Below are 72,089 nucleotides of genomic sequence, written 5' to 3'. Positions count from 1 at the left end.
CCTTGGCCCCAGCCTCAGCTGTGCCACTTAAGAACTATGCAAACACTGTCGAGTGGCTAAACTCTGCATCACTGGTGGCTCATATGAAAAGTACGAATGATGAATGCCTCTGCCTAATACACCTGATGGGTATGAGGACTAAATTGCGTGTGTTTCTCTCAGACCGAACTACAAACTCTTCCTCATCTTTGTAGAGCAGCTTCATACTTTTGCATGCAGCTCAGCCAATAATAGCCTCCATTTATTGAGCACCTACTGTGGGACAGACTCTAATAGGCATGTTTCATAGGACACATTAATTTAATCCTTAAAACCACCATGCAAAACTAAATGTTAGTATCTTCATTTCATAGAGAAGAAAAATTGACACCTACAGAAATGAAAAAATTTGCCTAAGACTGTAGAGTTAGTCACTGTCTATGCTGGGATTTGATTGCAAGTCTGTGTGACAACTAATTATAAGTAGTAATAGTTATCTTTTGTTTTAATTACCCCAAAATTCATTCTTTTCCTGAGAGTTCTCCAATTGCTTTATAAACCCTGTTATCTGTTAGAAACCCAAAGAATCCCTGGAGGGTCTTTTGTTCACTTCCTCCCACCCAGGGTTCTAGGACAGCTCGGGTGTGAGCCCATGCTGAATTTGGCCATTTCCCCCAAGGCACTGAGTCTTCATCAAGGTTGAGAGAGAATGAGTTCATTCTTACCAGCAATGTTCCTCTACAACAGTGTTCTCTAGTCCCTTGACATTTACAACTTCCGAGGTATGCCTCTCTTCTGTTCCAAGCCTGGTTCTCCATTCAACCCCTCTATAAAACTGCATTCCCTGATAGCTTTCCCTTTTGTCTTGAAATTCACCAGGTTCTGTTGTTAGCATAACAGAACTCCAACAGATAGGTTATGCAGAAAGAAAAGAATAAGAATTATAATAAATTTTCAAAAACATAACGAACAAATAGTAATTTTGCTAATGAATGACTGTCCCTATTTATATGCAAACATGTAAACTATTAAGTCACAGACTAAACACTACATAGAAATACATCATAAAAGAGAAATTCTGGGTTTCCCTGGTGGCTCAGTAGTAAACGGTCTGCTTGCCAGTGCAGAAGACGTGGATTCAGTCTGAGATGGCCCCACTTGCTGCGGAGCAGCTAAGCTCAAGGCCCTGGGCACCAGGCCTATTGAGGCTTTGCTCTAGAGCCCGGGAACCACAACCACGGAGGCCACGCGCCACCACCACTGAGGTCAGCACTCCTTCGAGCCCGTGTCCCACAGAGGAGGCCACTGCCTGAGAAGGCCACTCACTGCCCCTGGAGAGGAGGCCCCGGGAAGCCCGTGCCCCAACAAAGACCCAGCACGGCCAGACACAAGAAACAAATACCCCCAGGAGGCCTTTGGCAGCGCACGGAGACATTTAAGGAAAAAACGAATGCCATAAGATCGCCTATGATTAATTGCCAAATGAATAGCTTAGGATATAAAAGAAGGAAAAGAACACAGCACGTTTGCATAACCCAAGGAACGTTCAGTAAGTACTCACTGAATGAAGTCTGAATATCACTTTTTAAGCAAGCCTGAGGCAACTCAGAAGTGCATGTCTCCTGTCAGAGACACGAAGGTGGGGCAGTGGAAGGATTCAGCACACAGTCCTTCTAACTGCTCTTCTGCACAATTCAATGCAGGCGTCTTGCAGAAAGACGGGCTTCAGCCACAGTGGCCTTAACTGCTTTCAGTCAACAAACCTATATTAAGCAGTGTCCCAGCCATCCGGTGAAGTGCTAGAAATTCAGAGAGGAGTCAAATTCAGACACCCAAAGTATACTGTTAGGTTGGTGCAAAAGTAACTGCCATTTTTGCATTGTTGAAATCTGCCATTTGATATTGGAATAGATTCTAAATAAATGTGGTTATGTTATACATCATTTTAATATGTGTTTATTTCTCTCTTCTTTGCGAATTACTTATTATTTACTGTTTATATTTATTTTAGACTATGGAAATGAAGTTAAACGAAAAGCAAATTCAAGTGATTCTCTTATTTGAGTTCAAAACGGGTTGTAAAGCAGTGAAGACAACTCGCAACATCAACAACCCATTTGGTCCAGGAACTGTTAATGATGGATAGTGCAGTGGTGGTTCAAACAGTTTTGCAAAGGAGATGAAGAGTGTAGTGGCTGGCCTTCAGAAGTTGATGACAGTTGAGAGCCATCATCAAAGCAGATCCTCCTGCAATACAGGAGAAGTTGCCAGGGAACTCAATGTTGACCATTCTGTGGTCATGTGGCATTTGAAGCAAATTGGAAAGGTGAAAAAGCTCGATAAGTTGGTGCCTCATGAGCTCACCAAACATAAAAAAATTTTTTTAAATCATTCTTTTGATGTGTTTTACTCTATGCAACAACAACAAACCACTTCTCGATCTGACTGTGACATGAGACAAAAAGTAGATTGTATACGACAATGGAGATGACCAGCTCAGTAGTTGGACCAAGAAGAAGCTTCAAAGAACTTCCCAAAGCCAAATTTGAACCCAAAAAAAAATGTCATGGCCACTGTTTGGTTTACTGCTGCCCATCTGATCCACTCCAGCTCTCTGAATCCCAGTGAAAGCATTACATCTGAGAAGTATCCTCAGCAAATCAATAAGATGCATCAAAAACTGGAACACCTGAAGCCAGCATTGGTCAACTGAAAGGGCCCGATTTTCCTCCACAACAGTGCCCGACAGCATGCTGCACAACCAGCGCTTCAGAAGTTGAACGAATTGGGCTATGAAGTTTTGCCTCATCTACCATATCCGCCTGACCTCCCACCAACCGACTACCACTTCTTCAAGCATCTCAATAACTTTTTATAAGGAAAATGCTTCCACAACCAGCAGGAGGCAGAAAATGCTTTCCAAGAGTGCACTGAAACATGCATTTTTATGCTTCAGGAATAACCAAACTTATTTCTCATTGGCAAAAGTGTGTTGATTGCAATGGTTGATTATTTTGATTTTGATTAATCAAGATGTGTTTGAGCCTAGTTATAATGATTTAAAATTCACATTCCGAAACTGTTTGCACCAACCTAATATCTAAGTGTAGAATAAAGACAAATAAAATACTATGAAAACAATGCATAATTGCACATAGAGAACTGCCTAGAGACTGAGAAAGCTCTTAAATGGGCCACTTTACCCAACTGGAGCACAAGAAAGATTTAGAAGAGAAATGCCTGTCCAAATGTTCAAGCATGAACAGAATTGACAAAGGAAGAGGCGAAGAAGGGATATCTAAGAAAAGAGTTAAATATATGCAAAAATTTAGAAACAAATGGTGTTTCTGGTATACAAGCGGAATGTGAAGGTGGTGGTGACAAGATATTAGATCCAAATGGAAAGCAAGAGTTAGATTATGGAGGGTCTAGTATGAGATTGACATTGTAGACACAAGGATATAAACCTCTGATTGACCAGATCTGAGTCTCATACCTGCCTTTGGAAGCTGGAAAAGAGCCAGTGTCATTCAAACCACCTGAACTGAATGTGAAAGGGAATTTCACTTGAAATACCCTGGAGGATCATCAGGGAGCTATCATCAGAAAAGTAAATCGATGCAAGGTGGGAAATAGCTGATCATACCTATTATTATTTCTCCTAAGGAGAAGATTAAAATAGCTTCATCACAATCTATTAAGCCTTAGAACTCAATAATATTTATACTTCTTACTCATGAATAGTAATTTAAGTTTCACAGTGTGTTGACATCTGTATAAATCTGCTGGACAGCAAACACCTACAGGGCAAAGGATATTATCTGTCTTGTAATGATCTGTTTAGTGCGCATAGGTACTCAACTAAATGTATCTAATAAACAAATGAATGAACGGATATATTACTTTACTTCATGTTCACCATCAATTTTACAAGGTGGGTAGTTTTATTTTCATTTTATAGATAAATTTTCTAGGTAACATGATAAACTTTTGGGTGAGAAATGTATAATCAGATGATCTTACTTTTAGACACTGAATATTAAGATGGAACTTATAGAATTTCTCTAATAATGTAATGTTTCCTAGAGGGGGAAAAAAAAAAAACTATATGTCATTCTAAATGCCTGGTTCCTTTTGCTATAGCGACACCTACTGTTACTGCCAACACTTTGTTTTTAGAAAGAAATATTTGAAAAATAATGATATGTTTAAGCCCTAATTAAGAAGACTCTTAATATGATTTTTATTTTAATGTTTTAACTTAGAAATTATAGTATTTAGGAAGGTTAAAAGAAAAGGTATATAATTTATACACTTATAAAAGTGTATCATTTATACACTTTTGAAATATGTATGAATGAAATACTATCAAGCACTGTTAAGTAATTGACAATAAAACTATCATTACCAGATCTCTCTACATATGTAAATACTCATATATTCATATTACATACGCACATATAAGGCATTTAAAAAAATAATTCTAATACTTTTAATTGTAAGCCTAGAAAATAGACATTTTGTCAACTTAGTAAGCCTTGTAACATTTGAAATGCAGTATTAAAATTGTAGAATGTTTATTCTAAGGTGCTAAAGAATAATATTAAGATGTATATTTTGAATACTATTAAAGATAGCTTATGTACTCACTTATACTCACTTTATTGAATAAAGTTTTCATTCAATTTTTTTCTCTTTTTTAAGGACTAGAAAGAACACTAAGAGGACACTAAGCCCATCTCACAAAACCTAAGAAACTTGCAATTTAGTTAGCCTCAGAAATGTAAGTAACTCCTCTATTTCCATAGCACTCTGGAAACAGAAAGCTGACACCTTCCTCACTTTGTATATGTCAGTATTTTTAAGACTTGTTTGGTTTTCATTTTTTTTGGAAACAAAGACAATAATTTACCTAAAGTTGTCTAGGTTAGGAGTTCAGTTCAGTTCAGTTCAGTCGCTCAGTTGTGTCCAAGTCTTTGTGACCCCATGGACTGCAGCATGCCAGGCCTCCCTATCCATCACCAACTCCCGGACTTTACTCAAACTCATGTCCATTGAGTCGGTGATGCCATCCAACCCTCTCATCCTCCGTCGTCCCCTTCTCCTCCCACCCTCAATCTTTTCCAGCATCAGGGTCTTTTCAAATGAGTCAGCCCTTCACATCAAGTGGCCGAAGTATTGAAACTTCAGCTTCAACATCAGTCCTTCCAATGAACACTCAGGACTGATCTCCTTTAGGATGGACTGGTTGGATCTCCTTGCAGTCCAAGGGACTCTCAAGAGTCTTCTCCAACACCACAGTTCAAAAGCATCAATTTTTTGGTGCTCAGCTTTTTTCACAGTCCAACTCTCACATCCATACATGACGACTGGAAAAACCATAGCCTTGACCAGATGGACCTTAGTTGGCAAAGTAATGTCTCTGCTTTTTAATATGCTATCTAGGTGGGTCATAACTTTCCTTCCAAGGAGTAAGCGTTTTTTAATTTCATGGCTGCAGTCACCATCTGCAGTGATTTTGGAGCCCAAAAAAGTAAAGTCTGTCACTGTTTCCTCTGTCTCCCCATCTATTTCCCATGAGGTGATGGGACCAGATGCCATGATCTTAGTTTTCTGAATGTTAAGCTTTGAGCCAACTTTTTCACTCTCCTCTTTCACTTTCATCAAGAGACTTTTTAGTTCCTCTTCACTTTCTGCCATAAGGGTGGTGTCATCTGCATATCTGAGGTTATTGATATTTCTCCCAGCAATCTTGATTCCAGCTTGTGCTTCTTCCAGCCCAGCGTTTCTCATGATGTACTCTGCATATAAGTTAAATAAGCAGGGTGACAATATACAGCCTTGATGTACTCCTTTTTCTATTTGGTATTCATAGTCATTTGGAGCAATTTCCTTTTTATACAGATATTTATAGATATTGATGAATGTATATGATGACAGCTACAGAGATATGGATCCATATCTACAGCCAAACTTAGCCCTCCTGCCTGGTCTTCTACATTATCACAAAGCTGTGATTTCCCTGGTGGCTCAGATGGCAAAGAGTCTGCATTACAATGCTGGAGACCCGGGTTCAATCCCTGGGTCAGGAAGATACCCTGGAGAAGGAAATGGCAACCCACATCAGTGTTCTTACCTGGAGAATTACATGGACTCGGGCAGGCTACCGTCCATGGGGTTGCAAAGAGTCGAACACAACCAAATGAGTTTCACTTATACTAAGAAGAAAAAGGTCAATATTCATATTTTGAGGGGAACACTAGACAGTCACAAAGAAGGATAGAAAGAAATGTAAGAATGGTGAAAAATGAAGCGAGTTGTTAGAGATAATCTTCAGATATAAAAAAATAATTAAAAATATCCAATGAAATGAGGAGCTTCATATATTAATAAATGGAATTTGGGAAGAAATGATAAGTTCCAACTTGGATTGTTGCAGAGGACTCCAAAATAAATAGGGACTATGAACTAGATTTTTTTTTTTAATGGATTGTCTTATAGTTGCAAAGAAGAACAGGGAAACTTCAGGGGTTGAAGGGAAGGAGTCAAGTTTAGAAAAAATAGTGTGAGGTCAAGACTATTTAATGTGCATTCAGAGATAGTGCTGGATTAGTTTGCCTAGAGAGCAGGGATCCTAGACAGGCTGGAGGATTAGTGTCAGAAAAGGTAGATTCATAACTTACTCTGAACTGTGCTGAATGTGACACTAAAGAGTTGGTAGTCCATCTATTTGGCAATTTGACTTTGAAAGATTTTGATCACAGGGATGACATAAGTAGTCCTTTCACAAGGATAATGAAAGTAGTATTTTAGGAATAAAATACTATGAAAAGTACATGACAGACAGGGGAGGCTAAAGATAGAGGTGCCCAGGTTAAAGTTGCTACTTCAGGTATTAGTTCAGGTATGAAATTGTAAGAGTCTGAATTACATTTGTCAGGCTGAAAGCAGTAAGGAAAAAAAAAAAAAAAGGATGATGCCAAGATTAAGTTTAAAGGACTTGGCAAATAGCAAGGATCCTTATATTAGGCTTGAGTGTGGATGCAGGTTACAAAGAGCAAGAAGAAAATAAAATAGAATGATGACTCTCATAGATTGTCAGCTGTCCTGCAGCCTGAAACCTTCAGAATGGCACCCATCAAGTAGGTGTAAGTACTTCTAGAAGAAGAAAAAAGAATAAGAGCAAAATTGTTAAGAACAGAAGACCGGAAAAGTACACAGAATGTGCAAGGATTGATAGAATTACAGAATGAAAGGATATTCTGCAAATACTAATGACTATACCAGCCAAGCCCATTTGCACAAAATCTAAGCTACCTGGACTAAGCAACAGAAAAAGATAGAGGAGAGAGAGGAAATAAGAAAAAATGAGCAAATGGCAAGCAGCCAAGAAGACAAGCAAAACAACTGTCAGGGGAGAATAGAGGCATTGGAAGTGATGAAAAGCTGCCACATTGACAAAAAAGAATTATTATTAACAATGGAGATAGAGGTGCTAGTACAGCTCTGAAGTCTAACAGGACTACAAAATTCAATGTTCACCATTTAATCATCATTACAGTGACTATTTCCAGGAGCAAAAATTAAGAATCCATGTAGTAATCAATCCAGGTTTACTCATAAATTCAATGGGTAGAATGCTAGGTGTTTGACACCTAAGGGGGTGGGAAGGAGAGAAATTAAGGGAAAAGAGATTCAAGTCATGTAAGTCATCTCCCAAGGCCCCTGCTGTTTCTTATAGGAAAGTTCTTCCCTGGGCTTTGCTGACAGCATCCAACTCACCTTTATTCAGTCCCCACACAAATGTCGCCTCCCCAGCCTCACTAGCTAAATGAACCACTCACTCAGTCAACTCAGTCACTCTTTAACTCCCTAATATGCTTCTATTTTCTTTATATAACTTACTGTTATCTGAAATTATATTGTGCCTTTTGAGTATTTTATTTTCTGCCTTGACTGAGGGCAAGCACATCGTCTTGCTCATGACTGTATTATACAGCTTTGAAAGTGCCTAAGTGTTTGTTGACTGAATGCATAATGACATGTTCACATTGATGTTCTAATTGATACAGACCTAGGTTGAAATTCTAGGTCTGTGTGAATTAGCAATTTCCATCTCCAGATTTGTAGTGGAAACGTGTTTCTTTCTCCCCAGCACATTTTGGAGAACCTCCCATCGCTAATCACAGTCCAATTGGCCCAGGAGACTGGACTCATCTTCCAGCTCCAAGGCAGCAACAAACACCAGATTGGCCACTCAGGGAACCCAATTACCCTGGCCTCGGTGGCTTGTCCATGGATTGGCATGGAATCTAAATCAAGTCAGTTCAGACTCATTCCCAGAGCTTTCTGTGGAACTATCTGGTACATATACTCTCTGCGATCTCTTGCAATTAAAATGTAAGCTTGAAGCCACCAGCAACCCTTTGTGTTACTGCATGGAAGCAGCTACCAGAAAATAAATCCCACGTGGAGGAAAATCCACGAGATGCAGAAAAAGACAAATTTCTGATGACGAGGTTTGAATCCCTGGATTTGATGATGCTCACAGCTTTCCAAGAGTGTGAGACAATCAAAGCCTCTGTTTAAGATAATTCGAGTTGGATTTCTGTCACATGTAATAGAGAGAGTCCTCACTGGTGAAAATTGTGAGAATTTGGGAGAGTCTCAATTTCATTATTGGAAGAGCAGGGATAATAACACCTATGGGTGCTGGCGAGAAGTCAGTAATAGTTTAAATTATAAAAATTCAAATAAAACACTTCACACAGAGTAGATACCCAGGAAATAGTAAAAAGTGGCACCTGAATTATTTATAAAAATATACTAGCAAGTTTTGATGCTGTTCTCTCGAAACATCAAACCCTCGCCTTCTCCCACAGAGTCCGAAAGTCTGTTCTGTATATCTGTGTCTCTTTTTCTGTTTTGCATATAGGTTTATCATTACCATCTTTCTAAATTCCATATATATGTGTTAGTATACTGTAATGGTCTTTATCTTTCTGGCTTACTTCACTCTGTATAATGGGCTCCAGTTTCATCCATCTCATTAGAACTGATTCAAATGAATTCTTTTTAATGGCTGAGTAATATTCCATGGTGTATATGTACCACAGCTTCCTTATCCATTCGTCTGCTGATGGGCATCTATATTATCTAGGGTGAAACAGATCACCAGCCCAGGTTGGATGCATGAGACAAGTACTCGGGCCTGGTGCACTGGGAAGACCCAGAGGAATCAGGTACAGAGGGAAGTGGGAGGGGGGATCGGGATGGGGAATACATGTAAATCCATGGCTGATTCATGTCAATGTATGACAAAAACCACTACAATATTGTAAAGTAATTACAACTAATAATTAGTTAGTAATCCAACTAACTAAAAATAAATGAAAAAAAAAATATATATATATATACTAGCAAGAAAAACAGCAGCAGAGCTCACAGTCTGTGGGACATAATTACTAGTATTCAGAATAAGCAATAGAAAGACATTTTAACGTCAGATCTGTCCATAAGAGAGAGGTCTTATGTGAGGCAAATTTGGACATAAAATGTAAAACAACAGAAGAGAGAAGATAGATTCGAGACAGATATGGACAGGAGAGAAAAATAAAACAGTAAAGCAAATTAGGTCAGCAAGTTAGGGACACGGGTTGATAAGAGAGGATAGAGAAGTGAGGTTTGAAATACTAGAGACAAAAAATACATATACAGGTGGGCAAGGGACAGTTGAGATGGTATTGTCATCATATGCACTCATCATATCACAGAGACGCTGAGCTGATTCACTGCACCAAAAGACACATCTTTGAAATGTCAGAAACTTTGCCTAGAGTAGTATATCTTGAATCAATTTACCCCAATTAATCAAAGCTAGATACAGACATCCTCTTGAAATATGTACTGTTTTCTTTCTCAAGCGAAAAACAAAGCTTTAAACAATCTTCCTCACTCTGAAAGAGAAAATGAATATCTGTGCATGACTTGAGAAGAGATAATCCTGGAACCAGCTGGATCAATCCTCTACACTATTTAACACCAAAAGGGCAGCTGGTCACAGTATCTGTAATTCTTTAATCAACCAAATATTGTTGAGCATTACTGTATCGAGCAATTATGCGAGCAGTTCCCAGTGAGAAGAGGAATGTATTTCCCTATCATGGGTTCAAACTTAAATGAAAATAAATATAAATGTATATATGAGCAAAACAGAAGAAATGTCACTCAGTCGTGTCTGACCCTTTGCGACCCCTTGGACTACACAGTCCATGGAATTCTCCAGGCCAGGATACTGGAGCGGGTAGCCATTCCCTTCTCCAGGGGATCTTCCCAACCCAGGGATCGAACCCAGGTCTCCCACATTGCAGGCCAATTCTTTATCAGCTGAGCCACCAGGGAAGTCCATATAAGAGCAAATGTAATTCATTTATCCACAAGCATTGTCTGATGAGGAATTTGAGAAGAAACATCAGAGAAGACTAACAACAGTTTACGAGAGACTTCACAAAACTTTGTGCCAAAGAAGTATAGAGAGTTTTCTAGTGAATCCAGATTAAAGTCAAAACCTCCCTCATCCTCTAAAATCTAATCCAAATGTCACTTCTTCCAAGAAGCCTTTTTGGTACCATACCTTCCCCTAAAAGAGCTGATTTCTTTTTCAACCATGTTTTGTCCATAACCTGTTAGGACATTCTTCACTATAAAGTACTCTTTCTTTACTTTTTTCCCATTCACCTCCATTAACTCAATCCCAAAACTATGATCTCCTTAAAAGCACATCCTTCTACACCTAGAACTTAATACAAAACCTGGCACCAGGCAGATGATCAGTAAGAAAATGACAACTAAAGGAAGGAGCACAGCAAACCTGAAGTGCTTTACATTGCTACTCAAATGAGTCTGTTTTGGCAAACCTTATCATTATTCTGACAACTGCCTGTGAATTAAGATCACATGAGTTTAAAAGGATGAGTGAATTCATTGTTTTAGCATTTGCAAATCTCAAAATTTCTCACAATTTAGAAAATATCATCATCTAGGAGCCTCAAAGATATTTTCTCCTTATTACTTACACATACAAGCTAATTCATGGATGAATGAATGGAAAATATTCTTGTGTCTTTATCATCTTTTCATATCTTTAATGGAAGTTAATTTCAGACCTGTATGCTTAGCTGAAGATAGCAAAGCTATTCTACTGCTATAATATTGAAGAATTCTCTCCTCAAATGCAAGTTTACTGTCTGTTAATATTCGCAGCAGTTTCCTGTTCTCCATTGTTACTTCATTGAGTCAACCAATGGGTCAGAGTGTTTTCCAAAATATGAAATGCTATTAAGATTCATCTGATGGAATAACCTAAGGGTTCTAAGTTCATTACAATATTATAAAGGCAATTCCTGTGATACTGCATACACTGAGAATTCAGAGTCAAATGTTACAGACAACTTAAAGGGAAAATGTGACCCAAGGTTAATATGCAGAATTGTTAATGTAGAATAATGAGTGGTTAAGAGCACACACTCAAAGTTAGTGTGTTTGAGCTTGAACGCACCACTTGTAGCTATGGAATTTAAACAAGTTACTTCATCCTTCTAACCATCTTTATCATCTATAAAATGAGAATACCAATAATAATACCTACCTACAGATTAGATATTCCATGTGAAATAAAACTTTTGGTACATGTTTAGCTATTATTATTATTATTGCCCTATGATTATGAAGATATTTTAGGCCACAGGCTTAACTGAGTCTTTCTGACATACACAGTGAAATAAGGATTATACCTCTTTCCCACAATAAGGCAAAGTGGTTGTCTGAGGAGGCTTTACAAGTATCCGAGAAAAGAAGAGGAGTGAAAGACAGGGGCGAAAGGGAAAGATATGCCCAACTGAATTCTGCAATGTTTCAGAGAATAGCAAAGAGAGATAAGAAAGTGTTGCATTGTTCTTAAGTGAACAATACAAAGAAATAGAGGAAAACAATAGAATGGGAGAGACCAGAGAGCTCTTCAAGAAAACTGGAGATGTCAAGTGAACATTTTATGCAAGGATGGGCACGATAAAGGAGAAAAGGTAAGGACCTAACAGAAACAGAAGATATTAAAAAGAGGTGGCAAGGATACACAGAACTATACAAAAAGAGATCTCAATGACCTGGATAACCGTGATGGTATAGTCACACAACGAGAGCCAGGCACCTTGGAGTGTGAAGTTAAGTGGGCCTTAGGAAGCATTACTATGATTTGTTTGTAGTGGAGGTGATGAATTCCAACTGAGCTATTTCAAATCCTAAAAGATGATGCTGTTAAAGTGCTACACTCAATATCGGGAAATTAAGAAAAATCAGCAGTGGAAGAGGTCAGTTTTCATTCCAATCCCAAAGAAGGGCAATGTCCAAGGATGTTCAAACTAACATACAGTTGAGCAATTTCACATGCTAGCAGGGTAATGCTTAGAATCCTTCAAGCTAGGTTTCAGTAGCATGTGAACCAAGAACTTCCAGATGTATACACTGGATTTAGGAAGGAAAGAGGAACCAGAGATCAAATGTCCAACATTCATTGGACAATGGAGAAAGCAAGGGAAATATATATATATATTTCTGCTTCATTGACTATGCTAAAGCCTTTGACTGTGTGGACCACAACAAACTCTGGAAAATTCTTAAAGAGATGGGAATACCAGACCACTTGTCTCCTGAGAAACGTGTATGCCAGTCGAGAAGCAACAGTCCTGGACATGGAGCAATGGACTGGTTCAGAACTGGGAAAGGAGCACGACAAGGCTGTGTATTGTTACCCTGCTTATTTAACTTATATGCAGAGCACGTCATGAGAAATGCCGGCTGGATGAAGCACAAGCTGGGATCAAGACTGTTGGGAGAAATAACAACCTCAGATATGCAGATGACACCACTCTAATGGCAGAAAGGGAAGAGGAACTAAAGAGCCTCTTGATGAGGGGGAAAGAGAAGAGTGAAAAAGCTGGCTTAAAGCTCAGCATTAAGAAATATAAGATCATGGCATCTGATCCCATCACTTCATGGCACATAATAGGGGAAAAAGTGGAAACAGTGACAGATTTTATTTTCTTGAGCTCCAAAATCACTGTGAATGGTGACTGCAGCGATAATATTAAAAGATGCTTGCTTCTTGGAAGAAAAGCTATGGCCAACCTAGACAGCATATTAAAAAGCAAAGATATCACTTTGTAACAAAGATATGGATAGTCAAAGCTATGGTTTTTCCGATAGTCATGTGAGGATATGAGAGTTAGAACATCAGGAAGGCTGAGTGTCAAAGAATTGAGGTTTTCAAATTGTGGTGCTGGAGAAAACTCTTGAGAGTCTCTTGGACTGCAGTGAGATTGAACCAGGCAATCCTAAAGGAAATCTACCCTAAATACTCACTGGAGCTAAAACTCCAATACTTTAGCCACCTGACTCAAAGAGAAAATTCATTGGAAAAGACCCTGATGCTGGGAAAGATTGAAGGCAGAAGGAGAAGGGGACGACAGAGGATGAAATGGATGAATAGCATCACTGACTCAATGGACATGAGTTTGAACAAAATTCAGGAGATCATGAAGGACAGGGAAGCCTGCCACGCTCTAGTCCATGGGGGTGCAAAGAGTCAGACACTGCTTAGTGACTGAACAGCAAGCAGCAACTCCTTCACACCCAGCAAACTCCAGGTTAATAAAGTAGATATACAATTCCTGAGTCAACAAATAATAAATGATCTAGAATTGGATAGTATTAACCTTTGAAAGGACACTGACATCTATACAGAGAAGGAAAAAAAGAGGTTTCCAGAAGGCTTGAGAACCATCTGGTAAAATGTTCTTCATCACAGAAATGCAGAACACAACACTGAGGGATGCTTACTCCAAACATTGCCCTGAAACTTACTTCTTGATTTATTTTAATTGGAGGGTAATAGGTTTACAATACTGTGTTGATCTCTGCTATAGAACAAAACAAATCAATCATAACATATATATAAAAATATATGTATCACCTCCCTCCTGAGTCTCCCTCCCACTCACGACCATCTCACCCTTCTAGATCATCACAGAGCACCAGGCTGGACTCTCTCTGGTATAGAGCAGCTTCCCACTAGTTATCTCTTTTGCACATGGTGGTGTTTATATGGGGCTGCCCTGCTGGCTCAGCAGTAAAGATCCACCTGCCAATGCAGGAGACACAGTTTCCATCCCTGGGTCAAGAAGATCCTCGGGACAAGGAAATGGCAATCCACCTCAATATTCTTACCTGGGAAATCCCATGGACAGAGAGACATGTCTAACTCCTTGCGAACCCGTGGACAGCAGTATGCCAGGCCTCCCTGTCCTTCACCATCTCCCAGAGTTTGCCAAGTTCATGTCCACTGAATTGGAGATGCTACCCAAACATATCATCTTCTGCCATCCTCTTCTCCTCCTGCCCTCAATCTTTCCCAGCATCAGAGTCTTTTTCCAATGAGTTGACTCTTCACATCAGGTGGTCAAAGTATTGGAGCTTCAGCTTTAGCATCGTTCCTTTCAATGAGTATTCAGGGTTGATTTCCTTTAGGATTGATTGGTTTGATCTCCTTACTGTCCATGGGACTCTCAAGAGTCTTCTCCAGCACAACAAATGGAAAGCATCAATTCTTTAGCATTCAGTTTTCTTTATGGTCCAACTCTCACATCCATACATAACTACTGGAAAAACCATAGCTTTGACTATATGGACCTTTGTTGGCAAGTGATATCTTTTTTTTTTAATACGTTGTCTATTTTTTTCATAGCCTTCCTTCCAAGAAGCAAGTCTCTTCTAATTTCATGGCTGCAGTCACCAATCACTGACTTTGGAACCCAAGAAGAAAAAATCTGCCACTGCTTCCAATTTTTCCCCTTCTATTTGCCATGAAGTGATGGGATCAGATGCCATGACCTTAGTTTTTTTTAATGTTGAGATTTAAACCAGCTTTTTCGCTCTCCTTCTTAACAGTCATCACATGGTTCTTTAGTTCCTCCTCACTTTCTGCCATTAGAGTGGTGTCATCTGCATATCTGAGGTTGTTGATATTTCTCCCAGCAATCTTGATTCCAGCTTATGATTCATCTGGCCAGGCATTTCGCATGATGTACTCTGCATATAAGTTAAATAAGCAGAGTGACGATATACAGTCTTGTCATACTTCTTTCCTACTTTTGAACTAGTCAGTTGTTCCATGTAAGGTTCTAACAGTCTACAGCTTAGGACACATTAGCAACTAAACAACAACCACTGGGGGCCCAGTGGGAACTAATCTGCCTGCCATTGCAGGAGACACAAGAGATGTTAATTCGACCCCAGAATCAGGAAGATCCCCTGGGTAAGAAATGGCAGGTCACTCCAGTATTCTCGCCTGGGGAGAGGAGCCAGGCAGGCTACAGTCCCTGGGGTCACCAAGAGTCAGGCGTGAGGGCGTGTGTGTTAATGCGCCTTTCCCAGTTCTTCCCATGCTGTCCTTGCCCCTCTGTGCCCACAAGTCTGTTCTCAAGGTCTGGTCACCATTCTGCCTCTGCAAATAGGTTCATCAATACCGTTTTCCTATATTCCGCGTATATCTGCTAGTATACGATATATGTTTTTCTCTTTTTGACTTTCTTCACTCTGTATAACAAAGTCTAGGTTCCTACACCTCATTACAAACGACTCCAGTTTGTTCCTTTTATGGCTGGATAATATTCCGTTGTGTATATGTACCACAACTTCTTTATCAGTTTATCTGTTATGGGCATCTAGGTTTGCTTCCATGTCCTGGCTGTTATAAACAGTCCTGCAATGAGCATTGCGGTATATGTGTCCTTTTGAACTGTGATTTTCTTAGGGTATATGACAAGTAGTGGGGATTGATGGGTCATATGGCAGTTTTATTCCTAGTTTTTAAAGAAATCTCCATACCGTTCTCCATAGTGACTGTATAAATTTATATTCCCACATACAGTGCAAGAGTGTTCCCTTTTCTCCACATCCTCTCCAGCATTTGTATTTGTAGATATTTTATGATGGCCATTCTGATTGGTGCGAGGTGACACCTCACTGTGGTTCTGATTTTCATTTCTCTATCAATGAGTGATGTTGACAATCTTTTCATGTGTTTATTGGCCATCTGAGTGTCTTCTTTGGAGAAATGTTTGTTTAGGTCTTCTGCCCACTTTTCGATTGGGTTGTTTGTATTTTTTGGTATTGAGCTACATGAGCTACTTATATATTTTGGAGATTAATTCTTTGTCAGTTGTTTCATTTGCTAATATTTTCTCCTTTTCTGAGGGCTGTCTTTTCACTTTGCTTATAGTCTCCTCCACTGCGCAAAAGCTGTCAGCAGATGAATGGGTAAAGAAGTTGTGGTACGTACACACAATGGAATGTGACTCAGCTATAGAAAGGAACACATTTGAGTCAATTCTAATGAGGTGGATGAACCCAGAGCTTATTATACATGGTGAAGTAAGTCAGAAAGAGAAAGACAAATACCATATATTAACATATACATACGGAATATATAAAGATGGTCCAGACAATCCTACATGTACGGCAGCAAAGGAGACACGGACATGAAGAACAGACTTTTGGACCCGTGGGGAGAAGGAGGGGGCGGGACGATTTGAGAGAGTAGCATTGAAACTTATGCATTACCATATGTAAAATAGATGACCAGTGCAAGTTTGAGGTATGACACAGGGCACTCAAAGCTGGTGCTCTGTGACAACCTGGAGGGATGGGGTGGGGAGGGAGGTAGGAAGGGGGCCTCAGGATGGGGGGACACATGTGTGCCTATGACTGACTCATACTGATGTATGGCAAAAACCATCACAATATTGTGAAGTCATCATCCTTCAATTAAAATAAATAATTTTTTAAAAAAGAAAACAGCTCCTTAATCATATTGTGGCTTTATTAAAACCATAATGTCTAGCTCTTGTAAACAATTTAGAAGTATACATGAAGATTACATAAATAAATACAAGTTACAGCAGGCAGAGGAGAGGTAATAAATCAAATCTGACTAGCACAGCTAGATCCTAAAAGCCAATTTGGTTACTCTTTGAACATCTTGCCAACTTCCATGTGTAAGATAACATGCTACATTGGGTCAATTTAAGTGTTACATTTAATTACTTGGTCTGCCTGTCTTATGTTAGTCAGTGGAGAAATATTTATTGTGCTCCACACAGATGAGTAATTTTAGAAACCATGTTAGCAGGAAACCACCCAAGGGTGGAATCAATGCTAAGCCTCTAAAAAGTGTTCTCTCTTCTCTTAAAACTCCTGGAAGGCAGGAAACACCTTGTGTTTTTCTCTATGTGCCTTGTTCACTGTTCACCCTCAAATGACACTAAACTAGAATAAAGAAGACCTTAGACTAGAGTTATCCTTCAAAACTAAAATTAATTAATATGTCGCAGTTCACAGAGTACTTCTATTATGAGTGAGGAAAGCTAGTTTCAGTAAGGATAAGCACTGCAGGTACTAAAATATGGAACCCAACTCTTAAAACGCTTTATTGCCCAGAGTGTAGTTAGGCAGGTCAAGACTTCATTCACCACTCAATTGCTCTTTTGCAGCATGCAGACCCACCAGTTGTCCTGAAAGACGTGATTCTCATTCTTGGCTATTGTAGCCCTCTACAAAATGTACCAAAAAGTCTCTGAAAATAACTAAAGTGATTCTTTCCTTTGAACTGGCTTTCAAATCATCCTTTTCCATAAATTATTCCCAGTCATTCACACTCTGCAAAATAATAGTGATTCAATTCCTCATTCACTAACTCTCTGGTAACTGCCATACTTCAGCATGGATATAACTGAATCTTTTTACAGTATTTCCATTAAGTATTTGTATGTAAAATCGTATGTACACTATGCTATGTCTCCAATGATAGCTTCTTAATGACTGAAGTATTTCAGGCATTTAATTCAGTGTTCTGCACAGTTTGAGTACTCACCAAATATATACAATGCTTTTATTCTAATAAGCTACCTGTTGAGCCACAAGGGAAGCAATGTTCATTAACTCATCACAAAGCAAATATAAAGAAGGCCGCAAATTTATGATGTTCGGCTTTGACTTTTATATATATAAGTCCTAGTTATATTATGACTCTAGGATACTGTATGATAGACCTCATTAAAAAGGGTCCCCTGATGTAATAAACCTGAAATAAACCATCACGTTTACTCCCAGTTCTATCACTTGTTACTTTTAATACTTGAAGTTAGTCAATCTACTCTTAGACTCATTTTTCCCATCTTTAAAATGGAAATTGTTGGGGAGAACACTTACCACCATCCACTCATTCCAGATATTCTCTTCCAGGAGGAATTCTTTCATTGGAATAATATACCCCGCCAATGGCTGCACCAACCATGCCCCCTCCCTCATCAGGCCTGTCCTCCTTCTAGGAGAAAAGAAGTATTTTGCCTGACTTGTGAGTTTGGTAACATAGTAGCTGATATCCCTTTTTCTTCCCTTTCTCTTTGGAATCTTCCTGCCTTCATATTATTTATTGCTGCCATCAAATCTCAAAAGGGAAAATATTACAACACAAGCTTGTCTTATGATATTATATTTGGTAGAACATAAAACATTTTTATGTGTGAGGAGTTATATTTGATTTTAATAATTCTATCATTTATTTCATAGTAAGTTTTTAAAGGAGATTGATTTACTCATTCAATCAGATGACTGCTTTCACTAAATCTACTAAATAAACTTAAATACTAAATAAACTTAAGTGAATATTTGTAACTATGCTTGAAATAAAACATCTTCCATCCAACAGATTCCATTATATGTGGTTTATTTAGTAATATTTTAAACTTCTAAATAGCTGAAAGAAAATGCTGGATACAGTCTAAGAGTTTAGAGATATGGTTTAGATTCAGAGTCATCAGAATATTGGCTGCAAAGATTTTTAAAAGTCTGGTACTTTAATCATAACTTTACCTCTGTGAACTCTAATGATTTTTAAACATCATCTTGTAACTCTAAAAAACAAAAACTTGCAATGAGCACATCAGATAATTCTGCATGCTTTTCACCCAAGAACTGCAGTCTTCTACTGGCCATAACATCTTTCCACAGCCTAAAGTGACAATAGGTAAATTATTATGACTTTCATTCATTGTCCTAAGTAATGCTGAACAAAACAGATATAGCCCATATTTTCACAGAGATCACATTTGAAACAAGAGCATGGCTACACAGCTAAGCCATTCTTCAGTAATTCAAAAGCCAACTTTGACAATCATCTTATAAAGTTGATAATTTTCACTTAAACTAAAATTGTTGTTGCTGTTTTAGTTGCTGAGTCATCTCTGACTCTTTTGCAACTCCGTGGACTGTAGCCCACCAACCCATCTCTTCATGGGATTTCCCAGACAAGAATACTGCAGTGGGTTGCCATTTCCTTCTCCAGGGGATATTCCTGACCTAAAGTCAAACCCATATCTCCTGCATTGGCTGGCTGATTCCTTACCACAGAGCCACCTGGGAAGCCCAAACTAAAATTGGCAAGACTAAAACTCTTTATTTTTGAAATAAAGTAATTTTTGAAAGAAAAGTAATATTTATTGGGTATAATCTTGTGTACATTATCCTATATAATTCTCTTAAAACACTTAAGAAAAATATTGTTTTCACTCTTTAATACATGAAAGAAATGAGACTCACTGAGATTACAAAATACGAAACAGGTCATACACATTGGTTAATGAAGAAAGAGACATTTCACTCCACTAGATATCAAAGCCTCATATATCTCTGCTAGAATCAGATAAGTTAATGCCAGTTATATCCCATGGACTTCCCAGGTGGCTCAGTGGTAAAGAATCCATCATCTTAATGCAGGAGCTGCAAGAGACACTGGTTTGAACCCTGAGTCGTGAAGATCCCCTAGAGGAGGAAGTGGCAACCCTCTCCAGTATTCTTGTTGCCGGATAACCCATGAACAGAGGACCCTGGTGGGCTACATTCCATGGGGTTGCAAAGAGCTGGACATGACTGAGCGCGCACACACACATGCATGATGGGGTTCAAATTCCAAAAGAGAGACTTTTTACAGCATTTGCCTTGATCTGGTCATATCCCAATTCCAACTTGCTCTTACAATAAGGAAGACTTCTAAGGATAAAAATGATGTATATAAAGACTTTAGCCATAACTTTTGTAGATAGCAATGTAGATTTTACTCGTCCTGTGTGTCCCATTCTATGTACCAAGGAGCCATTCACACCATAGACAGTCAATAAATGCTGAATTAAAATGTTAACACATGAAAGATAAGGCAAATTATAACCAATAGGATTGGTTACATAAAGTTTAAATTATTCTTAACAGATACCATTATCAAAGAGACATATCAACACTTTAAGATTACTAGACCGAACTTCTTTAAAAGGTATCCTTGTTCACATATAACATAACTCTTCATATAAAAGTGAGCTGAAAGTGTTAGTCAATTGGTCATGTCTGACTCTTTGCAGCCCCCTGGGGTGTAGCCTACCAGGCTTCGTGTCCATGGAATTCTCCAGGCAAATACACTAAATATACAAATTCTCCAGACCATTTTCTATCCCAGGAGATCTTCCCAACCCAGAGATCGAACCCAGGAATCTGCATCACAGGCAGGTTCTTTACCCTCTGAGTTACCAGGGAAGCCCTAAAATTGTGTTGAGTGGGGCCAAATCAGTCATGCTCCATCTCTCAGGACTCTATTTGTGAGAACAGTTGAACTGATTCAGAATACAGCAATATAATTTCTCTGGTTCAGTTGCTGGCTGGCTCTGCCTCCTAATAGCTGTGGGGCTTTACACAAGTAATTAACATCTCTGTGCCTTGGTTTCTACATCTGCAAAGTGAGAATGATAATAGCATCTATCTTATAGTGTTGTTGTATTAAATGAATTACTCTATGGAAATTGCTTACAAGTGTACCTGACACATAGCAAGCATTATATGTGTTAGTTGTTATTGCTGTTGCTGTATTGTCGTTGCCATTTTAGAAATTCAGTACCTCACGTCCATAACCCCACAATCCACAAAGGGCTTGAAGGATGAGATTATGGCCAGCCAGAATCTCTTCCTCAGGAGTTCTGTGCTGTGAAACAGAATCAACACCATAGACGTGTCCCTACAGAAGTTAGAAGAGCTGAGATGCAGAAAGTGAGGGCTCCAGCTGGGCAATAACTGCTCTATGAACCTGTCAATGTCCTCTAGTCAAAGACCATCAGCAACACATCTGCAGTTCTATGAACTGGATTTACTGACTCATTGCAAGCAGGAGTTCTGTAACACTAGGAATCACAGGACATTTCAGTAAGAGGATATTAGAAATAATTTGTTATAGGATTTGGGCTTATTGTAGGTGATTTTGAGGAGCATTCAAGAAAAACAGGTATCTTCCCTGCGTTGGATACTATCTGAAAGAGGAGTGATTCTCTGATTGGATATCTTAATTTGTATCTAGACAATGAGAATAATAAGATCAAGTTAAAGCTAAAACTGTTAAAGAAGCAGTAGGTACTCACTATTAGCTAAGAAACGGGGATGCTTGTTCATTTTCGTGGTTTGAACAATGCTTTTACCTCTGTCAGTTCAAACATGATCCTGAAGTGGTCTTGTTTTTTCTTGCTCTCCAGGGGCAAAGGAGTCTTGTCTGAGGTTGCTGTTCTATGAAAGCTACTTACATTGAACAGGAGAATGCCGCAGATTCACTGAGAATGCCAGGCCAGCTCCCAGCTAATAGCGGCTGCTTTTCTCTTCCTCAGACTAGGTAAGAATGTTTTGCTTTAAGGGCAAAGCTTGTAAAGTGCTATTATATTATTTACACAGATTGACCAGTTTATAGTTTGGAGTTCTTTTATGTTCATCGTATAACTTGAGTCTCGCAGAACAATTCTGGGAGATAGGTAAGCTATAGGGCCCCCACATTGTGTAACTCTAGGGGGCCCATTTACACTGTATTGCACGCTGCCACCTCCCAGCAGGAATAGTGTCCCCTGGAGTTGTACAACAGGGTTTCCCTGGCAGGGCAGACATTTCTATTCCTTTTTACAACTGGGAAAATTAAAAAACTCCCTGCGTGTTCCTTAGTTCCCAATAAACCTTAGAGTTCTCTCTGGCAACCTGTTCAGCTGCTGCCGCTGGATGCCTGCTTCAGTCATAGTTTCTGACTCCAGACAATTACACCAGCCTGTGCTGTTATGACCTAGACTATAATGGCTACTACAGTAAGAAAGGTTCTGCCTTCTTCCACAATTTTGTCTGTGTCTGCCCAAAAAAAGGATGCTAAAAGGGGTACTAAATTTACAATCTCTTTCATACAGTCACTGCCTAAAGCAAAAAAAAAAAGAAAGTGTGTGTGTGCATTGTCTAAAAAATATACCTTAGTATATTTTGCATACAAGGAGTGACAGAGAAAATGATTTTGAGTTCTGAAGTCATTTTGGAAAATAAAATATCCTGCTAAATTCAGAGACTAAAAATTCTAAATGCAGACGAAGCTACTAGTAATATAGCTTTCCACTCTTGGAAACCTGCCAAGTAAAACATCAAAAGCAAATGGAATTTCCCATGAAGTGTCCATTAATAGCTAGTTTTGGTCCATCATTATCTTTTTGTAACTGGGAAATTCCCTCTTGCTACTAAATTCCTCTCCTGGGACATCATCTAATGTGAAAATGAAAATGGAATACTCTAGCAGTTCCCAGAAAGAATGTGAGCTTTAATTCAAATAGATCTGTGCAGGAATCATGTCTCTGTAATTTAAAAACTCTGTTGACTTTGGCTAGTTGCCTTGCCTCTCTTCATTAAACTACCATCCAGGTTTCTTTCACCTAGTATCCGAGTGTGCTCTGGACTTCACTATCATGTGTTGGACTTCCCTATCAGAACACGTATCACACTCTACCGTAACTGTATGCTCAGGTTCTATCTCCCTAGAATACTAAAAGCATTTTAAGGATAGGGATCACATGTCTTTGGTTATCCTTGTAGCACCTACATTATGGCATATCATATTTGTTAAGTTTACCTGTTGCCTTAGGGAGTTGGATTAGAGATCTGAAGAATCAAGAAAGCTTACCTCTCATTTACACGTGTGCGGGCTCAGTCGCTTAGTCGTGTCCAACTCTTTGCGACCGCATGGACTGTAGCCCACCAGGCTCCTCTGTTCAAGGGATTCTCTAGGCAAGGATACTGGAGTGGGTTGCCATGCCCTTCTCCAGGGGATCTTCCTGACCCAGGGATTGACCCGGTGTCTCCTGCATTGCAGGCGGATTCTTTACCGCTGAGCCACCAGGGAAGCCCATCTCATTTACATACCTTTCTTATAATTCTTGCGGTTCTTTGTTATGGTAGTCCCAGGAAACTGATACATCCAAGTTCAACTTTTTAACATCTTTTATTTGGAGCTGATAATAGACTTACAGGAAGTTGCAAAGATAATACAGAGAGGTCCCTCATATCCTTCACCCAGTTTCCCTCAATGGTTGCCAGATGCTTTTAGACCAAACAATAGAAAAAAATTAGAGTATGAAATGTTTTTAAATCTTGTATTTGTATTTTTAATAAGTGGTTTATTTCTCAACTTTTCTCTCTTGTTTCTAATTTAAGAGACTATGAGAGATTTCAAGCATACCACTTCGAGCAACTATGTCCCTAAAATAGCACATACAGCATACATAACTTTTATTCTCAGTAAACGGAAAAATGTGTCTTAATATGATTTGACAGAATTCTGAATAGATGAATTCAATGTAAACATATGTTGAAGCCTAATACATTTAGCCTAATTTGCTTAAATATCTCATTTTTTTGTTTCTCGTTTAGTTGATACAGTTTAGCATCAGTATTCTTTAGATTTTCTGCCTTTAGCCATTCTTTATGTCCATTAATTAAACAATATACACACCACTAGCACTCATTTGAAATGACCCTGTCACTGGGAAAGATTGAAGGCAAAAGCAGAAGGGGACGGCAGAGGATGAGATGGTTAGACAGCATCACCAACTCAATAGACATGAATTTGAGCAAACTCTAGGAGACAGTGAAGGACAGAGAAGCCTGGTGTGCTGCAGTCCATGGGGTCACAAAGAGTCAGACATGACTGAGCACACAAACACACATATACACACATAAGAGACATTTTATATATATATATATATATATCCACTATATTATTCATTTTGTATTTAAATCTATTAACTTTTTATTGAAGTATAATATATATATATGCGCACATTGTATAACCTCAAAGAATTTTCATAACTGAACATACCCATGTAACTGGCACCAAGAGTCTAGGTCCTAGATCAAGAAACAATATTTCTATAACCCCAAAAGCTTCATCATGTCCCTCTAGTCACTATGACCACCCTACAAGAGTAGCTATTATCCTGATTTCTAAAAGCATAGGCTATTTTGCTTATTTTTGTACTTGACAGAAATTGACTCATAAAATGTATACTCTTCTATGTCCAGCTTTTTTCATCTGATATTTGTGTGATTCATCAATATTGTACTTTGTTCAATATCATTGCTGTTTCACATGAAGTGAATTGAAATAAAGTCGCTCAGTCATGTCCGACTCTTTGCAACCCCATGGACTGTAGTCTACAGGCTCCTTCCATGGGATTTTTCCAGGCAAGAGTACTGGAATAGGTTGCCATTTCCTTCTCCAGGGGATCTTCCACACCCGGGGATTGAACCTGGGTCTCCCACATTGTAGGCAGTCGCTTTACCGACTGAACCACCAGGGAAGTCTGCTGTTTCATATTCCATTGTGTGAATGTTCCACAAATTATTTACCCATTTTACTGTTTATGGATACTTGGATAATTTCCAGTTTGAAGTTATCATAAATAGCATTACTATGAGGATTCTAGTATATGCTGTGATTAATCCCTCAGACATGTCTAACTCTTTGCGACCCCATGAACCGTAGCCCACCAGGCTCCTCTGTCCTTGTGGGTTCGCCAAGCAAGAATACTGAAGTGGGTTGCCATGCCTTCCTCTAGGAGATCTACCCAACCCAGGGATTGAACCCCGTTCTCCTGCATTGCAGGCATGCAGATTCTTTACTGCCTGAGCCACCAGGGAATACACCTAGACCACAGAGTGGGAAAGACTAGAGATCTTTTCAAGAAAGTTAGAGATATCAAGGGAACATTTCACGCAAAGATGGGCTCAATAAAGGACAGAAGTGGTATGGACTGAACAAAAGCAGAAGATATTAAGCAGAGGTGGCAAGAATACAGAGAAGAATTATACAAAAAAGATATTAATGACTCAGATAACTACAATGGTGTGATCACTCACCTAGAGACAGACATCCTGGAGTGAGAAGTCAAGTGGGCCTTAGGAAACATCACTATGAACAAAGCTAATGCAGGTGATGGAATTCCAACTGACCTATTTCAAATCCTGAAAAATGATGCTGTCAAAGTGCTGCAGTCAATATATTAGCAAATGCGGAAAACTCAGCAGTGGCCACAGGACTGGTAAAGGTCAGTTTTCATTCCAATGTCAAAGAAGGGCAATACCAAAGAATGTTTAAACTATTGCACAATTGCACTCATTTTACATGCTAGTAAAGTAATGCTCAAAATTCTTCAAGCTAGGCTTCAACAGTATGTGAACCAAGAACTTTCAAATGTACAAGCTGGATTTAGAAAAGGGAGAGGAACCCAAGTCAAACTGGCAATATCTGTTGGATCCTAGAAAAAGCTAGAGAATTCCAGAGAGACATCTACTTCTGCTTCATTGACTACACTAAATACTTTGACTGACTAGACCAAAACAAACTGTGGAAAATTCTTAAAGAAGTGGGAATACCAGACGACCTGAGAAACTTGTTTTCAGGTCAAGAAGAAATAGAACCAGACATGGAACAACAGACTGCTTCAAAATTGGGAAAAGAGTATATTAAAGCTGTATATATTGTCACCCTGCTTATTTAACTTCTAGGCAAAGTACATCACGTGAGATGCTGGGCCAGATAAAGCACAAGCTGGAATCAAGATTGCTGGGAGAAATATCAATAACCTCAGATGTGCAGATGACACCACCCTTATGACAGAAAGCAAAGAGGAATTAAAGAGACTCTTGATAAATATGAAAGAGGAGAGTTAAAAAGTTGGGTTAAAACTTAACATTCAAAAAATGAAGATCAAGGCATCCAGTCCCATCACTTCATGGAAAATAGATGGGAAACAGTGACAGACTTTATTTTCTTAGGCTCCAAAATCACTGCAGATGGTGACTGCAGCCATGAAATTAAAAGACACTTGCTCCTTGGAAGAAAAGCAATGACAAACTGAGACAGCATATTAAAAAACAGAAACATAACTTTGCAGACAAAGGTCCATATAGTCTATAGTCAAACCTATGGTTTTTCTAGTAGTCATGTATGGATATAAGAGTTGGACAATAAAAAAGAGAGTCAAAGAATTGATGTTTTCGAACTTGGTGCTGTATTAAGACTCTTGAGAATCCCTGGGACTGCAAGGAGATCAAACCAATCAATCCTAAAGGAAATCAACCCTGAATTTTCCTTGGAAGGACTGATGCTGAAGCTGAAGCTCCAATACTTTGGCTACCTAAGGTGAAGAGCCAACTCATTGGAAAAGACCCTGATGCTGGGAAAGAGTGAAGGCAGGAGAAGGAGACAACAGAGGATGAGATGGTTGGATGGCATCACCGCCTCAATGGACATGAGTTTGAACAAGCTCCAGGAAATGGTGAAGGACAGGAAGCCTGGCATGTGGCAATACATGAGGTCACAAAGAGTTGGACATGACTGAGCAACTAAACAACATAGCTAGACAAGGAATAGCTGAGGATGTATATATATATGTAATTTAAATAGATTCTGCCACACCATTTAAAAAGTTGATCATCCCGAATGACACTCCTATCAGCAATGTACAAGAGTTCCAATTGATACAAAACCTCACCCACAGTTGGTACATTCTGTCTTTTTAATTTCGGTTATTCTTGTATTTGTGTAGTGTTATTTCATCATGGTTTTAACTTGTAGTTCTCTAGTAACTAATGATACCGAATATCTTTTCACATTCATTTACTATTCGCTGTTTAGATATCCCCTTTTGTGAAGTATCTACGTCTTCTTCTTAATTTTTTATTGGGTTATCAGTCTTTTTAAATTTTTAAAATTTTCAACCACATGAATATACTACTATCTGTTAATTTTAAAGAAATATAATTGAAATATATATTTTATAGCCTTCTCTGCTGCATGTTCTCTCCTTCTTAGAGATTTATAATATACTAGTATTTCGGAAGCTCTAAAGAGTCTTAAACTTTTCACAACCACAGAACAATTTGGAGAAATGTTGTTTCCATTCTTGTATAATCTTTATTTTCATGGAATTAATAATTTCTTTTTTCACTTTCCTATAGTTTTCAATCTCTCGCTCAAATTTTGCTCATAGATTTCATTAGATCTATCAAATATCTAGCAATATAACTATAAAAATACTCAAAATTAACCATCTAAATAAATTCAATGATTTTTATCACTCTTTCTTCTCAGAATCTGCCATCTTCTTGCTCCAGTGAAAACAATTGCTCTCTAATCCTGCCACATACCTTTCGCCTGGCATTTCTCTTCACATCCTTCTGGTCCTGTTTCCTGGACCCCATGTCTGAAAGTTTTGCTGTCATTTTCTATTGGAGTACATCCTCTAGTAGTTTTCTCTTTAAAAAAGTAAATAGATGAAAAATAAATGTTTTTACATCCTTATATATGTGAAATGTTTTTATTCTGCTCTTATACTTGATGGATGGTTTGACTACAGAATTCTAGGTTGGAAGCTATTGCAATACAAAACTGCATAGAAGCATTATTGCTGAGAAATCAGATGCCATTCTAATACTCACCATTTGTTTTTGTTTCTTCACTCTGAAATCTTAGAATCTTCTATTTGCTCTTAGGGTCTTGATCTTTTTAAAGATGTACTTTAATATAGGTCTTTTCTTATTCACTGTGGGTGCTGTGTGTGTGTGTGTGTGTGTGTGTGTGTGCACGTGCATGCTCAGCCATATCAGACTCTTCGTGACCCCATGGACTGTAGCCTGCCAGGCTCCTCAGTAAATACGATTTCCCAGGCAAGAATACTCCAGTGGGTTGCCATTTCATCCTCCAGGCAGTCTTCCCAACCCAGGCATCAAACCGGTGTCTCTTGAGTCTCCTGCATTGGCGGGTAGATTCTTTACCCCTGCGGCCACCTTAGCTGGTAGACCCTTTCAACATGAAGACTTTTGACCTTTGATCCTGACAAAAATTCTTGAGTTATTATTTTGATAATGTCCTCCCTACTTTTTGTTCTCTTTCTCCAGAACTCTTAGTTTGTAAACTGAATGAATGAATGAATGAATACGAAAAGTTTTCTCAGCACTTTTTGTAGCAAAAAGCTTATTTAGAAATAAACTACAGATTATCAGACCATAGCTTTAAAGCTAAGCAATTTATTTTAAATTACCAGATTTCAAAACAATCTTTATTACAGCTTCCATTACTTGCAAAATGTAGCATTGCTACTCACGTTTCGGGCAATAAAGAAATACAGGAAGCGTTGAATTTCCCTAAGCAGAAATCCCTGATTCAACTCAGGCATTTCCTATTAATTACGTTTCAGAACTCATTAAATGCCTAGCACGAATTTGCTATTGTGTACAATATCTGCACCACACGTTGCAAAACAGCCATTTCAGCAGCAGACAGGCGTTTAAGGTAAAAAAGACGAAAAGATGCTTCCATCGTTTTTTTTGGTTGGTATTAAATACTGCGTTCTTCCCAGATCTATGAGAAAGAAATGTTTACAGTCTTATCTGAAATCAGAGGGAAGGGCTCTCTCGAGGTTATTTTTCGATCTCTGGCTGTAATACGGGCGTCAGGAGTAAACATGGATGAGGGGAAGAAAAATACGTTGCCAGTAGACTGGACCAGAGGAGTCTTCCAGGGCAGGAGGGCCTGCGGACTAACTGTGAGGGGTCTGAGGAGAAATTTCCTCACAGGAAACCCTTTCCAAACCCTCGCTGGTCGGGGGCGCGGAGAGAAGACGCACTGAGCGCCCCAGACGCCTTTCCCACTCCAAGGCCGTCGCCCGCGTCGCGCCGCGCCGGCCCGGGACACGCGGTCCCGGCTCCCCACGGCCGTGACCTCGGGCTGGCGCGCGGGAAAGCCCCCGGCTCGGCGTCCGCCCGCTGACGTCACTGGAGCGTCTGAGGAGGGCGGAGCTCCGAGCGGAGGGCTCCAGTAGCTGCCGCGGCCTGGGGGGCCGGGTCGGCGACAGGAAGCCGGTCTTCGGAGTGCCCCGTCGCCTCAGCGTCCACTTGTCTGCAGAGAGAGTTCGCCCGGGCCTTGGATAAGGAGCGTGGCGCGGGCCGCCTGGGGGATGGACGGCCTGGCAACCTAGTGTCCGGCCCCGCGCCGGGGCGGAGCTGCGGGCGCGGCGGGCACTTCCGGGAGCGGCCGGCTGCCCTAGGGCCGGCGCGGCCCGCCACCATGAGCGCGGAGACCGTCTGCAGCGCCTTGCCCGCCATCCCGTACCACAAGCTCGCCGACCTGCGCTACCTGAGCCGCGGCGCGTCCGGCACCGTGTCGTCCGCCCGCCACGCCGACTGGCGCGTTCAGGTGGCCGTGAAGCACCTGCAGATCCACAGCCCGCTGCTCGACAGGTAGGGCCGCGGCCCTGCCCGGCTCAGAGGCTCTCATCCCGGGCACATGGGCTCCGGAGCCCCGACGACGGTGACCGCTTCCCCTCGAAGCGGCCCTTCAAGGCTTAGGCTCACCTGGGGGGAACGGCCGGCTTCTCTGGAGATGCCACCATCTCGCTTCTTGTCACTGCTTTGGTATTTTTTTTCCTGGGCTTCTTTTCTCCAGACACCAGAGCCAGCAATCACAGCCCCACTCTAAACGTCCTCTCTATTGATTTTCAGTTGTGTTCACTTCGTTTTTTTCTTTTGAAGTCGAACTCCAGGGTCGCACCGCCCAGTGGGTAACTCTTAGCCACACATAGCTGCTGAGCGCTGAAAATACGGCTGTCTGAACTGAAATGTGTTCTTAGTGGGAAATACATGCTAGATTTTTAGCACTTCCAAACTTATCTCATGCATAATTTTAAATGGTATGCTTAGATGGTATGTTTTGATATGTTGTGATAAATATATTGGTAAAGTTCACTTCGCATGTTTCTTTCTACCTTTTTTTTTTTTTAAGTGGCGACTTGAAAATTTCAAATTGTATAGGTGGGTCACATGTTTTTATTGACCAGCACTGCTGTAGAATCTGGGACGTTTTGCTTTGGGCTTTTTCTTGTGGTTTTTGGTTTACTACACATAGTCAGAAGAGTTTAGACATCAAACTCAATTTAGTTTCTCCTCACTCTCACAGGAAAGGAAGTCTGTCTCTAGAAGAAACTTGTGTTATTTTTGCTAACAATAAACTGGAATCAGAAGACTGTTAAATGACAAAACTTTTGAATGCCTCTCCCAGTGAACAATTTTAGTGTACTATCCAGATTTCATGGGAGGGCTAGCGTTAGTTTCTGTTTCCAAGAAAACCTTTCAACTATATGTATTGGTCAGTAAGTTTAGTCACCAGTCTGTTTTCCTTCCGGTAGAAATCTAACTAGGCTCTGCATTCAATTCTTAGCAAGTTAACCCTTTCTTCCCCCTCCCCCATGAAACTGAAAGTCTCTCAGTCGTGTCTGACTCTGCACCCCCATGGACTATGCAGTCCATGGAATTCTCCAGGGCAGAACACTGGAGTGGGTAGCGGTTCCCTTCTCCAGGGGATCTTCCCAACCCAGGGATCGAACCCCCTATATCATATAAGTGAAAATACACCATGGTAGATGCCTGATTAGCTGTCAGTATCCAACAGCAGGTAAATTCCTCAGCTTCAGCGCTGCTAATGTTACTGACTTTCATTTGCCTGTGGTTTTTCTTCACTCTCTTGCTATCAGGCTTGGATGGGCAAGGTCCCACAGTAAGTTTGAGATACCTCTAGGGATTGCTTCCATTTTTTGTATACCATAATTCAGATTAGTGAGATACAGGGTATGTTTACCCTAGGTCTTGAATTCTGTGTAGCAAGTGCAGGGCAATTACATGTATGTGTATGTATATGTAGTCAACTTTGAAGGGTGGTGATTGACTAGAGAGGGTGGATGTATTTTAGAATCAACTTAAAATATATGGAAATCGAGCAGTTATGGACTCATTAGATATTTTAAAGCAGGTTGATCCTCCCATTTTGGATGCTGCTTCTCAAGATTTTTAAGTTTTGTGCCATTTGGAGCCAAGAAATGAAGAGGGAGTTCACTTTCCATGTTCATTAACAATTTTCATAATCCCAAATTCCTACTAAATTGGGTAGGAAATTAATTCTGCCTTCAAAGAAGCCTTAAGGACCAATGCAACACTCTGGCATTACTGCGTTGTGTATTTCCTCCTACTTGTTACCTAGAATGTTAACATTAGCTGCGTTTATGACGTCTGAGCGTAGGACTGGATTTGCAGTTGACTCACAGGATATCTGTGTCCTCACTTATAAAGTGGGAGTAACAAATACATGTACTCCTTGGGCTCTCGTGTGTATAATGTTTGCATTGTTCTCTGAAAGAAAAGAAAAATTTAAGTTTATGTGCTGTTACATGTTCTTATTTTAGTGATTGGTGAGTCATTCTCTATAACCTGACTTCTGCCCAATGAATGGACCTTCCCCAACAATCTCCCAGCTCCTTATGAGTACATGAGTTTGACTGGTTGTTCAAACACCTTGTGTAAATAGTTTAACTGTTTTGTGACTGAAATTTTCTTTTTTGCCAATATGTGTATAGAAGCTGTATTTTACATTTCTGGTTTGTTTGTTTGTTTTTTAATATATTGGGTTGACCAAGAAGTTCATTCATATTTTTCTGCAAGATGATGTGGAATAACCCAAATGAACTTTTTGGCCAACTCAATAAAAACCTATTTTTAAACTGTTTTTGTTTATTCTGTTTTCCCACTCTCTCATTTTTTTCGAAATATGACTTCAGGAATTTTCCTTCGCTGATTAAGCAGTGATTGGAAAAAAAAAAAAAAAGGTGTTAGAACCCACAATTGCAATTCAAATCTGACTGTAAACCTGCCACTTATTATTAGCATGAGCATTAGAAAATTATTCATTTATCTAAGCCTAGTTGGCAACCCACTCCAGTACTCTTGCCTGGAAAATCCCATGGACGGAGGAGCCTGGTGGGCTGCCGTCCATGGGGTCGCACAGTCGGAGACGACTGAAGCGACTTAGCAGCAGCAGCAGTGCTCTCATAGGGATAATAAAACCAACTTTAGTAAAGTGACTGATACATAATAGGATCACAAGAGAAGGAAGAATGCATACTCTTAATGGGAGGAGGAATTAGTATGTTAAGTATCACCAAGATTTCCCCTAGCATGCCCTCTCTATAATTCTCAGGGTCTAGGAACTCTCAGGTCAGTCCTGTGTTTTCCCTGCAAAGGTGCTACTCTGTAACTGTCTTGTTGACCTACAACTCTTAAGGCAAATGCAGACCTGTTTCAATTTAGTGAACAAATTTAATTAAAGCTGGTCTCAGACTGGTATAATTGGTTGCCTCACAGTTGGGGTACTAAGTGTCTGAAGAACAGGAAGAAGGATAGAGGCTCTTTATGTATTTTTGTAACTCTTGAATTTTGAAACATGTAACTATATTACCTATTCAAAACATGGATGGCTAATATATTTTTGCTTTATTTTGTTTATTGTTTGTTTTTAAAAGAAGCCTCATAGTCTGGTCTGGAATGTGTTGTTTTTCAGCAGCCATTCATCAAGAACTTGAGTGGTTTAAACAAAAGCACCCAGAGAAATTATACATTATGTGCAAGATGACAGTTATATGAATTTTTTAATAAGCTTTTTAATGGAAGCATAACGGGTATAGAAAAACACAAATGTAATTGTTTAGCATGACATCACAAAGTGAAGATAACTATAGTCACCACCCACATCAATAACTATGTCCCTTCTTAGTCATTACTCGTCATCCTTCCCAAGGGTGATCACCATCCTGAATTCTAACACCAAAGATTAGGCTTGATAGAGGTTAACCTTGATAGAAATTAAATGCATAATGTATCTTTAATTTCTGGCTTCTCTTATCTAACATTGTAAGATTGATCCATGTTGTTACCTGGAGCAGGTAACACTCATTCATTCGTTTTCATTGCTATACAGTATTCAGTATTCTACTTTATAACACATTTATTTATCCATTCTATTGTTGATAGGCATTAGAGATGTTTCCAGTCTTTGGCTATTAGGACAAGAGCTTCTATGAACATTGCTGTGTATGTCTTTTGGTGTACACATGTACACATTTGCGTTGCATTCTCTTATTATGTCTAGTAAACCACTTGAGGAATTTTTTGGTCCCTGCAGCTTCAGTCTTAGTGGTTTTGGAGATTTTAGTACTCAAGGGAGGAATGCTTCCTAGGAAACATGGTTTCAGTGAATTAGAAATGGACATGGCTTGCTGGCAGGACTTTTTCCTATAGTTAACCAGTGCAGGGCAGGGGGGACATTACTGACCGAGGAGAAAAATTCCTTTTAAAAGGGAGAACTTGGATTGCTGTTGCACAGTGGAGTAAGTCCCTGGAGAAGGAAGTGGCAACCCACTCCATTATTCTTGCCAACAAAATCCCATGGACAGAGCTGGTTGGATGAGCCACAGTCCATGGGGTCACAAAAGAGTCGGACACGACTGAGTGACTAAACAACAGCCATCATCATCGCTTGCCAAATAGCTTCTACTAGAGATTGAAAGTGAAAGTGAAAGTCGCTCAGTTGTGTCCTAGTTTTTGCGACCCCATGATCTACACTGCATGGAATTCTCCAGGCCAGAATACTAGAGTGAGTAGCCTTTCCCTTCTCCAGGGGATCTTTCCAACCAAAGATCAAACCCAGGTCTCCTGCTACTAGAGATGATTCTTTTTCTAATACTGCTGCTACCAATACTAAATCATCCACAGTAAAAATTGACAACAAATCCAGTTCCCTTCCTTTACATCTATATGTGCCATATGTTATATTTCCTTAACAAGGTATGTTATACTCCCTTAATCAATAAAGCCAATCAGTCATCACAGCCTGGGCATTCTATTCAGCTAGTGTTTTTCTTCCCATTTCCACTGCAACCTTTATAGTTTCAGACCCTCATTGCTTCACATTTTTTGTTGTTGTTTTGCTTTTTTAAAATTAATTTTATTGGAGTAATAGTTGCTTTACAGTGTTGTATTTCTACTGTACTGCAGACTGAATCATCTGTATGTCTGTATGTGTGTGTGTATATATATCCCCTCTTTTTTGGATTTCCTTCCCATTTAGGCTACCACAGAGCGCTGAGTATGCTGAAGTATACAGTAGGTTCTCATTAGTTATCTAATTTACACATAGTATTGATAATGTATATATGTCAATCCTGATCTTCCAGTTCATTCCACCACCCCCTTTCCCCACTTGGTGTCCAATGTTTGTTGTCTGTGTCTGTGTCTCAATTTCTGTTTCACAAATAAGATCATCTATACTATTATTCTAGAATCCACATATATGCATTAATATACGATATTTGTTTTTCTCTTTCTGACTTAACTTCACTCTGTATGACAGTCTCTAGGTCCATCCATGTCTCTGCAAATGATCCAGTTTATTTCTTTTTTATGGCCTAGCAACAATATTTCATTGTACACATGTACCACGTCTTCTTTATCCATTCATCTGTAGATGGATATCTAGGTTGCTTCCATGTTCTGTCTATTGTAAAAATAGTGCTGCTGTGAACATTGGGGTGCATTTATCTTTTGGAGTAACGGCCTTTCTCTGGGTATATGCCCAGTAGTGGAATTCCTGGGTCATACAGTAGTTCTATTTTTATTTTTTGAAGGAACCTTCATACTGTTCTCCATAGGGCCTTATCAATTTACATTCCTACCAACAGTGCAAGAGAGTTCCCTTTCTCCACAACCTCTCCAGCATTTACTGTTTGTAGATTTTTTTTAATGATGGCCATTCTGATGGGTATGAATGATGTCTCATTATAGTTTTGATTTTCACATCTCTAATAATTAGTGATGCTGAGCATCTTTTCAAGTGTTTGTTGGCCATATGTGTGCCTTCGTGGAGAAGTGTCTGTGTAGGTCTTCCACCCATTTTTTGATTGGGTTGTTTGTTTTTTGGTTTTTCTTATTTTAACTGTTTGTATATTTTGGAGGTTAACCCCTTGTCAGTTACTTCATTTTCAGTATTTTTTCCCACTCTGAGGGAGAAAATATTGGCAGATATTTTCTTATTTGTCTTGTTTATGGTATCCTTTGCTGTGCAAAAACTTTTAAGTTCAATTGTGGCTCAGCAGTAAAAAATTCGCCTCTAGTATAGGAGATGTGAGTTTGATCCCTGGGTCAGGAAGATCCCCTGGAGTAGGAAATAGCAACCCACTCCACTTTTCTAGCCAGGAATATCCCATGGACAGAGGACCCTCGCGGGCTGCAGTCCATAGGGTGGTAAAGCCTAGCGGGCTGCAGACACAACTGAGTGAATGAGCTCGTGTGTGCATAATAAGCACAGATTCCATTTGTTAATTTTGGTTTTTATTGACATTAAGAGGTGAGTCAGCAAAGATCCTACTATGATTTACATCAGAGAATCTTCTGCCTATATTTTCCTCCAAGAGTTTTACAGTGTTTGGCCTTACATTGAGGTCTTTAATTCATTTTGAGTTTTGGGTATGGCATTAGAGGGTTCTAATTTCATTCTTTTACAAGGAGTCATCCAGTTTTCCCAGCACTACGTATTGAAGAGGATGTCTTCATTGTATATTCTTGTCTCTTTGGTCATAAATTAGGTGACCATATGTGCATTGATTTGTTTCTGGGCTTTCTGTCCTATTCCATTGGTCTGTATTTTCATTTTTATACCAGTACCATACTGTCTTGATGACAGTAGCTTTGTAGTATAATCTGAGGTTAGAGAGCCTGGTTCCTCCAGCTCCATTTTTCTTTCTCAAGGTTGTTTTGGGCTATTTGGGATCTTTTGTATTTTCTACAAATTGTAAAATTTTCTGTTCTAATTCTATGAAAAATGCCATTGGTAATTTGATAAGGATTACATTGACTCTGTAGATTGCTCTGGGTAATATAGTCATTTTCACAATATTGATGCATCCAGTCCAAGAACATGGTGTATCTCTCTGTATATTTGTATCTTTAATGTCTTTCTTAGTGTCTTAGAGTTTTCTGTGTACAGATCTTTTGCTTCCTTAGGTGGATTTAGTCCTAGGTATTTTGTTTTCTTTTTGTTGCAATAGTAAATGAGATTGTTTCCTTAATTTCTCTTTCTTATCTTTCTTTGTTAGTGTATCGGAATGCAAGAAATTTCTGTGTTTTAATTTTGTGTCCTGAAACTTTAGTAAATTCACTAATGAGCTCTAGTAGTTTTCTGGTGGCATCTTTAGGATTTTCTATGTAAAGTATTGTGTCATCTGCAAACAGTGACAGTTTTATGTCTTCTTTTCCAATTTGTATTCTTTTTATTTCTTTTCCTTTTCTGATTGCTATGGCTAGGACTTCCAAAACTATGCTGAATAATAGTGTTGAGAGTGGATACCCTTGTCATGTTCCTGATCTGAGAGGAAATTCTTTTAGTTTTTCACCATTGAGAATATTTGCTGTAGGTTTGTCATATATGGCCTTTATAATGTTGAGGTAGGTTCCCTCTATGCTCACTTTCTGGAGAGTTTTTATCATAAATGGGTGTTGAATTTTGTCCAGAGTTTTTTTCTGCATCTATTGAAATGATCATGTGATTTTTATTCAGTTTGTTAATATGGTTTGTCATATTCATTGATTTACATATATTGAAGAATCCTTTTATCCTAGGGATAAATCCCACTTGGTCATGGTGTATGAAGCTTTCAGTATGTTGTTAGATTTGGTTTGCTAATACTTGGTTGAGGATTTTTGTGTCTGTGTTCATCAGTAATACAGGCAAGAATACTGGAAGTGGGTTGCCATTTCTTCCTCCAGGGGATCTTCCTGACCCAGGGTTCAAACCTGAGTCTCTTATGTCTCCTGCATTGGCAGGCAGGTTTTTACCACTAGCGCCACCTGGGAAGCCCACTAATCATTGGAAATGCACAAGTCAAGACCATGATGAGTTTGTATGTTTCTTAAAAAGGTTTCTGGACAGCTTGAGGTCACAGACTGTATTTTTGTATCTGATTTGTTATTTGCCTGACATGTACACCCTGCTTTGTTTATCTTTGGTTGGGCTAGGTCTTCGTTGCTGCACGTGGACCTTCTCTGTTTGCAGAGAGTGGGGGCTCCCCTAGTTGTGGTGCGTGGGCTTCTCATTGCGGTGGCCTCTCCCGTTGTGCAGCACAGACTCGGGTGCGCTGGCTCAGGTATTTGTGGCACAGGGGCTTGTTAGTTGTGTCTGCAGGGCCTGGAGCATGCAGGCTTCAGTAGTTGTGGTGAATGGGCTCAGTAGTTGTCACCCGCTGGCTTAGTTGCTCCATGGCATGTGAAATCGTCCCAGACCAGGGACTGAACGCAAGTCCCCTGCCTTGGCAGGCAGATTCTTAGCCACTGCACCACCAGGGAAGTCAGCAAACTTGTTTTGTTTTGTTTTTTAACTTAATTGTTTCCATAGGGCTGAGCACTGTGGTTTATTCATGATGAAAGTTCAACACTTATTTCTTTTATGAATGAATAAGGAAATATCTGGAATCCAGAGTTAGCCCAGGAATGTTATAAGCATTTATCTTTTCTCAGTGTTCTTTTCCTGAGTTCCAGCCTATAATTTCTGAGTGTTATTGACCCTTATGCCACTATTATAATCTAGTCACTAAAATCTACAACATTTAAATGTTTTAATATTCAGGATATTTAGAAAATTTTTACATGGTATGCAACTGTAACTGGAGAAGGAAATGGCAACCCACTCCAGTACTCTTGCCTAGAAAATTCCATGGATGGAGGAGCCTGGTGGGCTATAGTCCATGGGATCACAAAGAGTCGGACATGACTGAGCGACTTGACTTGACCTGACCTGATGGAACTGTAAAATTTAAGGTAACAGTCTAATCAAATTTTATCATTTTAATACAATGGAAACTTATGTAATTAGGCCAAGCACCTGTCATTTTAATACAAGTACTTTATAAAGAAACATTGTCTTCTTTCCCTTTCCTAGGAAAAGTACAGCTTTAATCCATATGTAGCACTTTTTTCTGTCAGTGGTTTATATATGTTATTTTGATCTCTAAACAGACCTATGGAATATGTAGGGTAGATATTATCCCTCCTTTAAATATAAGAAACTAAGAAAAGTTGCCTAATTTATATGAGGTCAAAGCTAATGAATGAATGAAAGAATCCAGAATTAATTAATATTATGGGCATGATAATTGTGTATTTTTCATTATTTTGAAATAATTATGCTTTTTTTTTCCTTAGTGAAAGAAATGATATCTTTAGAGAAGCTGAAATTTTACACAAAGCTCGATTTAGTTACATTCTTCCAATTTTGGGAATTTGCAATGAGCCTGAATTTTTGGGAATAGTTACCGAGTACATGCCAAATGGATCGTTAAATGAGCTCCTACATAGGGTAAGTACTACACATTTTCAGTGGCTGGAACTCTGTTAGTTAACCGATACAGTGCTTAGTTTTACATGTGAGCCAAAAATAAGAATGATGACAAATAGTTGCAGTGGTAAAATTTCACCATTTCTGGCTTCTTTTGTGTTGTTAAAAATACTGTGGAGCCAGACCCTGCATTCTAGTCACTTAGATTATGCTGCTTAGGTTCCTGAGGCTTACACTGAATTTCAGTATCCACAGGTATATATATGTGGGAGAGGAGCAGGAGACAGAAAAGATAGACTCTTCACACTGTACAGTTTATTATTGGTTTAAGCCAGCTTTTATTTTATTTTATTTTTTTAGCCAGCTTTTATTTTATGTTAAAGACAATTTAGTATAGTAATTAAATGTTAGTAATATCAGTTCACAAAGTTCTGAATTAATAGGCCAAATTATCTATCTCTGAGTATCAAATACATGAGTTTTTCCAATAATAGGCAATGGCATAAGCCATATTAACCTTTTTCTCAAAATACCAATTACTCTGTCTTTAACTGTGAAAGCCATTAGTAAACAACTTTGAGGGGGGGAGGTCCTCATTCTCAAAATGTGTGTATTCATCTATTGTTGTCTGCTTAACCTTATTAAGATTATCTCTGGCCTGCAGTTTCCCTCAAGAAATATTTTTAAATACCTAGGTCTGTTTTGTGAGGGTTGCTTTACTTAAAACTGAGTAGTAACATAACCTGTAAAATCCAGTCACTGAACACTCCTAAATTCTGGTGCATCCCAATGTTCCATAAGCAAATGAGGAAGCATGGGTGCCCCATCACCACTCATGGGTGACTTCCTCTTTGTTTTAGGACGCACCACATTCTGTTTGTGACGGCATGATCTAGAACAAGGGCAGAGTAAAGTGACTAGTGTCAGTGTGTAAGATTTGTGTAACCAACACAGCAATTAAGATACAAAACACAGTTTCCTTTTTTTGAATGAATGTAAGCATAGATTCTAATGTTTTCCTCCCATACCTCAGCACCCCAGTAGATACTCTGGTACCCAAATTTGGAGCCCATTAGAAATTCTAGAGCCTCCTAAGGGGCATTGCTGATTTCTGGATGGAATCATAAAAGACAAGTTGAGCACTCATCTACCATCTTCCCCAGTGATTATCTACTTCTTCTGAGTATGTTCATCTTCCTGGGCAGCTGTATTAATGTTTAGGTTAGGAAAACTATTTAAGAAAATTCAGATGACTGTTGTTTGTCAGTACCAGGAAATAAAGGCATTACATTTGTAATGTTTCTATATTATATATGGAATGCAAAAGTAGGAAGTCAAGAGATACCTGGAATAACAGGCATGGTTAGCCTTGGAATACCAAATGGAGCAGGGCAAAAGCTAAGAGAGTTTTGTCAAAAGAACATGCTGGTCATAGCAAACAGCCTTTTCCAACAACCCAAGAGACAACTCTACACATGGACATCACCAGATGGTCAATATAAAAAAAAGATTATGTCTTTGCGGCCAAGGATGGAGAAGCTGTATACAGTCAGCCAAACAAGACCTGGAGCTGACTGTGGCAAGATCATGAGCTCGTTATTACATGATTCAGACTTAAAGTGAAGAAAGTAGGGAAAACCACAAGGCCATTCAGATATAACCTAAATCAAATCCCTTATGTTTATACAGTGGAGGTGATGAACAGATTCAAGGGATTAGGTTTGGTAGAGTGCCTGAAGAACTATAGACAGAGGTTTGTTACATTGTACAGGAGGCAATAACAAAACCATCTCAAAAAGGATGCAAGAAGGCAAAGTGGTTGTCCAAGGAGGCTTTACAAATAGCTGAGGAAAGAAGAGAAATGAAAGGCGAGGAAGAAAGGGAAAGATATACCCAACTGAATGTAGAGTTCCAGAGAATAGCAAGGAGAGATAAAAAAAAAAAGCCTTCTTAAATGAACAATAGAATGGGAAAGACTGGAAATCTCTTCAAGAAAATTGGAGATGTCAAGGAGAACATTTCATGCAAGGATGGGCACGATAAAGGACAGAAATGGCAAGGAGCTAACAGGAGCAGAAGAGATTAAGAAGGAGGTAGCCAGAGTTTACAGAAGAACTACACAAAAAAGGTCTTAATGACCTGGATAACCATGATGGTGTGGTCACTCACCTAGAGCCAGACATCTTGGAGTGTGAAGTCGAGTGGGCCTTAAGCGTTACTGTGAACAAACCTAGTGGAGGTGATGGAATACCAGCTGAGCTATTTGAAAGTCCTTAAAGATGATGCTGTTAAAGTGCTGCACTCAATATGTCAGCAAATTTGGGAAATGCATAGTGTCCACGAGACTGGAAAAGGTCAGTTTTCATTTCAGTGTCAAAGACACGCAATGCCAGAGAATGTTCAAACTACCATACAGTTTTGCTCATTTCACATGCTAGCAAGGATATGCTCAAAATCCTTCAAGCTAGGTTTTAGCAGTACATGAACCAGGAGCTTATAAATTTTCAAGCTGTATTTAGTAAAGGAAGAAGAACCAGAGATCAGATTACCAACATTCATTTGATCATGCAGAAAGCAAGAGAATTCCAGAAAAACATCTTCTGTTTCATTGACTGTGCTAAAGCCTTTCAATGTGTGGATCACAGCAAACTGGAAAACTCTTAAAGAGATGAGAGTATCAGACCACCTTACCTGACTCCTGAGAAACCTGTATGTGGGTCAAGAAACAACAGCTAGAATCAGACATGGAACAAGGGACTGGTTCCAAATTGGGAAAGGAGTACAACAAAGCTCTATATTGTCACCCTGCGTATTTAACTTCTATGCAGAGTACATCATGTGAAATGTTGAGGTGGATGAATCACAAGCTGGAATCAAGATTGCTGGGAGAAAAATCAACAACCTCAGATGTGCAGATGATAACCACCCTAGTTGCAGAAAGTTAAGAGAAACTAAAGAGCCTCTTGATGAGGGTCAAAAAGGTGAGTGAAAAAGCAGGCTTGGAACTCAATGCCATAAAAACTAAGATCATGGCATCCGGTCCAATCACTTCATAGCGAATACAAGGGGAAAAAGTAGAAGCAGTGATGGATTTTATTTTCTTGGACTCCAAAACTCAGCGTATTAAAAAGCAGAGACATCACTTTGCTACAAAGGTACATGTAATCAAAGTTTTTCTGGTAGTCACATAGGGATGTGAGAGTTGGACTATAAGAAGGGTGGGCACCGAAGAATTGATGCTTTTGAACTGTGGTGCTGGAGAAGACTCTTGAGAATCCCTCGGACAGCAAGAAGATCAATTCAGTAAATCCTAAAAGAAATCAACCCTGAATACTCATTGGAAGGACTGATGCTGAAGCTGAAGCTCAAATATTTTGACCATCTGATAGGAAGGGCCGACTCATAGGCAAAGACCCTGATGCTGGGAGAGATTGAAGGCAAAAGAAGGGGGTGGCAGAAGATGAAATGATTATATAGTATCAACAACTCAATGGCCATGAATTTGAGCGCAAACTCCAGGAGATAGTAGAAAACAGAGGCACCTGGCATGCTGCAGTCCATGGGATCACAAGTAAGTGGGACACAACTTAGCAACTGAACAACAACCTGGAATGAGAAGACTTGTAGAGTATAAATATATGTGTCTGGGTATTATATAAAAATAAACTATCTCAACTGGAGAAAGAGCGCATACCATGTAGTTACATTGCTAGTATACACTAAAAGGAAGTACTAGTACTGTAAAGTCATTATTTTCTCTGTAAGCAAATAAGATCCGAGGATGTTAAAGAATGTCAAATAGATACTATATAATAAAATAAGTATATTTTGCCCTATACTTAGTTATACTAGATATTTAGTTTATACTATTCCTCATGGAATATTTCATTTTCGAAGTGGAAATAAATTTGGCCACTAATTTTAGTTTTATTTATTTTCATATATATGAAGAAAATCGAGTATCCTGATGTTCCTTGGCCATTGAGATTCCGTATTCTGCATGAAATTGCTCTAGGTGTAAATTACCTGCACAATATGAATCCTCCTCTACTTCATCATGACCTGAAGACTCAAAACATCTTATTGGATAATGAATTTCATGTTAAGGTAATTACTGTTTTTCAAAAAAGCTCATCTGCATCCTTGTGTTTAATAGTTTTAAAGACTTTTTAGTTAATTTTTCTACCTTGCTGGTTTAATATCTCTGCCTTTTCCATGGCCCCTCATTCAGTGCCACTTCTTCCTGCTGCAGTGGGTTAGTTATTCCTAGACTACAGATATTGATAAAACTACAGTTCAGATACAAGGTCATTATATTCTTAATTTAAATTGTTAAGTATACCTTTATTTAATTTTTATTTTGAAATTATTAGAGATTCTTAGGTGGTTGCAAAGTAAAGAAGTCTCATGTACCCTTCACCCAGTTTCTACCAGTGGTTACATCACATATAATTATAGTTCCATTTCAAGGCCAGGAATTTGACATTGGTACAGTGCGCATACGTAGTTTGTAGTTCTGTTTCACTTTATCTTGTGTAAATTTCTGCAACTATTATAGCAGTCAGGATACAGCACTATTCTATCACAACAAAGATACCCCTTATACTATCCCTTTATAGTCAGGTTCACCTTCCCTCCATCATCCCTAACCACTGTCAACCAGTAATCTGTTTTTCATTTCTATAATTTTGTTGTTTTGACAATGGAATCATACAGTGTATGATATTTTGAGATTGGCTTTGTTCATTTAGCATAAGGCCTTTGAGATCCATTTGAGTCTTTGCTTGTGTCAAGAGTTGGTTTCTTTTTCATTGATGAATAATATTCCATGGTGTGGGTGTACTAGAGTTGTTTAACCATTCACTTATTGAGAGAGATTTGGTTATTTTTAGCCTTTGGCAGTTAAAATAAAGCTCCATTGAATAGTCCTATACAACTTTTTGAACAAATGTAAGTTTTTATTCCTCTGAGATAAATGCCCAAGAGTTTAACTGCATGGTCATATGGTAAAGTATGTTTAGCTTTTTAAGAAGCTAGCTATTTTCCACAGTGGCTGCACCATTGTACATTTCACCAGCAATGTATGAAAGACCCATTGTATGCACCCTCACCAGCATTTGGTATTATCACAGCTTTTTATTCTGGCATTCTAATGGATGTATAGTGATATATCACCATGATCTTAATTTTCATTTTCCAATGATGTTGAATAGTGTTATTTATTTATTTGCTATCTCTATATCCTTTTCAGTGATGTGTGTCTTCAGATCTTAAGACCATTTTCTACTTGGACTCTTTGCTTTTTTACTATTGAGTTTTAAAAGTTCTATGTATTTTATAGATGTAAGTCCTTCATCAGATATGTATTGATAGTTTGCAGATCTTTCCTGCCAGTACAAAGTTTGTTCTTTTCATCCTTTTTAGCAAGGTCTTTCATAGAGCAAAAGTTTTAATTTTTTTCTTTTGTGATCATGCTTTTGTTGTCATGACCTTTTTTTTAACTTTGTCTTCTAGCTTTGTGTCATCCTCAAATTTAATTAGCTACTTTTTGTATCTTCAAGTAATGATTACCTGTTACCCATTACAGTGCCCAAATCAGAGCTTACACAGCATGGTGCTGAAACCTCCCTTCAGGTCAAGATCAGGCCTTTTCTTAATTAGGACTTCTGGAGAATAAGCATTCGTTTTCTTTGGCATACTCCTAAAAGAGCCGTTACACAGCCCGTTTTTCTCCTTTTTTTTCATACAAGTGTTACAAAAGTCCTTCTCTGACTGCTTTCCCAAGTGTCATTGTTACCATGTCCAACTTTATACTGCTCACCATGCAACAGGGCCAATAAATCAACAGATGAGGTGTTGGAGCAAGGGATAGCAACTTTATTTGGAAAGCCAGTAGACCGAGAAGATGGTGGATGAGTGTCCCAAAGAACCGCCTCACCCACGCTAGAATTCAGGCTTTTGTTTTTATGCTAAAAGGCGAGAGGGTGTGGATGGTGGTGGCAAGTCTCTTGGACCTTTTGTTTTTTTTTGTTTGTTTGTTTTGTTTTTTTTTGTCTGGTTTTATTTTTTTATTAGTTGGAGGCTAATTACTTTACATCATTGCAGTAGTTTTTGTCATACATTGAAATGAATTAGCCATGGATTTACATGTATTCCCCATCCCGGTCCCCCCTCCCACCTCCCTCTCCACCCGATCCCTCTGGGTCTTCCCAGTGTACCAGGCCCGAACACTTGTCTCATGCACCCAACCTGGGCTGGTGATCTGTTTCACCCTAGATAATATACATGTTTCGATGCTGTTCTCTTGAAACGTCCCACCCTCGCCTTCTCCCAGAGTCCACAAGTCTCTGAGTCTGAGTCTCTTTTTCTGTTTTGCATATAGGGTTATCGTTACCATCTTTCTAAATTCCATATATATGTGTTAGTATACTGTAATGGTCTTTATCTTTCTGGCTTACTTCGCTCTGTATAATCGGCTCCAGTTTCATCCATCTCATTAGAACTGATTCAAATGAATTCTTTTTAATGGCTGAGTAATATTCCATGGTGTATATGTACCACAGCTTCCTCATCCATTCGTCTGCTGATGGGCATCTAGGGTGCTTCCATGTCCAGGCTATTATAAACAGTGCTGCGATGAACATTGGGGTGCACGTGTCTCTTTCAGATCTGGTTTCCTTTGTGTGTATGCCCAGAAGTGGAATTGCTGGGTCATATGGCAGTTCTATTTCCAGCTTTTTAAGAAATCTCCACACTGTTTTCCATAGTGGCTGTACTAATTTGCATTCCCACCAACAGTGTAAGAGGGTTCCCTTTTCTCCACACCCTCTCCAGCATTTATTGCTTGTAGACTTTTGGATAGCAGCCATCCTGACTGGCGTATAATGGTACCTCATTGTGGTTTTGATTTGCATTTCTCTGATAATGAGTGATGTTGAGCACCTTTTCATATGTTTGTTAGCCATCTGTATGTCTTCCTTGGAGAAATGTCTGTTTAGTTCTTTGGCCCATTTTTTGATTGGGTCATTTATTTTTCTGGAGTTGAGCTGGAGGAGTTGCTTGTATATTTTTGAGATTAATCCTTTGTCTGTTGCTTCATTTGCTATTATTTTCTCCCAATCTGAGGGCTGTCTTTTCACCTTGCTTATAGTTTCCTTTGTTGTGCAAAAGCTTTTAAGTTTCAGTAAGTCCCATTTGTTTATTTTTGCTTTTATTTCTGAAATTCTGGGAAGTGGGTCATAGAGGATCCTGCTGTGATTTATGTCGGAGAGTGTTTTGCCTATGTTCTCCTCTAGGAGTTTGATAGTTTCTGGTCTTACATTTAGATCTTTAATCCATTTTGAGTTTATTTTTGTGTATGGTGTTAGAAAGTGTTCTAGTTTCATTCTTTTACAGGTGGTTGACCAGTTTTCCCAGCACCACTTGTTAAAGAGGTTGTCTTTTTTCCATTGTATATCCTTGCCTCCTTTGTCGAAGATAAGGTGACCATAGGTTCGTGGATTTATCTCTGGGCTTTCTATTCTGTTCCATTGATCTATATTTCTGTCTTTGTGCCAGTACCATACTGTCTTGATGACTGTGGCTTTGTAGTATAGTCTGAAGTCAGGCAGATTGATTCCTCCAGTTCCATTCTTCTTTCTCAGGATTACTTTGGCTATTCGAGGTTTTTTGTATTTCCATACAAATTGTGAAATTATTTGTTCTAGTTCTGTGAAAAATACCGTTGGTAGTTTAATAGGGATTGCATTGAATCTATAGATTGCTTTGGGTAGTATAGCCATTTTGACATTATTGATTCTTCCAAGCCATGAACACGGTATATTTCTCCATCTGTTTGTGTCCTCTTTGATTTCTTTCATCAGTGTTTTATAGTTTTCTATGTATAGGTCGTTTGTTTCTTTAGGTAGATATACTCCTAAGTATTTTATTCTTTTTGTTGCAATGGTGAATGGTATTGTTTCCTTAATTTCTCTTTCTGTTTTCTCATTGTTAGTGTATAGGAATGCAAGAGATTTCTGTGTGTTAATTTTATATCCTGCAACTTGACTGTATTCATTGATTAGCTCTAGTAATTTTCTAGTAGAGTCTTTAGGGTTTTCTATGTAGAGGATCATGTCATCTGCAAACAGAGAGTTTCACTTCTTCTTTTCCTATCTGGATTCCTTTTACTTCTTTTTCTGCCCTGATTGCTGTGGCCAAAACTTCCAAAACTATGTTGAATAGTAGTGGTGAGAGTGGGCACCCTTGTCTTGTTCCTGATTTCAGGGGAAATGCTTTCAATTTTTCACCATTGAGGGTGATGCTTGCTGTGGGTTTGTCATATATAGCTTTTATTATGTTGAGGTATGTTCCTTCTATTCCTGCTTTCTGGAGAGTTTTAATCATAAATGGATGTTGAATTTTGTCAAAGGCTTTTTCTGCACCTATTGAGATAATCATATGGTTTTTATCTTTCAATTTGTTAATGTGGTGTATTACATTGATTGATTTGCAGATATTAAAGAATCCTTGCATTCCTGGGATAAAGCCCACTTGGTCATGATGTATGATTTTTTTAATATGTTGTTGGATTCTGTTTGCTAGAATTTTGTTAAGGATTTTTGCATCTATGTTCATCAGTGATATTGGCCTGTAGTTTTCTTTTTTTGTGGCATCTTTGTCTGGTTTTGGAATTAGGGTGATGGTGGCCTCATAGAATGAGTTTGGAAGTTTACCTTCTTCTGCAGTTTTCTGGAAGAGTTTGAGTAAGATAGGTGTTAGCTCTTCTCTAAATTTTTGGTAGAATTCAGCTGTGAAGCCATCTGGTCCTGGGCTTTTGTTTGCTGGAAGATTTCTGATTACAGTTTTGATTTCTTTGCTTGTGATCATTTTGTTAAGATCTTCTATTTCTTCCTGGTTCAGTTTTGGAAAGTTATTCTTCTCTAAGAACTTGTCCATTTCTTCCAAGTTGTCCATTTTATTGGCATAGAGCTGCTGGTAGTAGTCTCTTATGATCCTTTGTATTTCAGTGTTGTCTGTTGTGATCTCTCCATTTTCATTTCTAATTTTGTTAATTTGGTTCTTCTCCCTTTGTTTCTTAATGAGTCTTGCTAATGGTTTGTCAATTTTGTTTATTTTTTCAAAAAACCAGCTTTTAGCTTTGTTAATTTTTGCTATGATCTCTTTAGTTTCTTTTGCATTTATTTCTGCCCTAATTTTTAAGATTTCTTTCCTTCTACTAACCCTGGGGTTCTTCATTTCTTCCTCCTCTAGTTGCTTTAGGTGTAGAGTTAGGTTATTTATTTGACTTGTTTCTTGAGGTAGGCCTGTAATGCTATGAATCTTCCCCTTAGCAATTGTGTTTGCAGCTCTCCTTATGGGTCAGCTCATGATGTCCGTACAGACCTTCAACAAAACAAATGCTATTCTCTGTTCTGTAACTTTTTATCTCACTGTGGAGGTATTTGCTAGTATTCTAACTAAACCTGAAATATATGTAAAATGAACTGAGGCTTGTACTTTATAAACTTTTCAACCTCCTTGGACTTTATTTTCTTCATCTCAGTACAGAAACCATCCTTGATAGAGAGGACAGAAGCAAAGTAATAGGTGTTGATTATCCCTACTTTCTCTTTTTCATTGAATACTTTTTCATAGTATTTCTTTGACATGAATAGAATTTAAAATAGTTTGGCTTTGTGTGTGTGTGTGTTTCTTTTTAATTTTTATTACTCTTAGCACATGCAAAACTGTGACCATTCTAATACGGTTCTTATAAGTTAGTGACACTCTTTTATATGTATCCTGTGTGTCTCTACTTTTTATTTTATAAATGCCCTTTAAAAGTCATAGTTTCCATGACTCATGAAAAATTAAGTTATCCTATCTACCTGTCTTCTTGAAAGAGCCATTTAAATGAAATACAAAAAAATCTCTTGAAGTGCTTAATGAGATTAAATGGAACCTCACATCTTGTTAGTTTTTTTTTAAGTAAATTTTCTCACTGTAATGTTAATCAGAAACTTATTAATAGTATCTGGAAAAAAATTATTTACTACTAGTTAAGATCAATCAAGACTTTTCTACTTTAAAAAGAATACATTCAATTTGTTGGTCTGCTAGTCAGTATCTATTGAGTGAAGTGAAGTCGCTCCGTCGTATCCAACTCTTTGCAACCCCATGGACTGTAGCCTACCAGGCTCCTCCCTCCATGGGACTCTTCAGGCAAGAGTACTGGAGTGGGTTGCCATTTCCTTCTCCAGTGTTCCATTGAACCCCTTTTGGGGGTGGGGGGGGATGGGGGTGGGCAAGAATACCAGAGTGGGTTGCCATTCCCTTCTCCAGGAGATCTTCCTGACCCAGGGATCGAACCCAGGTCTCCTGCACTGCAGGCAGACGCTTTGCCATCTGAGCCACCAGGGAAGTCTCAGTATCTATTCGTGCACCTTAAATACAAATGAACCCATGATAGGCTTGTTTGAAATAAATATTTATATGTACCATGTCTGATTTCTTTACTATTCTGTCAGTCCTGTGTGGAAACCAGACTGCTTGGAAGGTCTTCCATATAGCTTCTTACTGATGATAACTTCATAGTTTTAAAGAGACAGATAGTATTATGTAAATGAAAATAGCTATTCTGATAGGGTAGTAGGATTCGGGATGACTTTTATGAACAAAGTGTTTTAATTTCATCTGATTTTTAAAATTTTTTTAATTGAAGTATAGTTGATTTACAGTATTATGTTAGTTTGAGTTATACAGCAAAGTGATTCAATTTTATATATTTTTCAGGTTATTTTCCTTTATAGGTTATTATAAGATACTAAATATAGTTTTCTGTGCTATGCAGTAACCTCTTGTTGTGTTATCTGTTTTTAACTAAACAGATCCATTACCTTTAAAATGTATGTTAAGATCTTGTGTAGAAATGAAAAGTTCCTATTCTTTGTCTTTACTGTTGAATGACAAATATTTCAGGATGCTCAAGAAATCATAGAACTTGTATTCCTCTCGTATTCTTCACTTTTTCTCTTCTTTGGAAGATCCAGATTTAATGAATCATGTCTTTTGTATATGGTGTTTGTGATAGAGAAGGGGAAGAAATGTAGTTTCATGTGAAAACCAAACTAAATTAACTGATAAAGGGAATTCTGATTAATTTTTCTAGATAAGGTTTCAAAACACAAATGTGAAGTAAAAGGAGCACATAAGCAAACTAAGAATACATTTTCTGCAGCACTGTATTCAAACCAGTATTTAGCCCAGTAGTTTGCAGTGTGTGGTTCAGGTATAAGAACCTGTCGCTGTTCAGTCGCTAAGTTGTGTTGGGCTCTGTGACACCGTGGACTGCAGCACACCAGGCTCCTCTGTCCTCCCTAACTGCCAGAGTTCGCTCAGATTCATGGCCACTGAGTAGGCGATGCTGTCTTATTTCCTTCTCCTTTGGCCTTCAGTCTTTCCCAGCATCAGAGTCTTTTTCAGTGAGTCAGTTCTTCGCATCAGGTGGTCAAAGTATTTGAGCTTCAGCTTCAGCATCAGTCCTTCCAGTGAATATTGAGGGTTGATTTCTTTTAGGATTGATTGATTTGACTTCCTTGCAATCCAAGGGACTCTCAAGTGTCTCCTCCAACACCACAATTCGAAAACCTCAATTCTTTGGCACTCAGCATTCTTTGCCTTCTCATAGTAATGCTTATTATCCTAGCCAGTGTGTAACTGTAGCACTGTTTTTGCTTTTAGAGGATGAGTGAGAGGAATAAGAGTTTGTAGTGGCAAGTAAGAGTAACTGGGATACAGTTGCCCAGAGTCTTCAGTTCAGTTCACTTCAGTTCAGTCACTCAGTCATGTCCGACTCTTTGCTACCCCATGAATCGCAGCATGCCAGGCCTCCCTGTCCATCACCAACTCCCGGAGTGTACTCAAATTCATGCCCATTGAGTCGGTAATGCCATCCAGCCATCTCATCCTCTGTCGTCCCCTTCTCCTCCTGCCCCCAATCCCTCCCAGCATTAGGGTCTTTTCCAGTGAGCTCTTCGCATGAGGTGGCCAAAGTACTGGAGTTTCAGCTTCAGCATCAGTCCTTCCAGTGAACACCCAGGGCTGATCTCCTCTAGGATGGACTGCTTGGATCTCCTGCAGTCCAAGGGACTCTCAGGAGTCTTCTCTGACACCACAGTTCAAAAGCATCAGTTCTTCGGCACTTAGCTTTCTTCACAGTCCAACTCTCACATCCATACATGACCACTGGAAAAACCATAGCCTTGACTAGACAGACCTTTGTTGGCAAAGTAATGTCTCTGCTTTTTAATATGCTGTCTAGGTTGGTCATAACCTTCCTTTCAAGGAGTAGCAAGCAAGCAAAGTTGCTCAGTCGTGTCCAACTCGTTACAACCCCATGGGCTATGGCCTACCAGGCTCCTCCGTCCATGGGATTTTCCAGGCAAGAATACTGGAGTGGGTTGCCACTTCCTTCTCCAGGGGATCTTCCCAACCCAGGGATCGAACCCAGGTCTCCCGCATTGCAGACAGACACTTTACCCTCTGAGCCACTCAGCATCTTTTAATTTCATGGCTGCAGTCACCATCTGCAGTGATTTTGGAGCTCAAAGAAATAAAGTCTGACGTTTTTTCCACTGTTTCCCCATCTATTTCCCATGAAGTGATGGGACCAGATGCCATGATCTTAGTTTCCTGAATGTTGAGCTTTAAGCCAACTTTTTCACTCTCCTCTTTCACTTTCATCAAGAGGCTTTTTAGTTCCTCTTCACTTTCTGCCATAAGCATGGTGTCATCTGCAAATCTGAGGTTATTGATACTTCTCCTGGCAGTCTTGATTCCAGCTTGTGCTTCTTCCAGCCCAGCATTTCTCATGATGTACTCTGCATATAAGTTAAATAAGCAGGGTAACAATATACAGCTTTGACGTACTCCTTTTCCTATTTGGAACCAGTCTGTTGTTCCATGTCCAGTTTTAACTGTTGCTTCCTGACCTGCATATAGGTTTCTCGAGAGGCCCAGAGTCTTAATTACACCTAAAAGTTTAGATTAAAGACCCTCAAACTGCATTCTCTGTTGTTGGTATTGTATGAATAAGAGCAAGCTTTAGAGGTTTGTTCCTGTATATAAAACATTAATAATACTAACATACATGGTTCACCCGTTATGTGTCAAATACTCTTCTGAGTGCGGCTTCCCTGGTGGCTCATGTGGTTAAGAATCTGCCTCTAATGCAGAAGACTTGGGTTCAGTCCCTGAGTTGGGAAGATCCCCTGGAGAAGGAAATGGTAACCCACTCCAGTATTCTTGCTGGGAAGTCCCCTGAACAGAGGAGCCTGGCAGGCTGAGGTCCATGGGGTTGTAAAAGAGCTGGACGACTTAGTGACTAAAGAACATCTTATTCTGCCTTTAGAAATCAGTCCAGTTTAGCTTTTCATGTCGTGGTACCATTTTTTCTCTTGGTCTTTTCTAATTTTTTTTCTTAAGTTTACCCTTTCATTATGGTAATATATGAAAGATTTGTGTAGTCCTCCATCCCTTTTTGGAGTAGGGCTATAATTTTTTAATCTCAGATTCATCTAAACACTAAACAAATTATTTCTTCTGTTAAAGCTTGTAAGTATTTTAAGAGTTAAATGATTGAAACACAAATGGTGTGGTGGACGGCGGATGGAACTCATTCCACTCTGTCAACTCCTAAATGACACAGTTTAAGGTCTAAGTAATTTAAATTAAATGTCTTCAAAGCTTTCCTTATACTATTTTGTTCATTAAATATTGTTTCTGTTCTTACATTTTTGTCTCCCTTTTTAAAAATATTAGAACATTATAGATAGTTACAAAATATTGTGTAGTATCTGCACAAAATTCTCAACTGAAGTATAACTATGAAGGACATGTCAGAAGTACAGAGTGTCAGTCACTGACAGTTCTTTAGGTACCACTCAGCATGGGCATAAATATGTTATATTGCTAACTACACTATTGTCAACAGATATTCTTTTAGTGGTAAGCAAAAGTCATATAATAATGAGTTATACTTTAATGGAATTTTACTTATTTCAAAATATAAAAGTACTATTTTAAGCACATATAAAGAAGAACATATACACAGTGACAGTCATATTAGATATGAGTAGTTTAGCAGTTTTGTGAGGTATGGGTAAATTTTGAAAGCACATGATATAAAGTTACTTGTCACAAAAAGTAAAATGGATATACTCATTCTATTCCTGGATTTTTAAAAAAGAAAATTTTTAAATTACTCTTTTCCCTTCCAGATTGCAGATTTTGGTTTATCAAAATGGCGTAAATTGTCCCTCTCACAATCACGAAGTAGTAAGTCTGCACCAGAAGGAGGGACAATTGTCTATATGCCACCTGAAAACTATGAACCCGGACAGAAAGCAAGGGCTTCTGTCAAGCATGATATATATAGGTACAGTATGTTACTTTTGCTCAGAGTTAACTTTGCCTAAAGTGAAGTGAAGTCACTCAATTGTGTCTGACTCTTTGCGACCCCATGGACTGTAGCCCACCAGGCTCCTCCGTACGTGGAATTCTCCAGGCAAGAGTACTGGAGTGGGTTGCCATTTCCTTCTCCATAAGATTAATCAGTCAGAGTTTTGAAGCTACAATTGTTGTTGTTGTTGTTGTTTTTGAAGCTACAGTTTAAAAGGATGATTTTTATGCTTCTCTCATAGGTGTGGTGAAAATAGATTAGAGACAGTGGTTAATATTTTTCAAATTAAAAATGCCTTGCTTTAAGGAATTCCCTGGCATCTTAGTGATTTAAGATTCCATGCTTTTGCTGCCATGAGCCAGGTTTAATCCCTGCTCAGGAAACGGATCTCACAAGTTGTGCAGAGCAGCCAAAAAGTAAAAATAAAAAAATATAAAAATAAAGGTGCCTCGCTTTAAGCTATTTTTACATCCTTAAAAAATATTAAAACATGTCTATTATTCTATTAATTTGTAATATTCAAGGGTTTTTATCATATGTGACCTTGAGAGAGGGAGGGAAACATTGTGAATAACATTTAACTTTACCAAAGGAGACCGTACTCACACCAGAAAAAAGTCAGTAGAATAGGGCTACCTGAGACATTCTTTTGTGTTACTCATTATTTTGTGTGAATAATAGAATCATGTAATTAAAGGACATAGTATTAATGAATCATCCACAAGTTATCCTTGCCTATTACTTTGTTTTTATTGTACTAATTTCCTAATTTTTCAAATTGAATTATTTTCCTTTCAAAGTAAAACTGTATACAAATATTTAGCATTTTGGTTCTATATAGTGATTCTTTAAGCAGCATTTCACTACATTATTATTTTCAAAACTGGTATCTCCACTGTCAGCTTTTAAAATCGGTACTATTTAGCTTATTATGCATAGTTACTGTATGTATGTTTTATCTTAAACAGCTATGCAATTATTACCTGGGAAGTCTTATCCAGAAAGCAGCCTTTTGAAGGTAAGTATACTTTGACTTTCTTATTATGATATCATGCTGGTAAATCATACTCAGAACTGTCTAAATAAAGATCACCTATTTTAAATCTGTCTACCATTCATTTTGTGGAAAACACACTAGGAAAGCATAACAGTTTATCAATGTGAATCCCATGTATATTGGAAAATATTGAATTTAAGATTGGAGAAATATAGATTCATTTTGTTCTGTTAGTAATTAACTCCATTATTAAGCCGCTGAATCTCTTAAGTCCTCATTTTTTTCATCTGCAAAATAAGAATTTTGAATTCTTATTTCTAAGGTTCATTCCAACTACAAAATCTTTATGTGAAAATTTAATTAGTGCTCCTTCTGAAGACCAGCAGACATTGAAGAATAACTTGCACATTTTCTGACAATGCCGTCTGTTTCTTTGAGGTCCGTTCAGGTCAGTTTGCTGTGTGACCGCCTCAGAGTCTCAGCAGCTGACAGACTGAACGCGATAATGTCTTGTCCACACTGGACGACTAGTTGCCGTGACTCTTCCCCGCTCCGCTAGCTCCGCTCAGCTCCGCTCAGCTCTGCTTTGCTCTGCTGTCTTCACATTCCATTGGCCCAGTCAGATCACGCGGCCAAGCCCAGAATTAAAGAGGTGAAGCTATAAACTCCTCCTGTAAGTCTGGGCATAGCTGGGATGTAGATATTCCTTTGACAGAAAGGGAGGTAGTGAATTCTTCCTAAGGTTTTTAAGATTGCTCTGATTTTCATTGGGTGAGGTTAGAATGTAATGAATGCATGAGACCATAATATGCTTCTGATGAATGAAATGTGTTTCCGTTTGCTTTGGCAGACGTCACTAACCCTTTGCAGATTATGTATGGTGTGTCACAAGGACATCGACCTGACATTAATGAAGAAAGCTTGCCATCTGATATACCTCATCGAACGCTTATGGTCTCTCTAATGGAAAGTGGGTGGGCGCAGAATCCAGATGAAAGACCGTCTTTCTTAAGTAAGTGTACATTTTTAATCTGGACCTTGTGAATTACAAAAATAACGAATATGCTGTAAATAAAGTATTCCTTGAACAGTCACACAAGTTATATGACAAAGTCAAAAGTTTGGTTTTTTTTTTTTTAAATTCAGTCGTTTTTATTAGATGAGATTGAAGTGGTAAGGAGAGACTGTTGGCTATCATAAAAAGATTAGAAGTTTATTCCAAATACAAGTTTTCAGAGAAAGAACATGATAAATTTACAGTTTAGGAGCTATTTGCTGTTGTGTAAAAAATTGACTGGAGCAGGACAAGAGTAGAATCTCTAGACCAATCCTGGAAATCAAAAAATCAGATAGAATTAAGATATATTTCAGAGGTACAATGGATCATCACCTGAATATAAACATAGAAGAAAATCTTCATGACCTTGGGTTGACCCAAGAGCTCTTATATATAACATCAAAAACAAGATCTATTAAAAAAAATTTTGATAATTTAATTTCAAAGAAATTGAAACTTTTTACACTTCAAAAGATGCTACAGAAAATGAAAAGACAAGCTATAAACTGGGAATCTTCTTTCCAACTAGAAAAATAATGAAATATATTTTGCATTCAAAACTTATGTCTAGTGCTCATCAGCATTGTACTTAAAAAAAATCAAAATTTGCTGTAATAATGGATTAGCATTTTATCTCTTATTTCCAAGCACCATTTGATAGCAGATACATATATCTCCTTTGTCCCCAGTGCCACTTTCAAACTGTAATTTCTTCTCCATTCCCTAAAGATTCTAGCTTTTCTGAAGATCATATCATTAGTCAAAACTTACTTTACTTCTCTCCAGCAAGAATACTGGAGTGGGTAACCATTCCCTTCTCCAGGGGATCTTCCCAACCTAGGGATCAAACCCTCATCTCCTGCATTGCAGGCAGATTCTTTGGGCCAGGAAGATGCCCTGGAGAAGGGAATGGCTACCCACTCCCGTTTTCTGGGCTGGAGAATTCCATGGACACAGGAGTCTGGTGGGCTACAGTCCATATTGTCTCAAAGAGTTGGGCGCAATTGAGCAGCTAATAGTTTCTTCTCTTCTCTAAGACTAATACTCACTTAATCTCTCTGCAGACTTCCTAGCTTTTCCCTATTGTTCATTGAAAACACTGGCTTCGTGACTTCTACATCCTGCAGTGGTCAGTGCTGCTGAATATTTGAGAGGAGTGTTCTGCAGATCTCTGGAGTTCTCTCCACACGTACTTCTCCTCTTTCCTACACTGTCCCATAAACTCTATCTGCCTTAGTCTACCCTAAGGTAGATCAGGTCTAAGCCCTGTGTCTTCAGCTTTGAGGTTCCACCAGGCCTCACCTTTTTGCCTGTCCCTGTAGTGCAGCTGGAAACTCTCAGGGCAGGATGCTTGGGCAGTCAGGCTGCGGTGGGGCTCACCTCAGTTATTTCTTGTCACTCAGAGATCACTGTCCCTTTCTGTTGCCTGATAGCTAGTGTCTTAATACCCACTGTTTCATGCATTTTGTCTGACTGTTGGGTATTTAAGACAGGAGGATGAATTGGTCCTTGTTGCTTCATCTTGTCCATAAATGAAATTCGCTGTTTCTCTTTAATAGCTAAAACTGAAGTCTGAACACTACTTAGCATTCTGCTATGTTTTCAAATACATTCTCACAGATCACCTATCTTAAGCTGTGGCACAGGGACCCCTGGAGGTGGGATTGGTCCCTGAGACTCAGAGGACTCACAAATCAAAGCTTCTCCAAAATAATAAACACTAAGGTGCTGTTTCCCCTTTCACTTTCATCCTCTGGGATAGTTTCCAGAGACTAAAGAAGGTGTAATGATATCATTGGGATAATGTAATGTATTTTCATATACTCTGACATTTTAAAATGGTCTCAGTTTTAATTTCTAATATAGTAAATCTCAGTAGATATGATAAATATACACAAAAGCTCTTTGGGATAATTTTGAAGAGTTCTGAGACCCAAAAGTTTGAAAATTACTGTCCTAGATGATCATCTTGAACTACTGCAGGAGATGCATAAGTCCCATACTTTATGTTCCCAAAGTGGAGATGAAATCCTCTTTCAATCTCCAAGAAGAAAAGCATGGGAGGAACATTTCCGGCTTCTGTCTGCCCCTCAAAACTCCTGCTCATTGGTTAATTTTGGAGAAAAACTTAAGCATACTTAGCTAATCCATTCTGTTTTCTCCTACTTTTGGAAGTAAGCTTGTCTAAAAGATGCATACATTTTTCTGCTTCCCCATATGGAAGCAGGTGAGGCCTGTAGCTAAGTGAGTAAAACCCAGTTGAAGGGGCAAAATATTGCTAGTAAGCCCATATGCTACAGATCTAAAAAGGGACATAATTCCATTTAGCTTTATCTGTAATAAAGGTGATATTTTGATCACCATCTGTCATAATTGGGTAGCTTTTCTTAATAGATTCTGAACTCAGGAAGTGAAGACACAGGTAATCCATATTGTACCATATCTTCCCTTCTTAAGCTTCCTACACCCCATGTTCCATGTTTCTTTTGAGCACTGAGAAAATAGAAACCATGAGAGAGAATTCCCTCATAGTTCCACTACCAGATCTACCAACTTAGTTGTACTTGACCTGTCTTACTGCCTGTCTCTTTTACAGTGAAAAGAAGAGTGTTCTTATACAACTCTAAGCAGTGTTTCTTCTGCTCTGGATGTCATTCTCTTCCTCTCTGCACCATTTGTTTCTTAACATTCTTTCTGCTCTTGCATTGCCAGTCTCTGCCTGTGTACTGGATTTCTCATGTCATACAGATCTGTTATACTGTTAGATCCTATCTTTATATAGGACAAAAACTCTTGACCCCACATCATCCTTCAGCTACCACCTAATTTTTCCACTCGCATTTAGATCTAAACACTTGGTAGGAATTGTCCATACTTGTTGTCTCTACTTCTTCCCTTCTAATTTATTTATTAACAGACTTACAGCAGTCTTCTGTTTCATATTGCCACTAAAGCTGTGTTTGATCAAGTTACCAAGGAAAGCACTGTTGAAATACTGATTATCTCACTTAGCCTCTCAGCAGAAGAGTCCTGGCTGACTCTTCGCCTCCTCAAAACTTTCCCTCTGATAGCTTCCAAGGCACCAGAGACCACGCTCCCTCCCTGTTATCGTCTCTTCCTCTCTCTCTCTCTTCCTCTGCCCAGCGTCTAACTGTTGGAATGGCTCAGAGCTTAATATGGTCCTTTACTGTTTTCCATCTGCACTTTCTCTCTAGACGATCCAGCCCAAACCATGGCTTTTATACCATCTCTACCTTCTTGATGCTCAGTTTTATTTCTGGAGCCCTGACCTCTCCCTTGAGCAGCATGTCTGTATATTATTGTAGTAATAGCAGAATTATAACTGTTTCTGCTTGTTGGCTATTATTAATCATGCTGCTATGACTGTTCACACGCACATGTGTGTGTGAACATATGTTTTTGTTTCTCTGACCTATGAGTGGCATTGCTTGGTTGTGTGGTAAATTTATCCTTCATTTTAAAGAAATCACCAAGCTGTTTTCCAAAGCGGCTGCATCGTGATACGTTCCTACCAGCAATGTGTGAGGTTTTCCTTTTCTCTGCATCATTGTCAATACTTGTTATTGTCTGTCTTTTTAATTACAGCTATTTTAGTGAGTATGGAGTGATACCTCACTGTAGTTTTAATTTGCATTTCCTAATGACTAATGGTGTTTAGGCATATTTTCATGTGCTTTTTAGCTATCTGTGTGTCTCCTTTGCTGAAATTCAATCCTTTTCTCATTTTTAAATTGGGTTATTTGTCTTAAGTTGTTAGAGTTCTTTTTATATTCTAGATATAAGTTCTTTACCAGATCCATGATAAGTAAACGTGTTCTCCTAGTCTGGGGCTTGTCTTTTCATTTTTCTTAATAGCATTATTTTTCTCAATGCATCATTTTTCTTAATGTAAGTGTTTCAACTTTTTTGAAGTCCAGTTATCAAAGATATTTTATGGATCCTGTTTCTGATACCATATCCTAGGAATTATTTGCCTAACTCAAGGCAATGAAAATTTCCACCTATATTTACATTTAGGTGCATAGTCAGTTTTATGCATGCTAAGTCACTTCAGTCCTGTCCCACTCTTTGCAACCCCATGGGATGTAGCCCTCCAGGCTCCTCTGTCCATGGTGCATGGTCCATTTCAAGTTAATTCTTTGTATGTTGTGAGGTAAGAGTCTAAAATCTTGTTTTCGTGTGGGTATCCAACATTTGTTGAAAAGACTGTCCTTTCCTCGTTGAATTATCTTAGCAACTTTGTCAAAGAATAATTGACCATACTTGCAAAGGCTTATTTTTAGACTCTCAATTATATTCCATTGATCTGTCTTTATTTAGATATATAATCTTTATACCTATAATAAACATTCTTATTTTGGCAGTAAACATTCTAATGATTTTGAATGTCATCAATTTGGGGAAAAATTGACTTAAAAAGGCCTTATCACATAATATTAGCATTTATGTTTTTCATTTTAATGGTTATAAGCAACCTGAGCTCTTTTTTTCTTATTTAGAATGTTTAATAGAACTTGAACCAGTTTTGAGAACATTTGAAGAGATAACTTTTCTTGAAGCTGTTATTCAGCTAAAGAAAACAAAGGTAAATTGTCATATGAAATGTTAGAAATTTAAAACTTTAAATCATGGAGACTTTAATTTTTTTTCTTTTTTCCTTTAGTTTTATACCTTCCGCAGATACAGGCTACAGTACTGAGGCAGTAGAATTTATTAGAGAGTATGAATGCGGTCTTAAATCTGTCACCAAAGAACTTCTCCATTTCATTCAAACAGCCACCTCCAGATTTCCAAGATATTTTCAGACCTCCCATATATCAAATGTAAATTTGAATTGTGCAATGAGTGCCTGTTGTGTATAATTATTACCCTAAATTACCACAGTTGTTGCTGTTGTTTAATCAATCTATGTTTATTTCCCAAAAGTTTTGATACATACAGAGTAAGAGATGCCTGGATTATTGTACTTACCTTTATTCAGGTTTCTTGGGTTTTTCAGAGGTTTATTGCCAAATTAAGCTATAGAACTTTTATTAATAATTGAGACCAAAATGTGAATGTTTTATTGCTTATTTGTGTTTTCCCACTCAGACACTCCATGTTGCATGGACCGAAGTAGCAGTTGATACGAATTACCTAGAATGGTTGTCTCATTTACTCATTCTGGCTCTTGTAAATCAGAAGAACAACTGAAGGGACCTATTACTGCAGGGTTTTCTTGCTGTTATTAAAAATTGTTTAAAGAGCAACTACATCCTTAAGGGACAAAGTCAGCTTAGTTTAACACTTGCTGGATTTCACAAAATAGCATTTGGGATATGATAATAACTGTCATTTATTAGCTGAATTGTTAGGCTGTGACAGGCATAATCTACCATTGATTTATCACTAAATGACATTGCTTGCCTCTTGCAGTTTGTGGATCTGTTAACATAATTTTTGTTTAAAAGGGAAGTGCATAAACAATAACCATAAAATTTTGGTTTAAAAAGGAAGTACATAAAGGAAACAACTGCCCTCACTCAAACTTAAAATTGATGTTGGCAGTATTAGTGCCTGAATGTTTTGAGGAACTGTGTTTTAATATTTTGATAAATTTTCGTTGGCTTCCCTGCTTTCTGACTAGGTAGTCTTTTCCAGAACATTCTAGTCTCTCCACTTCACAGTAGAAACAGACTTCTGATAATATTTCTTTTTGCTTTGTCTTTTCAGTTCCCTTTCCTTTCCTTACAACTTGCTGCTCTTTTGCCAAGCAAAAGTGGATAAAAGGATCTCTTTTCTTGTACCTTTTCCACCTTGATTATAAAAAACTGAACTGGAAGAGAAGCAGTTCAGTTCCTTTTTTGTCCCCAGCCAACTTAAATACTAGGATCTATATTTAAAACTGTTAATTTGGGGGAGAAATTTTTACTTCTTAAATAAAGTGTGTATTTTCAAATACTTGACTATCATTTAATAATAGCATTACTGTCTTTAGTCAGTGTTTTTAAGTTGAGGTATTGTTTTCACTCAGAGCTGTTTTAGTTAACATTTTTCTTTTTTTGGAATCTTGGTATCAATTCTCTAAAACTCTTAGGGAAAGAATATCATCTCCAGTTTTAGACGAAATAACTAAGGTATAGGGAAGTAAGTCATATGACAGTCTACACAGCTAGCTAATGGCAGGGCCAAGAATAGAATACAAATTTAATAAGATAATAAGATTTTTCATAAAGAAACTTCTGAAAACAAAGATCACCATTTGGGGTGAGTTGTTTTGTTTGAACTTTCATTTTTTTCTTTGAACTGGCTCCTATAATACATGTTTTCATGGATAGCATCTCTTATATCTTCAATAGTAAAAACTGAATCAAAGTTTTTTCTTCATATTTCATTGTATTTCTTTCTAGGGTCTGACTCATAAATAATTTGAATTAACTGATCAGTTATGAAAAATGATGTTTGTAGTTAATGATATTGCATAGTCATAAAGATTATCATAAAGAAATATTTTAATAAATTTAAAAGCACAGAAAAGATTTATATAACAGAAATGAATCTAAAGATGAATTTAAAAGGTTCATATAAAAATCTGTTTAACAAATGTTCATTGGACTGCTGTGTCCAAAGTACTGTCAGATAGATTATGTACACAGATGGATAGTAGTTTTTTTCTCTTAAAAGTTCTTAGACATGTTACAGATCAGACAGTTGTTAAGTGTGAATAATGAAGGGCTGGGTATGGATCCCACCAATTTCTAAAGTTCTGTAGAGCAGTTGATATTGTGTTGGTTTGGGGAAGAAAAACAAACTGATGGGTTTGTTTTTAAATCACTCAATAGTGATGGGGACTAATCCAAACCTGGCCTAAAGAGACAGGCGTGAATCACGAGATGATTTTAGTACAATGGCATAGCATTTAAATAAATCATCTGCTTATTAATGGATATTATTTATCGAATGCTTACAAAGTAATCTTAAGTCCTCTGCATATATTACTTCTAATCCTCGTTTGCAGTAATCCACAAAAATAATATTCTTATCTCCAGTTTACAGATAAGTAAACTAAGATTAAGTCTTATGCCCTGTCTCAGACAGGATTCCTGGCATTGTAAATCAGATCTGATTGGCTCCCATCATTCTGTTAGGTCACTCTGCCTCCTTTACTTAGTCCAGCCCTCAACTTCTTATCATTAAAATAGAAATAATATTACTTAGAATCATGGTGCCTAAAATATAGTAAATGCTTAATAATTGTGGATAGATAGATATACACACAAATTGAAATATATAAAGAACTTAGTTTGAACTAGGTGCTTTATTATCTCAGTCTCTGGAATGATCCTGCATGTAAATATCGTTCCATTTTAAAGGATGAGTCTGTCCGAGGTAACCGGTTAACATGAGACAGGATTCAAAGCATGTGTCCCTCAAGGTATTTCCCCCGGTCTACACCATCTCCACCTTTAAGTTAGAGAGTATATTCTCAACTGATTGGGCTTTTCTTCCCATTGATTTTGCATAAACATTTAAAATATGTTAAGTAGATTGTATTTTACTCATATAACTTTCTAATCACCTCTAATTCAAACACATGTATGTATGTATGTATTTCAGTTACAGAATGCTTCAAGAACTGTTCACTTAAGTGACAAGAAGAAAAGGGAGTTATCTCCAAACATACCTGAAAATTCTGGTCCACAGGAGGTAAAAAAAAAACAAACAACTATGCTAATGAAACTCAAAATGTGACAAGAACGTGAAAAATCATTTAGTCTATCTCGCTCTTTTATAGATGAGAAGCTCAAGTCCAGGGAGGTTTTAGGATTTTAAGATGGCAGTCTCCAGTTTGGTTCATCTCATCAAATCACAGTGCTTGCTTCTTTCTTGGGCGTTGAATTCTGTCCCTGTCATTGTTTTATATGAAGACTGGTGTCCCAGGGTAGTACATAGGCAAATCATTGATACACTTCTGCCACTATAAGCTGTACTACCTGACTTGTTCTTAACTTTTTACAATGACTGGATAAAGGGAAAATGCCATTTATGTGGCTGTTCAAATAGAAGGATTTCTTTAGTAGCATTTATTCAGATTATTTCACATTAATCATTTCTTTTAGGAACATATAAGATTGTTCTCTTTACAGATTCAGAAGAGTAATAATACCTTCAAAATGAACCATAAAACACAGTATGTAGTCTTTACATACGCTATCTCTTGAATCTTTGAGCCCATACATGCACGTTTTTAGATAGGTATATAGGAAGAACCTGAGAACCAGATTATGTAAATGCCTTGTCAAAGGTTAGGCAGTGATTCCATGGCACAGCTAGGATTGGATCCAAGTTCAGTATTACTTCTTCCATGAGTTTCGGCTCCTCCATGTTGAAGCAACCTGAGGCTTGAGAATAGGCATTTGATCTGAATCAGTATTAGGTAATCAGAGTTAACAGATCTCAAGTTTTTCATCAGCTGGACAGTCTGTGAGATTATATACAAAATATTGAAAAAATAATGATTTCTAGTATATTTAACTATTGCCCCACCCACCCAATCAACCTGATAAATCAAGTTCACTTTGCTTTTTGTTATTTCATACATGTGTTTAATTTTGTAAAGTATAATCTGTGTTAGTCTTGATTCTTTGTTTATAACAAGCCAAAAGCAAGACCTGTTTAGAAATTAAAGCTGTATAACTTTTTAAATAATTTTGCATTAACATAAATAATTTATCTTCTATTTATTTTAGGAATCGTGTGGATCCTCTCAGCTCCATAAAACTAGTGGTTCTCCTGGGACCTCAAGGTCCCTGTCAGCTCCTCAAGACAATGACTTTTCATCTGGTGTGTATATTTTTCAGTCAGTTATTACTTATAAGTTTTCAATTTTCTTACCAGACCCTATTCTTGCAGGTAGCCATGGTTCGTATGGAACACGTCTTTGGTTTGCATTCATAACTTGTTTTTTAAAGTGACAGTCTGAAGATGTGAAAACAGTGTGGAACGTTAAACAAGATGCATTTACGTATAAAGGCATTCTGTTAGACACCGCAGAAAGATATTTATTAAAATATCTTATAAGAAAGAAGGAAAATATTTCTAAGTCACCAGAGCAGTAGATAAACAGCAGTGTACTGTGTGAGATGCAGGGATGTAGCGCTATGGTAGTATAGCAAAAAGTAACATTTTTATAAAGTACTTTCACAACAACCTTGTGAGGGAGATATTCCTCATTTTACAGATTCTTAAGATCAAGACTGCTGGATCACATAGTTAGTAACTGGCAAATCCAAGATTTGAACCCAGGTCTCTTTGATAAACATTTTCATGTCACTCTACTACACCATGTTGTCATCATGAAGAAATTATTTCTGGCTGAAAGTTGGACCTATAGTTATAAAGGATGGGCATTCCAGGCAAAAGGAACTACATAGAGGCAAAGAAGCAAGAAAACCCAGAGAACAGTGAGTAGTTGGGTCTAGCTGGCGAAGATGGTGAATGAAAGGTAATCAAAGATGAGGAGGGTGGACTCATCAGGACGATTTCTAATACTAGGCTAAGCCATTTGGACTCATTTGCTTGGGTAGGAAGCAACTATTGCAAATTTTTGAGCAAGGGTATGTGTGACATGATAAACTTTTTTTCTTTAGAAAGATTCATCCTGGCTGGAATGTGCAGGATATTTTGGAAGGGAAAGGAGAGTCAAGGTGGGGAGCCCAGTTAGGAGACTACTGCTGCTGCTGCTAAGTCGCGTCAGTCGTGTCCAGCTCTGTGCGACCCCATAGACAGCAGCCCACCAGGCTCCCCTGTCCCTGGGATTCTCCAGGCAAGAACACTGGAGTGGGTTGCCATTTCCTTCTCTAATGTGTGAAAGTGAAGTCGCTCGGTCGTGTCCAACTGTTAGCGACCCCACAGACTGCAGCCTACCAGGCTCCTCCATCCATGGGATTTTCCAGGCAAGAGCACTGGAGTGGGGTGCCAGTGCCTTCTCCGAGTTAGGAGACTGCTGGTCTATTGGTCTGGTCTCCTATTAATGTACTCCATGAGAAATTATGAAACCTGCTCCAGAGTATAAGAAGAGGAGAATGGTGTGAGAAGTGTTACAGAGGGCACACTGATAGGACTTTACAACTTTTCATTTGTAGGAGAGAATAGAGGGAAAAAAGGTGAACATAAAGATAAAGCTTTGAACAAGTTTAGTTGGAAGAACATTGGTGCTATTAACAGAAATAGGAGTTGAAATGGGTTTTAGAGTTAAGATGAATAATTGTTTTTAACGTTTTACAATTTGAGGTGCTTAGCGTATATGAGGGTTATATCCTGTTGAAAATGAAAGACTTAAGGTTCAGTGAAGACAGAAAATTCAATTACATGGATTTGGAAAGGGAGGTGACCATTGAGACATTGATGTTTAATAAGATCGCCAGAGGAAACTGTGGAAAGACATGTATATAAATTCACAGGACACATTTGAAGTGCAGAAGGGGGAAGATGACACAGAAGAAAAAATATGATATAAAGAAGTAAAATTCTATAATTTATAGTTTATATAGGACAGACAAGCACAGACAGAAATATGGTTTTAAAAAAAATTATAAACCTTTTTGATCTAAAAACTATTTACTTGTGAGTTAGATTTATGAACAAGCTTATGCAATGAAAATTAAAAGACATTAAATACCACCCTCTGTGTGATCCAGACATTCACATTTTAGCTAATAGGAATATTCTACCCCTAATGGAGATGTTGTGTTTTATAGGAAAAACTCCAGATTTTTCTGTGCTGCGTCAGTGTTCAGTGAATCACAGTCAGGACAGTAACATTTGTGTGGATCATCGGGTAGCATTCTGTGATCACAGGACTGCCCCATGCTCTTTAGCAGTAGTGAATCCTCTCTCAGCTGAGGGAAACTCAGGTAAATATGTGCTGTGAAACACTTTGTAAGTGATGCCGTTTACTTCACAACTGTATATTCAATAGATTTGCTATTTAACGTTTTGTGTTCTTCAGTATGGTATATACGTACCATAAGTAAGAAAGCACTCCAATCCCTGAAGACATGAGTGTTAACATGTGAACACAGGCCTAAACGGTATTCCATGAACATCTGTCTAGGGAGGGAGTGCTCAGAGGAGGTGTGACTTAAATGTCACTAAATGTCACTTAAATGTCACTAAAGTAAATATATTTTTATTTATCAAATATCCTTTATGTTTTTTAAAAAAATCTGAAAAAAAGTGACATTTGCTTCCATGATTTACAGAGAGTAAAAACGCAGTGCATTTTCTTGGAGGGGAAGGGAAGAGATAACTGAAATATCTGAATGTTTCCTGAAAATTAATAGCATCTTTCAAAATACTGCTGTTCCATATTAGCATAATTACAGAAAAATTAGCTTTTACACCTTATTATTTTGTTTTTCATCTGATTTTACTCATAGCTGTATATCTGTCCCCACCTTTTTACCTGTCATTGCTTTTCTACAGGGCGATTTCAGCCTGGTATAGCCCAACAGTGGATCCAGAGTAAAAGGGAAGACATTGTGAGCCAGATGACCGAAGCCTGCCTTAACCAATCTCTAGACGCCCTCCTGTCCAGAGATTTGATAATGAAGGAGGACTATGAACTCATTAGTACCAAACCGACAAGGACCTCAAAAGTCAGACAGTTATTAGATACCACTGACATTCAAGGAGAAGAATTTGCCAGAGTTATAGTACAGAAGTTGAAAGATAATAAGCAAATGGGTCTTCAACCTTACCCAGAAATACTTGTGCTTTCTCAATCACCATCTTTAAATGCCTTTCACAATAAAAGCCATAAAAAGTAACTTTCCAAGAAAAGAAGTCAATGTATAAAAGAGTATTTTCTATTTCTTTTGCCTTGATAATGTTGTTTTTATGAGATTCATATGAGTATTTAAAACTTTAATGCGGTTTCTTCTTCAGATAAATATTAGTCTCCTTCCATGATATAGTATTTTTTTAAATTAATACAGTAGAAAGTTTGTGTTTTGCTGCATAGTTCAATTTTTGTCTTCTTTGGTTAATTAAAACTTTTCAATCAATAATTATATGTTTATTATACAAAACAATGTTTTCAGGTTCCATGTGTTTCTCATGGAAACCATTTTCACATACGCTTTCTTTGTGGGTTATTTATTACTTGTTTGAGATGCTTGGCTCTTTGAAGTGTACCCCTTAGACTTAAATCAGAGATAGTATAGCATTCCTGCCCTACAGTCCTGGGTTCCAGTCCTTTTCAAAGAGTTGTTCATTAAGCTCTGGTATCTACATTACACATTTAAATGTTATTTATTGACTTCTTTAAAAGATTGTTTCAAAGATAAAGGAGTACAACGTATAAAGAAAAAAAAATCCTTCAACATGTGTTTGTACTCCTGTTTCTAGCCTGAACTAACAACCAAGGTAACAGCCAAAATTAACAGATCAATATGTATCATTCTATCACTCTTCCTGCTCATATTTAAAATATATGCTCATTTGGGGAAGGATTGTTTCTTAATATTATCATTGTTATAACACATCATACTTCAACCTGATTTTTGCACTTAGTACATCATGTGAAGCCTTCCAGATCACATTCAAGATTAATTCATAAGTTTTGATTGCTGTATAATGTTATTAGAGCTATTTTTTTTTTCATTTTCTTAACTTGTTCAAACCAATGAGAGTGTGGGGTTTTTTTTGGTTAATGGGTTATGTCACTAAGATGAAAACTAATAAGGAATTATAGCCCTTTTCTGAAAATGTTTATTAGCAATGTCAGCAAAAAGTGGGATGTAAGATAAATTTGAAAGGACAGACTTTGAAGTTGGGCTATACAGTATGACCCACAGTTTGAAAAAATGAGTAAAATCAAAAGATGTCACTGAGGCAATTTAAATGTTTTATTAAAATAGATATTTTAGTCTCCCATTTTGGAGCTGGACCTCTGGTGCCTCATTACTGTGTCTCTGAGAAATATGGCAATTACTAGGGAAAGGTAGAAACCAAGTATATGAGTTATCTTTTATTATATCTTATTTTTAAAGTGTTTGGATAAAGATTTAATTTGGAAATGAGGGAGAAACTCATTTGGAGATTTTCCCCTTTATACAGTTTTTTTTTAATTATTTTGAATCTTGATGGTTTCAAATTAACTTGTATATCAGTTTAATGATGTGGTATCTGGATTGATAAAGTGAACTTTGCCCTGGTTTTTTTGTTTTGTTTTGTTCTGTTTTCATTTTCTGCCTAGATCTAAAAACTCAAGGTTTCCAGTCTGTATGCTTATGACTACATGCATATCAGCCACTTTCTCGCCTAACTTAGTATACTGGAAGCACAGATGCAGTTGTCCATCGTTTCAGCTCTGCAGACTTTTTCTGCATGAATAATAACATTGTATTGATGAAGATGATGATGACAAGGTAGCTCTCAGCCCCTAGGAGAATTGTTGCAGTCTCGGCAGGCAGTTTGCATTGTACTAACACCTGATGACGCAGTGATGTTTAGAGGAAGGTGTCACAGGGCGTTCCGAGCCTGACCTGTCAGCATAGCAGAGGGCCTGGCAGAGACTGTCTGCATGTCTCAATGAGCGTCGCTGGAATGAAAGCTGGAGAAGGGAGAAGGAAGATGCTTCCTTGAAGTCACACTTCCCAATGTCATGCGAATACAGCTGGCACTGGGTGAGACTGTTTTAACAATAAGCAGGCAAACAGCACTAAATTAGCATCTGAGTCACATAGGAAGTTCTTTTTAATCACGTCTTCTAGTTAAGTAAAGGAGAATGAATGTTAAAATTGTGCTATTATCCTTTATCCCCTCTGTCATCCTCTATTAACAAAAAGAGATGACTTCAGGAACAACGTTTAGCAGGAATTTTGTAACTTTGAATTGTATTTCATTTGAAGATGACCTACATATATGTCACCATTTTTCTATTTATAATGTATATAATAAAGTGTTTTATAATATTCAAATAACAGTTTGAATTACTAAATTGTAGGTAGTATATGTGAATGTGAACAATAGAATAAAATGACATTGATTCAATCACTCTTAGGAGGGATCTAAAAGTTTATAATTTTAACTAGGTAGTGATAGGTAATACTCATGTGTTCTTTGCATTATATGTTGAGGCAGTGCTACCCAGAAGATTGGTCCACAGAGCAGCTGCCTGAAAATCACCCAGAACTTGGGAGGCGTACAGACTCACGGTCCCTAAGTCACCCAGATCTTTCAGATCACTCAGACTCAATCTCTGATGTTTGAGACCTTTTGTTTTAAGAAACACATAGAGAAGGGGATGAAGATGACAGGGTAGAGGGATATGGAACTCCTTCCACAAATATTAGTACATAAAAAATACACCTACATGTGGAGCGATTCTTGCAGAAGACATACTGAAAGTCTGCAGGAAATCTCATACAACCTAGGCTACAAATGAGATCCCCAGATAACCAGGTGAGATAAAGCAGAGAGGAGAGGAATCTGGACAGGTTCTACTGCCTGGGGGGAGAACTGGGGAAAATGCTCATCCTGGGATCCTCCTTCACTGGCGGGAGGTCTGCCAGGACAGAGGAGCTGCAGAGGCAAGTGCAGGAGCTGCCCTCTACCCCGAAGGATAAAAAGAGCCCAGCACTGTCGGTCTTTGATGCGTCTCCAGACTCCCCTGTTGGCGTGCCCAGCTACTCGGCGCTGAGACCTCGGCTTTGGCAGACAGACCAGGGGAGGGGACTCGGTCTGGCTGCACGGCCAGCCTGAGGGCCTGGGGTGTGCACGGGACCGTGTGGGTCTGCTACAGCAGCCACGCTGTCAACAGCAGGGAGGGACGGGGTGTGGGTCCACCGAAGCAGCCCCATTATCAGCTTGCTCACGGTGGAGCAGGGTGCCAGGTGCAGCAAGTTTGGCAGACTTTATGGGTGTGAACACGTGGAGGCGGGGCCGGTCCAAATTACTAGCATTCCCACTCTGGGCACAGGAACCAGCCTCTGCAGGTTTTCCTGCCAGTGGCTTTGTGAGGACACACGCAGGCCTAAGGGACCTCCAAGCCAATGACGGCACCCCTGCCAGTGGAAGTGGGCACAGAGGACAGGCCCGCAGTGGTGGTCTTCGTGGGCATGCACACCCGGTGGCAGGCAGCCTCACAGAGTGGCCTTTGCTAGCAAAACAGCTCTTGGGGAGAAAATGCAGTCGCTTCTTTCCCAGAGGGAGCTCTCCCGTCCGTCCATCTCACAGCTCAGCTTAAAACTGCTTGAAATTTCAACAACTGGGCAAAAGATCCTGCCCCCAGCAGGGTGGTGACAACCCCAAAGAGGAGCTCCTGCCCTACATGCATTGCAAGCCCTGGTCACCGTGACCCCGGCCACACCCCCAAGGAAGGGACCAAGGAGCACACCCTGAGGAATATGTGGCAAGCATCCACACTGAAAACAGCGCTTGCACCAAAAGTCTGGGCTCATACAGTCTCCACAGGGTCAAAAATAAAGCCTTTCCTCACAGGGGATTGAAATGCAAAGTTAGGAAGTCAAGAGATGCCCAGAATAACAGGCGAGTTTGGCCCTGGAGCACAAAATGAAGCAGGGCAAAGGCTAATGGAGTTTTGTCGAGAGAATATGCTGGTCATAGCAAACAGCCTTTCCCAACAACACGAGATAACTGTACAAGTGGACGTCACCAGATGGTCAATACCGAAATCAGACTGATTATGTTCTTTGTAGCCAAAGATGGAGAAGCTCTATCAGTCAACCAGTTCAGTCTCTCAGTCATGTCTGACTCTTTGGGACCCCATGAACCGCAGCACGCCAGGCCTCCCTGTCCATCACCAACTCCCAGAGTTTACCCAAACCCATGTCCATCGAGTCGGTGATGCCATCCAGCCATCTCATCCTCTGTTGTCCCCTTCTCCTCCTGCCCCCAATCCCTCCCAGCATCAGGGTCTTTTCCAATGAGTCAACTCTTCGCATGAGATGGCCAAAGTATTGGAGTTTCAGCTTCAGCATCAGTCCTTCCAATGAACACCCAGGGCTGATCTCCTTTAGGATGGACTGGCTGGATCTCCTTGCTGTCCAAGTGACTCTCAAGAGTCTTCTCCAACACCACAGTTCAAAAGCATCAATTCTTCGGTGCTCAGCTTTCTTCACAGTCCAACTCTCACATCCATACATGACCACTGGAAAGACCGAGAAGCTCTATACAGCCAGTGAAAACAAGACCTAAAACTGACTGGCTCACATCACGCAAGAAGGCAAAGCAGTTGTCTAAGGAGGCCTTACAAATAGTGGAGAAAAGAAGAGAAGCAAAAGGTAAGGGACAAAGGGAAACATATGATCAACTGAATACAGAGCTCCAGAGAGTAACCAGGAAAGATAAGAAAGTCTTCGTAAGTGAACAGTCCAAAGAAATAGAGGAAAACTATAGAATGAGGAAGAACAGTGATCTCGTCAAGAAAATTGGAGATATCAAGGGAATATTTCATGCAAATATGGGCACAATAAAGGACAGAAATGGCAAGGATCTAAGAGAAGCAGAAGAAATTAAGAAGTGGAAAGAATATACAGAACTGTACAAAAAAGCTCTTAATGACCCAGATAACCACGATGGTGTGATCATCTAGAGCCAGACATGCTGGAGTGTGAAGTCAAGTGGGCCTTAGGAAGCATTCCTATGAACAAAGCTAGTGGAGGCGATGGAATTCCAGAAGAAAAGGAAATTTTCTGATTTCCTTTAGGATTGACTGGTTTGATCTCCTTTATGTCCAAGGGACTCTCAAGAGTCTTCTCCAACACCACAGTTCAAAAGCATCAATTCTTCAGTGCTCAGCCTTCTTTACGGTCCAACTCTCACATCCATACATGACCACTGGAAAAACCACAACTTTGACTAGACAGACTTTTGTCAGTAA

General features: G+C 38.7%; 1 protein-coding gene across 1 annotated transcript; it reads left to right on the top strand.

Moving 5' to 3' along the window:
- The first annotated feature begins 29,288 nt into the window (after positions 1 to 29,288).
- Positions 29,289 to 68,401, top strand: RIPK2 (receptor interacting serine/threonine kinase 2). Its single transcript, XM_020870023.2, has 11 exons — positions 29,289 to 29,718; positions 38,554 to 38,707; positions 42,638 to 42,793; positions 52,945 to 53,102; positions 54,095 to 54,144; positions 54,974 to 55,135; positions 59,701 to 59,786; positions 62,798 to 62,887; positions 63,931 to 64,024; positions 65,941 to 66,096; positions 66,668 to 68,401. The coding sequence occupies exons 1-11, from the start codon at positions 29,546 to 29,548 to the stop codon at positions 67,009 to 67,011; spliced, it is 1,623 nt and encodes a 540-aa protein (XP_020725682.2). The 5' UTR covers positions 29,289 to 29,545; the 3' UTR covers positions 67,012 to 68,401.
- Positions 68,402 to 72,089: the final 3,688 nt, after the last annotated feature.

This window comes from Odocoileus virginianus, chromosome 15 (assembly GCF_023699985.2).
Source record: "Odocoileus virginianus isolate 20LAN1187 ecotype Illinois chromosome 15, Ovbor_1.2, whole genome shotgun sequence".
Lineage (NCBI taxonomy): Eukaryota > Metazoa > Chordata > Mammalia > Artiodactyla > Cervidae > Odocoileus > Odocoileus virginianus.
This window is presented reverse-complemented; position numbering and strand designations above follow the sequence as displayed.

Bases quoted from the DNA above. Each gene is read 5' to 3' on its own strand.
- RIPK2 (XM_020870023.2), top strand. From the start codon at position 29,546: ATGAGCGCGGAGACCGTCTGCAGCGCCTTGCCCGCCATCCCGTACCAC. The intron at 29,719-38,553 runs GTAGGGCCGCGG...TTTTTTCCTTAG, and splicing joins CACAGCCCGCTGCTCGACAG to TGAAAGAAATGATATCTTTA. The intron at 42,794-52,944 runs GTAATTACTGTT...TTTCCCTTCCAG, and splicing joins ATAATGAATTTCATGTTAAG to ATTGCAGATTTTGGTTTATC.